Source organism: Amphiura filiformis, chromosome 19 (assembly GCF_039555335.1).
Source record: "Amphiura filiformis chromosome 19, Afil_fr2py, whole genome shotgun sequence".
Classification (NCBI taxonomy): Eukaryota; Metazoa; Echinodermata; class Ophiuroidea; order Amphilepidida; family Amphiuridae; genus Amphiura; species Amphiura filiformis.
In genome coordinates, this window is record NC_092646.1 from 115,803 (window position 1) to 185,354 (window position 69,552).

A 69,552-nucleotide genomic window follows, 5' to 3' on the forward strand; every position below is an offset into this window, starting at 1 on the left:
TCGCAGCTTGTCTGGTGTTAACATTATGCTTTTCGTGTATATAAGAAAACCTGTTGATTAGGTACTGTGGAGCCATATCGTTTAGACATTTAAACATTAACAAAGATTTGAAATACATTGCACGATTTGGAAGTGATTCCCATCCTAATAATAGGAAACATTATATCAGAAGACGTAAGGTAATTGGCACGTAATATGATTCTTGCACATCGCTTCTGTAACACACTTAATTTACGCATATCTTCATTGAAGCGACCAAACCACACTACACTACAATATTGTTATTTCACTCCAGAAAATTGATTTCAATTCGATTCAAATTCAATTCTTTCTACACCTGGAGTCTTACTATTCAATTCCAATTCAATCCACCTTGCTTTAGAATTAATTCAATTCGATTCCAATTCAATTTTTCAATTTCAAAATCATTTCATTTCAATTCCAATCCAATGCAGTGAAATTAACAGCTAATCAATTTCAATTCAATTCTGAGCATTCATTTCAATTCCAATTCAATTCCAATTCCAATACAGTTGCAGTTTGTGTTAATTGACCAAAGGCACACTGCAAAAACTGTGTCTAGAGATTGAACACTTTTTTGTCGTTGATATGTAAACACATGTAAAATCTAAACACAAATGTCAAACTTCAAAATATCAAGTGTTTAATATCTAAACACAAGGCATCAAATTACTAAACATGTTTAGCATTTAGACATGTTTACAAATCGAGGATAAGATGGTATCTAGAATGGTGTTAAATAACACTGTTTTTGCAGTGCGTGCATGTTTTAAATTTTACTACCAATTTTATAACACTAGAGTCAGCAGCACAAAGTCAAAATCAAGTACACTAGTAGTACATGTACTACTTGTCACAAAAGCATTTCAACAGAAGATACTAGTGTTATGTTAACTCACTTTTCACATTCAAACAATGCAAGTGATCCTTGACCTGGGTCCTATTTTATGAAACTTTGGAACTTCTTAGTTCTTAGGTGACTGACTTCCCTATATTTGTCTTAACTTCTTGTCCACCATGCACATTATTTTCTAAACTTAAGGTGTGTGGTACGATCGATAATGGGACTCTGTCTCCACACTGATCTCAAAGATGTCAAAAATCAAGGTTTGATATAGCCCCTACTTGTCTCCTGCTCCTCCTAAGATTTTACACCCAAAAATCCTTGTACTTTTGAAAAGTGTGAAAAAAGATGTCAAAGATATAAGCATTTTCTTTAATGGTTTTCTCACAATTTGTTCAAATGTACAATGACTTTTGAGCATAAAAATTAGGAGCTTGAGAAAAATAGGGGCTTTATGATTATTGCCAAAAGTTTGAGATCTTTGGCAAGTTGGAGGGGGGTCTCATACTCACATTATCGATCATATAAAGCAATTTAAAACATTGGAAATGCTAAGAATCAATTTGCATCATATTAGAAGATATTAGTGTCTTTATGAACATAGAACCTATAATTTTTCCACATGACAAGAGAGACAGTAGATATTCTTCTGAAGAAAGATTAAGAAGAACTCCCCAAAAGTCTCAAAAAGTTTAACTATACCTGTGTATGAGAAATGATATCAATTTATCGTGCTTTTAATTTCCTTCAATATATATGTATTTTATGCTATCATTTTGAAATGAAAGCTTTCCAGAATACTAGTTGCAATAAGTTTTGTAACACTATTGATGTTAAATTTTTAATGTGTGTCTCTTGTGTGAATAAACCTGGAAGTGTATCAGAATTCAGAACGGGGCAAGGACACTTTTTTTTCAGGTGGAATGATCTGGAATCACAGACATCTGCTTGTGAATTGAAATGCTGAATTGAAATCAAAGCTGAATTTCATTTCAATTCCACTTCATTCTTCATCACTCAACATGATTTCAATTCCAATTCAATCCAATTCTTCATTGCTCACGATGATTTCAATTCCAATCCAATTCAATTCATGCCCAAGCCCACTCATTTCGATTCCAATTCAATTCCAATGCATTGAAATGAAAATCGCTCAAAATCCATTTCAATTCAATTCGATTTCAATGCATTGAATTAACATTACACTACAATAGTCGAACTGCGGTTGAATAAGAGCTTTGTATAAAACATTAAGAGTGCGTACGTCAAGAAATGTTTTAAGACGTCTTAAGGATCTAAAATGAGCGTTTATTGCGTTTCGACAGTATTTTTTGTGGGACATGAGAGCACCTCAGACCTATCGAATTGCATTCTGAATACGAAGCATGTCTTTCTGATATCAAATAATTTTCATTTTTGAAAATCACAATATAATACAAATTTTATGACAAATTATAAAAATTTGATATTTTTTTCAAATTTTTGATATATAACAGTCCTCGAAGTAAATTATATAAATCTAATGACATATTCTTAAAGTGTATGTAGCAGGGAGGAAAAGCCGACGGTCAATTGCAAATTTTGACCTTTCATATTGAAGATATGGATTTTTTCCCAAAAAGACCTAATTTTTTTTGGTGTTTTGGGAAAAAAAATCCATATCTTCAATACGAAAGGTCAACATTTTCAATTGATCGTCGGCTTTTCATCCCACCTACATACACTTTTAAGTATAAATCATCAGATTTATAAAGTTTACTTCAAGTACTGTTAAATATCAAAAATATCAATTTTAATGATTTGCCATAAAATGTGTATTAAATTACGAATTTCAAAAAATCAAAATTATTTGATATCAGAATGACATTCTTCGTATTCAGAATGCAATTCGATATGTCTGATGTGCTCTAATGTCCCACAATAAATACTGTCCAAACGTTCATACCCCAGCCCTTAAGAGTCCTATTTTACAAAAAAGCTTCTGTATAACAGAGTTAACATGATTGTGCCAGAGTAATTTAGAATCAATCTTTACACCAAGACATTTGGCACTATGAACTCTTTCAAGTTGACGATCATCAATGGTAACTGAAAAAGCAGAACATTTATCATTACGTAACTTAGGCTCACTACCAATGAGCATAACGTTTGTCTTTTCAGTATTAAGAAACAACTTGTTAACATTTAACCATGCCTTATTATTGCAGAAATTTTAGTTGATAGAACTTAAAAAAACAAAGCCCGATGAAAGCGAGGGTCGAGTGAACGAGCAACAAAATGTATATCTTTTAATGCCACCCTTTCACAGAGGGCAGTATGTTATAACACGGTGTATTGCTATTACACGAAATTGTAGAGGGCAGTATAAGAATAAGGGCACATATCACTCAAAATAACCTCAAAATAATAAAAACATTGCCTGGGCCGGGTGGAGAAAAAGTACCGCATAAGATATAGAGGGCACTATAATACAGCCTGCCTGAAAAAATTGTGCAAGTGAAAAGCCCCTGTTTGGCAATTAGAAAATAGTGTTGTGACATGATGCTTACATTAACGTCAATATTTTTTCAAATGCCAGGGTTTTCTTTTTTCGTCGCTTAAAGATCGATCAAGGAAAGAAGAAAAGAAGCCATGCACTCCCAACCTCCCAACCAATCAAGTGAACATTTCACTGTCAGCCTACACACAGAAAACTACGGGGTCAAAATTTGAACCCGAAAGGGTCATTTTTGACCCCGCTTTCCAAGTCAACTATGCACCGACTTAAAAAGGGTCAAATTTGACCCGGTGATCTAGTGAAAAATTTGACCCAAATGTTGTTGAAAATGATTATATTTAGGGTCAAAAAATGATTTGACCCCTAATATAGTCAGTTAAAAAATAACCCTATTAGTGTAAAAAATGACTATATTCAGGGGTCACAATTAGAAAATGACCCCTAACGTGGTTGAAATGACTTCATTCAGGGGTCCCGATTAGAAAATGACCCCGGAACGTGGGTTGAAAAATGATTATAATGGGTCATTTAAATACGACCCTTTTAAGGGTCAATTTAAAATGATGCCAAACAACAGAAAATGACCCCGACCGTAGTTGATTTTAACCACGAATATGGTTAAAAAAAACTGACCCCGTAAAAGGGTTGATTTTTTGACCGTTGTTTTTTGTGTGTATATGGGTCGTCCGACCGGACGGAACTGCCAGGAACGGCGGTCGACCGCCAGTCGAGTTTTGATATAATCCCTTACTCAGTAGGCCTATAGTACCTAACCATACTGACATAAATTGGGCTATTCTAGTTAAATTCTAATTTCAAATGGGGCTACCCGAATGGGTGACTCCATCCCTGTGCATGAGAGATAAAAAAAAGGTCATGTCTTCCACAGGGGATAGGCCTATGAATTTCAACTGGAATAGCCCGGGGGTACTCCCACTTTGGAGGTGACGCGTAGGCCTATGTAGAGCTGTTAAGACCCCCTTTTTCAGCGTCGCTGTCACCCGAAGACGCTTAATTTTCCCATTTGATCTGTCACCCAAAGACCCTTACAAGTTCAATTTGAACAGCAACTTTCATTTATCACTGATTTTGTTACTTATTTTGAAAAAACAGAGAAATTTGAAGCCATTTAGAACTAGAAATTCGATTTTCGAGGTTCATGTACTCACCCAAATTCCATTTAAAAAAGGTCATGTTCTCACCCAATGACCCCATATTTTGTTACATTTTGCTCTCACCGAATGCCAAACGCGTGTAGTAAAATCGGAACAAAAATTATGCTCGTCCCCTCTAAATTTTACTGCTTCCGCCGCCGCCACTGACAATGGTGCATTAATTTTGGTTCACCTTTCCTTTACATGCATGAAAGCACATTGCCCAGGCCGAAAATTATATACAAACTTGGTGACCCGATATATAGGTGTACAAGTTCCTATTATTGTTTCCGAGTCGTCTATAATAATTTTATGCTTTGAATTGGCTGATGTCTTTGGTATGGATCTATATTGGAGGGAATAAGGATTATTATAGGTGTTTGTGCTTGTAAGTATATTTTATTGTTTTATTATAGTGTTAGGAAGAAGTGTCATATAAGTGTTATTATCCAGCAAACACAAAAATGTCCTTAAACGTTTATTCAAAACGAAAATGTCGGGTTATATAAAACGTTACCAGTACTATAAAATATTTTGGGCGAGCAGTTTTGCAAAATATTTTGCCAACACTGAAATAACATTCTTTAAAAATGTTTTGCATCAAGTTTTCAAAAATGTTTTTTGAATGTTATTAAAACATTTCTACATCCTTATAATATCATACGACATTTGAACGTTTTCTGTAAAAGGTTTCTAAAAATCAAAATACACAGCGGTGTGGTGACATGACAATGCAATTGTCTTGTATATAAGGCAGTGTATTATGACTCAAACTATTTTTACATGACACTATTAATAAATCAAACTAAATCTTGACGCCAAATACTGGAAAATTTCCGCCATTGTGCAAATAGTACCTTTTCTAGATTTTTGGAGAAAATCTTAAAAAATCGCCACTGGTCAAACCTAATGAGTTTGTTATCATTCGATTGTTTGTTATTTTGTTGTACCCGTGACAACTTGATTGCTGATTTTGACTTTCAAATTCCGCAGAAGCAAAACATTTGCCGAGTTTTGCACTTTTCTTTGGTAACCGGTTAGAATAATTTTGCAATTATTTATGATCAGAATTTGCCAAAAATGTTCGCAACTGGGCAAGTTTCACTTTTTCTAGACATTTTGAGAAAAGTTTGAAAAAGCACCACTGCTCAAGCCTACAGTGTGCTGTTACTAGCTTTCAAGGAATGAGATAAGATAAGATGAGATGGAATGAGATGAGATGAGATGAGATGAGATGAGATGAGATGAAATGAAATGAGATGAAATGAGATGAAATGATATTACATGTAGATGAGATAAGAATGAAATGAGATGAGATGAGATGAGATGAGATGAGATGAAATGAAATGAGATGAAATGAGATGAGATGAGATGAGATGAGATTAGATGAGATGAGATGGAATGAGATTAGATGAGATGAGATGAGGTGAGATGAGATGAGATGAAATGAGATGAGATGGAATGAGTTGAGATGATTTGAGATGAGATGAGATGAGATGAGAGGGGATGGGATGAGATAAGATAATAGATAAGATAAGATAAGATGAGATGAGTACAATAAGATTAAATTAGATAAGATAATAGCTAAGATAAGACAATATGAGATGGGGTGAGATGAGATAAGATAAGATAAGATGAGACTATCCTGATAAGAATAATATAAGATAAGGTAGGAAAAATGAAATAAGATAATATAGATTAGATAAGATAAGATAACATTCGATAAGATTTAATAAGATAAGATGAGATGAGATAAGATAAAGAAGATAAGATAATAAATTAGATAAGATAAGATAAGATAAGATCAGATCAGATGAGATAGAATAAGCAAGATAAAATTATGAGATTATCAGATTAGATAAGATGAGATCAGATAAATGAGATCAGATAAATAAAATAAAAAATAATATATTCAATAAGATAAGATAAGATAAGATAAGATAAGATAAAATAAGAAGATGAGATAAGATAAAGAAGAAAAGATAGATAAGATCAGATCAGATAAAATAAGATAAGTATAGACGAGATAATTAAAATAAGATAAGATAAGATAAGATAAGATAAGATAAGAAAAGAAAATAAGATAATTAAAATCAGATAGATCAGATCATATATCAAATGAAACCAAATCCCAAATACAAATTTATTATCATGATTATGTAAATCGCATTTGATGGTGTTACTGTTGAGTTAGTTTTCCTAATTTTTCAACAAACTAATTATTATGTTCCATAAATTTCTCTAATTATTATTTGTAACTACTGTCAGGAAAGTTTTCTGGTCATTTTAAGCCAAATTATTGTGGTAGGCCTAATTCAAACATGCCCAAAATACAATGAATTTGATTGAATCCAATTAAGTGTAACTGTGTAAGTTCTAGAGTCTGTGTGTGAACATTACAAATAATTTATGCCCCCAAAAATCAAGTTACAAATACATATACCTAAAAAAAAATCAGGTTTGAAAACCAATAAAATCATTTGAAAAGGTCGTATATTGTGGCTTTAAATATCTTGTATATCCATTGTGTACACCGTGAATTGATATCAGTACTCAAAACCAAGGGCAGATAACCTTGACTATGACAAAAGAAGTATTCTTTTAATTTTACCTGTATAAAATACTCCAATAGTTCAATGATTTAAGGTGGTACTACACCCCTTGATAAATTTGTGACTAGTTTTACATTTTTCTCAAAGTATAATAACACAATGGTAACAAAAGATATGTATCTTGTAGGGGCAATGAATCCAGTTGCTACACTGGAATTTCAGTGACTCAAGACAAGCAGTACGTTATTTATGATAAGAAAAGAGGTGCAGCTAGAAAGTACCATGGAAATGAATGTACCTAATATTCCTTAACGTAATGAACCACTAAATTTTCAGTGAAGTAATTGGATTCCTTGCCCCTATAATGTACATAACTTTTGTCACCAGTGTGTAGTTATTTTTTTGGAGAAAAATGCAAAATTAGTGACAAAATTTATCAGGGGGTGTAGTACCGCCTTAAGGCACTCTTTTGTGGTAAGGCCAAGTGCAAATCTTTTGTGTCAGTTTACGGTCCAGCTTTGCCGCAAGTAGTGTTACCGAGTGTAAAAGTTTAATAGGGTGAATCATTTCGCTTAAACGTTGCACAACATACATGCATTTTGTCACGTCTGGATTATTTTATTGATATCAATTATCATAGTTATGCTTTTGAAACTTTAACAGTATGGACGAAAACCCAGGATAATCCGATAAAATCGACCATTTTATGGATGAAAAAAGAAAGAAAGAAATATACACGATAGGAAAAATTGCTATTCGCCTTTTGGGAGCTTTTGCGCTGTTCGCGTTAAAGCAATTATGACAATACTATAGCTTATATAGCTGCAACAATTTCAAGTTTTTTCATAGCTTAAAGGAGTATTTCGTGATCCTAGCATCCTCTTTTTATGACATTTTTCAGTACATATCCACGAAAAAAGCCTATTCCCAAAATTTCAGTTGATTCCGATTTTGCGTTCGCGAGTTATAGATGATTATGTGTATTACACTGCTCTATAGACAATGCGTTGTAATTTCGTTCTGGTGCACCAGAACGAAATTCAAATTTCACGATATCTTTGCAAAACGAATTAATCTGCAAGAAATATTTTGTAAATAAACATTATGTAGCCAGAGGTTTCCAGTGATATAAAAATCTCAACTTTTTTGAGAAAAGTGGGGGATGAGGCTGTGGATCACAAAATGCCCTTTTAACATTCTTACGAAGAAATAATGTGTAACTAAGGGAGACTGAGTCAAGGATCCATATAAGTATAATATTGCATTTGCAGTTCTCAAAATTACCCTTTCCCGCATTTTGAACATGTAAGAACCTATTGAGTTGAAAGTTAAATAGCATTATTTGAATAGTGACAAAATTCCATCAGCAATAATTTTGTTATATTTTGAAAAACTTTTGAAGAATCTGTTGAGTTGAAAGTTAAATGCATGACTATTATTTGAATAGAGCCTCTGCAATAAATGCATTTGTATTTTCTACTGTGAATTTTGAAAATAAAATATTTTTAGCACCACGTTAACGACTGTCAGTTATAAACACCATGGACCACAATGGCCTCATCCCAATGGCATAGTTCAATAACCTCAATTAAACACTGGTAGTGCAAAATTTGATCTAAAGTTGCAGATTATGAGTTTTTGTACCCAAATTTTCAAAGGTCATTCAATGAATGTACAACTGTGTTGGGGACGGGTTATTAAAAGAACTGTGTCCTGATAGATGAACATATTGTAGATCCCAGTGAAATAGGAACAAAGAATTGAAATTCCGTCGTACTTGTAAATTGACCCAAAATATTTAGTGAATAGCAGTGAAATTTAGCAATAATAGGTTTTGACGTTATGATTATCTTGCCTGTCTGCTAAGTATTGCTAATTGCACCGCAATGGCAACACAATACCTGATTTTACCGTGAACTTGAGTCCTGAAATTGTATATTAAACTATACTTTGGCTGGTTTAATACACATTATACGAATGTAAACATGGTAAAGAAAACATTTTTTTAATCCTTTAACTGAAGCCAAGTTCAAATATAATTCAGTTGCAAACAAGACAACATAAGCGGTGTCTTTACTCATAGAAAGCAAGTTCACTACACTTTTTTTTTACTTGAATTTGATTTTAAACTACAGCATCACCATGACGGTTTTTGCTGTTTGATTTAATACTTTGTTGTCTGTCCCTGTATAGAAGAGCAATGTAATCTGCTCGTAACGTCGGTTGTTTTGGCTGTTTGGTTTTGAGTGTCTGCTATGTGCACAGTGATTTTCATCACTTCGAGTGTTCTTTTGCCGGCCTGCTGTTTTCCTGACTCTTCTGTGGGCTCTGGAATCGGCAATTTCGGCCCGGCCATCGAACTTGGCCTGTTTTTGTGCCTATATTGGTTGTTTGGTTTATCGGGTCTGTTTATGTGCATGTTGTTCTAGTGCACTTTTGTATTCCAATTGATCCTTGTTGGTTTTGCAGGTTTGGCACTTCTGCGTGCATTGGAACTGGTAGGGTGCAACCCTACTGCCCTACCCCAACCCTAACTCCGTAAACGAGTACTGGATTCAAGTCTAGCAAGTTGAACCCTATTCGGTAATTGTACTAATTTTTGGCTATCGAACATAACCTAATGCCTACATTTGCTGTTTTTGTACCCCCGCCCTCCGTGTCTAGTCTGTATTTTACTTGTTTTCCCATGCCAAGTTGGTGCCCTGGGGGGGGCCAGGGCACTCACATGTTAAGGTGGTACGGGTATGTGCGGCGGTCAAGGGTCCCTTTTTTAGGCTCTCCGGCAGTTCCTTAAGCCCCACATTTGGATCTGCTCCAGTTCTGTGAGCCCCAAACTCTGACAATTGTAGCTCTTTAAGCTCAAATTTGGGAAAAATTTAGAAATTTTTTAACTCAACAGACTATAATTTAGCCCTAATTTCAGTTCTTCAAGCCCTTATTTTGCCCGAAAATCAGTTCTTAGTTCCCAAAGTTCGGCGCTCCGCGCCGCACACCCCTACCAAAATTTAAGTTGAGTGCCCCCCCCGGGGTTGGTGCACCTTGCTCTTTTTCTTTCGAGTAAAACATTAGCTTTTGTGGCTAAAGTGGTTCAGATTTTAACAAATGGACAACAACTTAGCAGCTTCAAATCGCCCGTATAAACGGTGTTTTTGACTCGATCGTCAATGAAGGCACCGTTTTATACGATTTAAGGGACCATTCAATGTTTTCGTCAGGGGGGGGGTCCTGATTTTTTTACTTGAACCATGAGGGAGAATGTTAAGTTTTAATTGGGGAAAGGCGGAAACAAGGGTGGGGGAAGGGAGGGGCTCCGAAAATTTTGAGCGGATGCGAGAGGTGGGGAACGCAAACTATTTTGTAGATATTTTGTCATAACTCCCACCCCTTTCATAGCGTAAATATTAAACGGCCCCTTAAAATCACTCGTCCATGCAGATAAAATAGTCACCTTTCCAGCACCTTTCACAAGGAATCTCAGTCAATATTTGTTGCTATTGATGCGCGTTTAATCGTTATTTGTGTGACAATGTCGGGCGTAACGTTATGACCGGTTCCATTGTCAGTCAATCGAATTGTTTTGTTTCGTGCTAGGTCAATGTCGAAATAAACTATTGTATGTTGTGGAAATTATGGCATGGGTGCGCTTGAAAATACTATGGCTTGTTGGGAGAATTTTGAATGGCAGACCAAATGTATTAGAGTCAAGCGGTAGCATGACCAGCAAGTTTTAAAAAAAACGACTGATAAAGAAGAATAAACAGATGCACCGCGGACTATATTTACACGAAACAAAACGCTATTGTTCTGTGATATTTTTCGCTGGGTACAAAATATATCTAAAACCATGCTAAATCTTATTTACTGTCCAAAGTGTAATATTTTAATAACTCATTAATTCAAAAAGTTCACCAATTTTACAGTCAATCCGATTGTTTGATAATAAACAAACATTCTTGTATTATTTCACGCGGTATTTCATAGCCAAAATTAGTGTAAAATCATAGCTAATCATACTGATATCCAGAATCTTTCGTCACTGCTACAGCCATACATGGCTGTCACTGTCGCACTACTTTTTGAGATTCACTTTCAAAATATACCCTAGCATTTTCCTGGATACCCTACATACAAATTCTGGATCCCATTCGCCAAAAAATCAAGTTTTTCACAATTCTTTTATTCTTTCCAGGACCACAGCATACATTCATATTAATAAATACTCCACTTTCACACGTCGTTATATCGGGACGTCCCCGTGGCGAAGTGGTTAAGGCCATGGACATCTAATCCACTTATGAAGTTTTGCCCAAGTTCGAAACTTCCCACCACCTTTTTTTAAAATGTTTTATTAACCAATTTATTGTCATAAATCAAGAATAACACCATTTCGAACATCCATTGCTATTGTGATATTATATTTTTTTCATCAAACAAACATGTTTGATTTTTTATTCACATTTAGGCCTAGGCCTAGGGCCTACTTTCACCATCCAGATGCTTTCACCATGCCTGACTATCATGATATCTTCGTCATTTAAAACACATTTATCAGTGGCTCTGTTCACAGCTCAGACTGAAATTATATTTGGAATAAATATTATAAATTGTCACAAATTAAAATCACAAACAGCGAAAGATCGCCAACAACTGCCGCTGAATATTGTTATCCAACTAGATTTCCCCACAGGGCTATAAAGAACCACAAACCGCGAAATTTGGCTATATACTAGATTGCCCTGCAGGGCTATAAAGAATCACACACCACGAAATATGGATATCCAACAAGCTTAAACTATAAATTAGCTCCCGATAGAAGGCGGGGCTTGATAAGGGAAATTAAAATCACAAACCGCGAAAGATCGCCGACAACCGCCGCTTAATAGGGATACAAAGAACCACAAACCGCGCAATTTGGCTATCCAACCAGATTTCCCACAGGCCTATCGATTATAAAGAACCACAAACCGCGAAATATGGATATCCAACAAATTAAGATCACAAACCGCGAAAGATCAACAACAACTGCCGCTCAACATTGATATCCAACTAGATTGCCCGCAGGGCTATAAAGAACCACAAACCGCGGAATTTCGATATGCAACTATTGCCCCACAGGGCTTCAAAGAACCACAAGCCACGAAATATGGATATCCAACAAGCCAGATTATAAAGAACCACAAACCGCGAAATATGGATATCCAACAAATTAAGACCACAAACCGCGAAAGATCAACAACAACTGCAGCTCAATATTGATATCCAACTAGATTGCCCCGCAGGGCTATAAAGAACCACACACAGCGAAATTTGGATATGCAACTAGATTGCCCCACATGGCTACAAAGAACCAGAAACCACGAAATATGGATATCCAACAAGCTTAAACTATAAATTAGCTCCCGATAGAGGGCAGGGCTTGATGAAAACCACAAACCACGAAAGATCGCCGACAACCGCCGCAACCGCCGCTTAATAGGAATATCGAACTAGGTTGCCCCGCATGGCTACAAAGAACCACAAACATTAAAACACGATTATATTGCCTACTCGGGGCATTTAGACGCTTCCGTAGTATAGGCTTAAATATAATGCGCATTTACCAGTTCCGACTTGAAGTAGGCCTAAATCGGACTTACTCTCTGTGTCTCTCTGGCATTGTCAACATTGGGCGTGTGTTGTTCATATTTACATTTTCTTTACATATTTATGTTGCCTTGAATAATTAAAATATATTAAAATGTATATTGATCATTGTGTACGCCTCTTAACATTACAGTCAATGGTGACAAGCAAGTTTTAAAAATAAACGACTGATAAAGTTTTGTTTAATTATTTATTGTCATGAATCCAGAATTGCAACTTCAAACATCTATTTTTCGTTTTATTTGTTTTATGGAGCACATCCTAACCTGATGACTTTCCAAGCTTGGAGCTGCTTGGCTACATTCATAAAAAGAAAAAGAAATCTACCAAAAAACGTTGACAACGTAAAGAAATCAGCAAGTTTAAAAAACCCACCTCGGCTCACTTTTTGAAACTTGGTCCCATTTTAAACACCAACAGCAAATCAGTGTTTTATTTTATTTCAACAGAACACAGCGTTTCCAACAAGATTACAAGCATAGGCCTACGTGTTATTTGTTTAATTTAATCATTAATCATGATTATTATAAAACAAAACACAATAGGATATTGGCTTACCGTGCAAGAACAAGATAATAACCTTTCAGGTCGTTCCAGAAAGCTTTCAAATTAATATCGCATCTGCACATTAAAGATACATAACACTTCTGGAAATGTTTTAAATTTATATGAATATGATAAAGTTTAAATCAGTACCTTTTACAAATGGGACCAAGTTTCACAAAGTGAGCAGAAGTGGGTTTTTTTTATCTTGCTGATTTCTTTACGTTGTCAACGTTTTTTGGTAGATACAACATACATAATACATTGTACTTGTACTTGTAAAAGGAATGAAGGTCCAAACACATGATTTTGAATTCCTACCATTTTCAAATGGCATCCCATGTTGATTTGAGTCGCTGATAGGATTTGTGCTGAAGATTTTGATTTGTTATGTTATTTTATCTAAACTATTATAATGTTGTATGGTCTTAATGTCAAGGTAAAGCCAATCCCGTTTTAATGTTTGTTGGTTAGTCAACAGAACTGGCAAAAAATCAATTCCCACGTTTGCTATTGTTGGCAATATAAAAATATTTAGACAAAGAAAACCTTATTTTTGTCAAAAATAGCACACATTATAAATTAACTAAAACCTTAACAGCTCTACAAAGGTAGTTTTGTGAGCTGGAAGTTTGTGTTCTACTACAATTTCCAAAAGGCAGCACTCTCCATACTTTTCCTGAGAAAATGTAAAAAAATACAACAATACCTCATTTCAGCATTTTATTTCTCTTAATAAATCGTGTCTGCCAGTGACTGTAGTAGACCATTGTTTTTATGCTAATGCTGTGGCGTAATAAAGTATGCGATATCATTTTTACATGTGGTGTTTGAAAGACAAAGGTGCAAAGTTTATGTAATAAAGAAATGCCTTGAAAATAATCCACATATTATATTGGGTCACAAGACAACTTTCATTACTTACTGACCGCCCCTCATAATCAAAATAATCGATGGAATGAATGTTTCTTGGCAACAGAAATAAATATGTACCCATTTTGTTTCATGATGGCGTCCAAAATGGTGGCCAGAATCCATTGAATTACACCATAACAACATAAACATGATAAAATAATCAAATATTGTTATTTCTGGTCAAAATAAATAAATTTGTACATACTTTTGTAATTCTCATCTTTCCATTTCAAGATGGATTAAGTGTGGAAAGTGAAAACTGTATAGCCTAACTTTCACAACGTATAGCTGTAGCTTTGTCATCTTTCGGGAGGCTGAGTTCTCATAGGAGTATATTGTATACGGTATACGCTATACGATATACGCTGATTCGATCATGCTGAGTTCACATAGTATCCGGGCATAGTATACTCTTTTATGAACTCAGCCTGATCGAACGAGCGTATATCCCGGGCGTATATCGTATAGCGAATACCGTATCATTGTATACAGTATACTCCTATGTGAACACATGCACCCCAACGGAACTGTAGCCTAGGCAACTTTCTTAAAGGTGGGTAACCCGATTGATAGACTCATCCCCCACTTTACCCAATCAAAATGCAGATTTTGGTATCAGGTAATTTTTCTCATTAACATACTGAAATTAGACGTTCCAAATCGGTATATTTCCGAAGATATCATCAAAAAATTGACGAATTAGTCTCGACTGTGGTATGTATGACCACGTTTGAGATTAATTCTCTACCTGGCTGATCTTTTGTTTCAGGATTTCTTGATTAATTTTGTCATGTCTCTTTTAGGTGATTCTTCTTTGCTTGTAGTTCTGATCTTGATACACTAGTGCATTCGTGGGTATCCTTCACATAATTCATGCTTCATGCACTTCATTCCGAGTACTCTCTGTACTGGAATCAGTCCAGATTGTCCCCTTATGGCGTTTGGGGGCCTTTGGTATCAGTTCTTCTGCAACCTCCCTGTTTGCCTGTATGAAACATTGATATGTGGATGTAGCATCTTCATCGCCCTCACTTTCATGTTGCAGAGCACTGAATCTATTCCATACTTTAACAGTATACAGGTCTTGTAGTTGCGTGTCTTGTGCCAAAACCTTACAGTTGTACCTGATCTTCCGTGGTGGTGTCTTGCCATTCGATCTCAAGCTGAGACGTACTTTTGCTGTAACAACACGGTGATCTGATCCAATGCTTGCGAAAGAGTTGTAGGTGCAACAATTGAGAATGCTATTCCTCCACTTCCTGCCTACAAGGATGTAGTCAAGTTGTGCCTTAAAACTAGGGAATTGATATCAAGGAGAAAGAGAGCCAAACCATCACTTGGCAGTGACTATCCTGAGCTCAATAGGCAGACAAGAGCAAGCCTAAGGAATGATAAGAAAGCATGGTACAGTAAAATTGCTGATGATCTTGAGTCTGCTGCCAGAAGTAACAACATGAGAGAAGTATACCAAATGAAGAACATCTTAATTGGAGAGATGTCAATGGCAACATCATCAACAAGGATGAAGTTGCACGACTTCAGAGATGTTCTGAGTACTTCAAAGGTCTGCTCAATGCTGATGAACCTGAGGAAACCATAGATTTCTCTGTCTTCACCCAAGCAGAAGAACTAAACATCAATATGGATCCAATAGTTAGGGAGGAGGTTGATAAAGCCCTTGATCTTCTAAAACGAAACAAAGCTCCATCAGGAGTAGACAATATAACTCCCGAAATCCTAAAGGATGGTGGAGATGTCATCATAGAATGTTTGCTCCGTATTTGTCAACATGTATGAAAAGAATGAGGTTACACCAGCAGAGTGGGGCAAAAGCATGATACTACCATTGCCAAAGAAGGGAGACCTCTCCTACTGTAGTAACAACCGAGGCATCACCCACATTGACATCGCTGGAAAAGTGTTTTCCACCATTCTACTCCATAGAGTAAAGGATGAAGTGGACCTGAAAATGACAGACAACCAGGCAGGCTTCAGAAAGGGTCGTTCTTGTCAAGACAAAATTTTCAGCATAAACCAGATCATTGAAGTGATTGGACCAACAGCTACCCTGCCTCATTAATTTCATTGACTTCAAGGCTGCTTGTGACTCAGTGCACAGGCCCTCCCTGTGGGAAATTCTCCGCATTTACGGAATCCCTCCCAAGATAATCAACATCATAAGGAGTTCATATCGGGACACAACCTGTGCAGTGAAAGCAGAAGGGACCCTTTCTAGCTGGTTCAAGATCATCACTGGAGTCAGACAGGGTGATATCTGGTCTCTATTACTCTTTGGCTTAGCCATTAACTTCATCACGAAGACGGCTGTTGATGAAAACAACAGGATTAACCCTACTGCCAAGGAGGAGTTCAAGATATCCATAAGAAAAGTTGTCTTATCTGGATTATGCTGATGATATAGCTCTCTTTGAAGAGACTGATGTCAAGATAGCAGAGACAACCGCCGGTAAACTAGGACTTTAGATGAGCTATAGGAAGACAGAGATCATGTCCGTCAGCCGATCCAATGTTACAAAATCAGCTGTCCCCCTAGGCAATGAAGGTCTCATCAAAGTTGTTGACCATTTCAAGTACCTTGGTGCCTACTGCCGTGCTGACGGGTCTAATGTCAAAGAACTGAACAGCAGAATTGGTAGAGCCACAGGAGCCTTCAGAGAGCTGGACAAGGTGTGGAAGGATCGTAACATCAACCTGGAGACCAAGCGGAAGTTCTACAATGCTTGTGTACTCTCCACACTCCTTTATACCGCTGAGTGCTGGACACTCATAGAGAGGGATGAGGCTAGACTGGATACATTTGACATGCGCTGCCAACGCAAATTCTTCGATTGATATGGTCACAACATATATCAAATAGCTGTATACGATCCAAGACCAAACAGCCCCAACTCACATCAGTTATCCGGAAGCGAACAGCCAACAGTAGTTTGGCCATCTGCAACAAATGGATGAAGACTGCACCCCCAAAATGCTCTATCTTTGGAAGCCAACCCATGGGAAACGCAAACCTGGTCGTCCAAAGACATCATGGAGGGACGTCATACACAGAGACATTTCAAGGCTGGACCTAGGGTAGACTGTAAAGGAGGCTGAGGTTGCAGCTTTGGACCGAAGGACTTGGAACCATCTCTTGAACCAAGCATGTGCAGAAATGCATGAAGCTGGCTGGTAGGTAGGTAGGTAAGTAGGTAGGTAGGTAGGTAGGTAGGTAGGTAGGTAGGTAGTTATGGTTCTTGTTGTTTTTTCTTTTTAAATATAAACCTTAAAATGCATAAAACAATGAGCGCCACTTTCTTATCTTATTTTACAGACGGGAGATTTTCTCCCCATCCACCAGACACTATGCAGTTAGCAGCCGTTCTACCATGTGTGATGGTCTTGCTCACCGCACCTTGCATTTTTAGCTTTCCAACCGGGCCACCGGTGCATACCCACGCAAATATCTGCTCATCACTAAACCCAAACCCGGCATCCGGTTCCGGTGGTCATGGAGCAAGCACTGTACCCGGTGGAACACAAATCCCATATGAAATAATACTTAGTAGAGGAACATACATACCTACCCAAACTGTTGAGGGTAAGTCAATATATTGCGGCAGCTATAGCCCGGGGGTACTCAAGTTTGGTTTGGGGAATTTGGACCCATCGCTATATACAAAGTCAAAATTGTCAAATTTAATAATGTCCTATCGGGGAAATTGCTTTAATTATTATTCATTATCATTTACCTACCCTACTCAAATTGAGTACACTCACCGGAACGCTTTCACCGGATCAACCGGCATCTTCAGCGGATGTTATTGCTCTGCAGATTTGTTGTTGCTATGTTGTGGAGCCACCTCCGATGACGCCCACAATGCTTCAGGAATTTGCAATGCTGATGTCACTTAAAGGAGGATTTCGTGATCCTAGCATCCTCTTTTTATGACATGTTTCAGTACTTATCCACGAAAAACGCCTATTCCCAAAATTTCAGTTGATTCCGATTTTGCGTTTGCGAGTTATGCATGATTATGTGTATTACACTGCTCCATAGACAATGCGTTGTAATTTCGTTCTGGTGCACCAGAACGAAATTCAAATTTCACGATATCTTAGCTAAACGAATTAATCTGCAAGAGATATTTTGTACATAAACATTATGTAGCCAGAGGTTTCAGCGATATAAAAATCTCAACTTTTTTTGAGAAAAGTGGGGGATGAGGCTGTGGATCACGAAATGCCCCTTTAAGCTGAATTTATACTAAATCGGTACGCGATAGTGATTGCTTTTTAGCCAATGAAGTGTAGCACTCTTTGTTGCGTGGGCAAAAGCTTGCTCTCTCATTGGTCAAATACCAATCGCTCGTCGCTCAGCGACGGAGTATAAATTCAGCTTTATTATTATGATTTCAGTTACCCTTCGAGACCGTCAAGATGACGCAATGACTACATCATTTAAAGGCTTTATCCTCCAAGCTAGACGTGTAGACACCAACGAAGTCGTTGGAACATGGCGGGACGTCTCTGCAAACACCCAGGGCTTGGCATGTAACTCAGATACTAATGCTGCTATGAACAGTCAATTAGGAATGTGTAGCCCTATGACAGCAGATTGTGGGGTAAGAAAAATACATCACTAAGAAAAAACATTATGGCTACTACCGTAAAACCTCGTCTACAAGCATATAGAGTGCTTCTGATGAAAGCTAAATTAATCTAAATTTCAAGGATTTAAAATAAATCCTAACATACCTAAGGTTTTGTTATTAGGGACACAATCATGTCTTATATTTAAGATTAAATCTTACAAATTTAAAATTTAAAAAAATCTTTAAGATGAAAAATTCAAATCCATAAGATTAATTTTAAATCTAAAATTGACTGGTCCCTAACTACAATCCTAAGGATTTATTTTTTAAATCCGTGCAACTTTCATAAAAAGTGGATACTAGGATTAACCATTGTGTTATATTATCATTTCCAATTTCACAGAATACTTGGGGACACTCGAATAATATTGATAAAACGTCTGTGACGGCAACTTGGGTTTCTCCTAGTTCTTCTTCAGGAGACATCTATTTTCAGTAAGTGTCTTTTCCCATTTCATTGGCACCATTATAATATTCTGGGTAATATATATAATAATATATTCATATTGACAGATTAGCCTTTAGATAGGACTAAACATTGGGCTGTTGTCACAGTTAAAACATAGATATGCCGATAGTTTTTCTTATTCGTCGTTACAATGGTTACAATAATAGAGCTGATAGCAGGATATTCCAGTTGAAATCCATACAACCCCTGTGGATCACATGACCTTAATCTCCCATAGAGGGGGTGTAGATTTCAAACGGAGTTACCCATTCAAGTAACCCCATTTGAAATTCACACTCCCTGTGTGGAAGAGTAAGGTCACGCCTTCAATTAGGGTTGTATGAGCTTCGGCCCTGAAAACATTATAACAAGTAGACTACCTTTTATCATCAGGATGAATAGGGATAAATTGTACTATAAAGGGTATTATAAAGGTTGGTATAGAAAATAATTAATTAAAATCAAGTTTACGTCACAGCAACTATGTTATATTAATACAATTGCACCATAGGTTTTGGTTCCAATACATGTGTTGTTATTATCTTGGTAGAAACAAGCAACGATGCCCGACCTTGCATACATTGATATGCATTCTCCCACATTATGCATGTGATGATGAGGTTGCAAGATTCCTTCACTTTAAACCAATCAGAGTAGAATCATCGATTCTACTGCCCACCCACATATTCTATAATTATTATATTTATTATGTTGTCTTAAGGGCTGGGGTATGAACGTTTGGACAGTATTTATTGTGGGACATTAGAACACATCAGACATATCGAATTGCATTCTGAATACGAAGAATGGCCTTCTGATATCAAATAATTTTGATTTTTTGGAATTCGCAATTTAATACACATTTTATGGCAAATCATTAAAAATTGATATTTTTGATAGTTAACAGTACTTGAAGTAAACTTTATAAATCTGATGATTTATACTTAAAGTGTATGTAGGTGGGATGAAAAGCCGACGATCAATTGAAAATTTTGACCTTTCGTATTGAAGATATGGATTTTTTTTTCCCAAAACACCAAAAAAGGTCTTTTTGGGAAAAAATCCATATCTTCAATATGAAAGGTCAAAATTTTCAATTGACCGTCGGCTTTTCCTCCCTGCTACATACACTCTAAGAATATGTCATTAGATTTATATAATTTACTTCGAGGACTGTTATATATCAAAAATTTGAAAAATATCAAATTTTTATAATTTGTCATAAAATTTGTATTATATTGTGATTTTCAAAAGTGAAAATTATTTGATATCAGAAAGACATGCTTCGTATTCAGAATGCAATTCGATAGGTCTGAGGGTGCTCATGTCCCAAAAAAAATACTGTCGAAACGCAATAAACGTTCATTTTAGATCCCTTAAAGGAGGTGACCTGATTCAAAATAGTATTCTTTATGGGCTGGGGTATGAGCGTTTGGACAATATCTTTTGTGGGACATGAGAGCGGGGAAAAATATTTTCTGAGTAGCGGGTATTTTCTGAGCAGTGAGCCTTCTGATTAATGGGCCCTTTGCAGGATTAGGGTTAAGGTTAGGGTTAGGGATTAGGGTTTAGGGTTAGGGTTGGATACAGCCCGCTAGTCCGAAAAAAAAGTAGCGGGACTTTAACATAAAATTCAATAAAAAGCCCACTATTCAGAAAGACCGTTATTCAGAAGGCCTGCTACTCAAAAAGTTTGACTAGCGGGCCTTATGAATAATGGGTTTTCTGAATAGCGGGTCTTCTAATTACCGGGTGTCCTGAGTGACGGGCTGCACCCTATGAGACCACGTCAGACATATTGGATTGCAATCTGAATACGAAAAATGTCCTTCTGATAATTTTGATTTTTTGAAATTATATTAACAGTCCTTGAAGTAAACTTTCTAAATCTAATGATATGTACTTAAAGTGAATGTAGCTGGGATGAAAAGCCGACAATCAATTGAAAATGTTGACCTTTTGTATTGAAGATATGGATTTTTCCCCAAAACACCAAAACATTATGTAACAGGATTACTGTTACATCATCACTTCGACAGCGAATTGTGATGTGGCGGGAGTTTTAAAAGCACGGGCCATGAATAAATTGTGATAAGGCGCGAGCACACTGCCAGGCAATTACGTAACAAGTCAAATCGTCTAGAGTGATTTGTCCAAAAACTATACATAAATATGTACACATGTTTATCTGTTTATCTTTGCAGGGCTACCGTAGTTGAAGGGCCGAGGGAACATTACTATGAGAATCTTCGGTCCTCTACTTTAGAACAAACATCGAGTAAGTGATCCATGATCGATTTAAAAAGAATTGTTCTATACCATGTATACCGAAAAAATAGTTACCAGTCTACAATTATGTACTTTATTTCGACGTCGCTATTACCTTAGATCATTACGCTGCACAAAACAATGATTTTGCACCATTATGTAACACAGTTTTATTCAAGTGCAGTACCCTGGTCAACCTAAATAATGCATATAGAAGCAATTTCTGCTCAAAACACGATTACATACACATACAGGTACAACAAAGTACTGCACCAGACGACTGTGCCTTAAAAAGTAAAACTGACTTATTGATTGAAGTAAACTCGTGTTTGTGGCGCTTTTGTACAAAATCTAGAAGGAATCCGATATAAATGAAAATATCATTGAAAGGAGCAGATTCTGAACGTCTAGATTTAAAAAAAAAAGAATTGTTGTATTGTTTTGCTTACACCAAGCCCAAATTATACTCATTTGAATAAAACTAACCGTTTTTGTAGCGGCACATGGTTTCACTTAAATTTACCATGCGTACACGTAGTGTATCGATTGGTATGGCGCTATATTCAACTGAAAAATCCACGACGGTGCTGCAATTTGTATGGAAACCTTCTCCTCTAACCGCGATAACTCTTATAACCCGTGTGATTCATTGTCTTCCGGATGGCCCGAGGAAAACTTGCTTGGTAAATGTTGCAAAGGTGGTTGCCTCCTGAGCTGCCGATCTTTGTGTCTATTTGCAACGCATGTCTAGTAATGTTTGCTTGTGATCCAGGCGTTCACGGTGTTCCGAACCCTGAAGCTTCAGACTGTCGGTTATCAGAGTGACATGATTCTAATCTTCCTCGCATTCTAATATTGTTCCCTTACATGTACTGAAAATGAAAGAGACAACAGGGACTCTTAGTTTTATGAAATAATTATTCTCGCCTTTGGGCCGTTTCCTTGTCATGCTTGTGTTCAGTGCCATATGATATTATAGAAATTGAAAAAGTAAAAAAGGCCCCGTCTTTGGGCCATAAATGATGGCATAATGTAGCCCGCTGGGCATTTACATGCTTGTAGCCCAACTACAATGCTTGGGAAGTGAACATGCCAGCTACAAATTTGAGTAGTTTTATTCAAATGAGTATTACTCGGGTTTGGTGTAAGCAAATATAGCAACTCTTATTTTAATTTTGACGTTCAGAAACAGCTCTTTCATTTAGAGCGGATTCTTTTCAAGAGCGCTGATGAGTTTACTTCTTTTTGAATCAGCCTGTTGATCTACAATGACGTAACAAACTTTTCTATTGATATGCAGCATTACCGGATGGAATGCAAATTTACATCAAACCGGCGCCTGGCACAGATGGCAGTACCTTCATTCCATACGCAAACAATGCTGTCATTCTTGTCCCACCTGGTGTTATCGACTTCCGTTGTGAGGTCACGAACTCTGACCCGGTAGTCGATATTTCATGGACCGTTAGCGGCGATAGTTATACTGAAGATGGTGATAGCAGTTCTCCGACTAATGTTGATAATGGGTTGTTCGACTACAACAGCTTCATTCTTGGGCACGATTTTCAGGCATGTGCCCAAGTTACCTGTACTGCCTCTAACGACGCCATTACTGAACTGGATCAACAAGCGTCGTGGACCAGGACAGTTAATATTCAAGTCTTAGGTAAGATTTGGTAAAACATCACAAAACGATCCTTAACGTCAAAGGCAAAAAAAAAAAAAAATACTTAACTTGTATAATGCTGGGAAACGATTAAGCATCAGTGATGATCGCCTGTACTTGCGTAATATTTGTTTGCGTTATTGTATACATCGACTGCTTATATTAGCAACCAGTTACAACTACCGTTTATTACCGTTTTCAGATCGGAAAGTCGTGGGTTCGAATCCCACGTCTGCACATAATCACATCCCTTTGCTTTTTTCAAGTTGAGTTGATTGCCGATTGGGCAAAATGAATATTGTGCCCAATTTTGAACCAATCAGGATGTATTAATAATATCATCTGTGACGGCAAGTTTGAACAAAATAGTCATAGTTATAATGAGCAATTCAAGTTATCAACCAATCAGAAATGCTGTTAGATGGCCAGTAGTGTCGAGGGGGTTAACAAAAATGTTTCGTCCGTCTTCCCTATTGGATTTGCATGGCAGTCCTTATACAAGAATTTGAGGGTTGTCTCTCTTGACCTGATGACGCAGTACATAACTTATTTATTGTAGGGATTGTAAGAGTGCAAAAAATATTAATTGAGTGACTCAATATTAAAAGCGGCCTATCCCATATTTGGGTGAAAATAGAGGGCGCTGCTGAAAAACTGTAAAGGTCACCAAAGGTCATTATTAGAAACATGATACGTCATGAAAGTAACTAAGTAAAGATGTAAAATCAACGTTATAAGATGTGAAATTGTTTTGTATTGTATTGAAAATTTGCATACAAAAGTCCATTTTCTCGAAAAAAAGCCAAATGTGGATAGGCCGTTTTTGTATGAGTCACTCAATTGAAATGGTGTAGTTTGGGATTGACGTTTAAAGGAGAATGGGAAACAATATTTCAAATCATTTATCATTCATCCTTTATGGATGCATAACGAATAAAAGCGCGCCTCGGTCATTATATCCACGTTTTTAAAAATCTCGAATATATTCATACATATAGGGTACTGAATCAACCTTAATTATTGTTTTAAATTATTATTACAGCACCGCCAAATGAACCAACGATCACTTTGGACCCCAGCAGCACAGCAGATTGGGGTTCAAATCCAAGCGACAACCTGTACAATCTTTTGGAAGGGAATACGTACGTCTTTAACTGCCAGGTCACCGGTGCTGATCCCGAAGCTAGTATCCAATGGACGCTTTACAATAAAGACGACGAGCCGATAATTGGTGGCACGCAAACGAATGCAGCCCAGGAGAGTCTTCCTGATTGTGATTTGGAAACCAACGAGGAATCGTACACACTGAGCGCGTCACAAGTACAACACACGCTGATTCATGATGGATACTTGGTATGCAAAGCGTTTAATGACAATTATAATGACGGTAATGGTGGATCAACTATGGCAAGAGTCAATTTTAAAGTTTTAAGTAAGTAAAATGTGTGTTACACCAAAAAGAAAAATAATAAGAATAAGAATAAGAAGAAGAAGAAGAAGGCGGAGGAGGAGGAGAAAATGAAGAAGAAAAAGAAGAAGAGAGAAGAAGAAGAAGAAGAGAAGGAGGAAGAGGAAGAAGGAGGAGGAGGAGAAGAAGAAGAAGAAGAAAAGTAGAAGAAGAAGAAAGAAAGAAGAAGAGGAGGAGGAGGAGGAGGAAGAAGAAGAAGAAGAAGCAGCAGAAGAAGAAGAATATGATGACGAAGAAGATGCGAGACAAGACGACGACAACAAATAAACGAGTAGCAGAAGGATAATGAGACCCGGGAAGAAGATAAAAGTAAATGACTGATGGAAAAGATATGTAAGAGAACAAAGAAGAAGGAGAAGAAGACCAATGAGAAGAGAAGGTGATGAAGGAGGATGGGATGAAAAAATAAGTATAGGAGGCACGATGAAGAAAAAATTGATGAAGCTGAAGAAGAAAGTTGGAGAAAAAAATGAATTTTTGAAGGAGAAATACGAGCAAGAGGAGATGAAGGGGGATGAATAAGAGATTGTGAAGAACAATGGCGCGAGGACAATGAAGAATGATAATATAAAGAAATATATCGATAACAATATAGTTACTGTTTATTTCTAATTATGTTTATAGAAAGCAACGATCTTGCTCTCCGCTATCGTCAGGGTACGGGTCCATACACCGACGTAAACCACAACGGCTACGTCTACACAACTCCTGGCACTCTTTATGATTTCCAATGCGAAGCATCAAACGTATTCCCAGCAACGGAATCCAGTCCGTCCTTTGATGCTACTGACCTGTTTTTCTACTACGACACCACAAGTGACACCGATTTCAACCGAGGTTTACGGGTGGATAACGAACCTGGATTACCATCACAAGATATTGCATCACTTTATGATTTAACCGATCAATACCAAGTAACGTCGAGTATTGCCGATAGTTGTCCGGCAGAGTTAAGATGCGTATCAATTTATGACGTCACTGACCCAAGACCAGCTACTACTCCGACCTTAACAGATGCATCGTATATTTCTGCACTGATCGTACATTCCAGTAAGATGTTTAATAATGCATTTGTCAAAGATAAATATTTAAGATTGTTCTTCAAAATTTCCCACAAAGGATTAATGTCAAACTAGAAAATGCGCGAAACCATATTTCGGCTCTCGTATATTTTATATATTTATACGTTAAAACTGATTAAAAATATTTGATAAATCTTGTTTTAGTACAACTTCATTATAAATCATCTCTTACCATGCTTACCTAAGGCGCCATTTCAAAACACGGATTGTGCGTACGTATATGAGGAAAGCGCTGTTTCTTCCCAGGTTAGCGCGACCAAGTACGACACGACGAAGTATGTAAATCTGGTGCTTGATTATGACTGGCACCAGGCTCAGATACAGTGCACTGCTACCAATATCGCGGACTTAAGAGCAAATTTTTTCTAGATTGACAGACTCTTGGACACGTCATCTCTTGGATTTTGCTTTAAGTCTGGGAGATAGAAGCTATTGGGCCCCAATGCAAAAAAAATATTTTAAAAATTCAGCATCCTTTGTTGCCATGGTAACAGGCCTACCTTGTTTTTGTTGATTTAAGGTTAAAAAACACCATAATTTCTCTGATTTCACTCGTGAAAAAGTACAAACTTTGCAAAAACTGCACATAAAAGTGGTAGACTTTTTGCCCAAACGGACTTCACAGTTGAGTAACCCTATCAATTGTCTTACAATTACCCAATTTTAATGAGTCAGTGTTGCCAGATTGATACCCTGTTGCCACGTTGAAATTTCACATTTTCAGAAGTTGAAAAAACAAGAATTTTCATGGTCAACTTTAAGTTCTTACACCCGCCCTCGAGGTGAATTATTTTTCTCCATTCTTGGTAAATACAACAATGACATTATGCCCTTTCAGGTGATAGAAGAAAAATTTTGGGCATATACAGAATTACGGCATCACGTGACGTGTAAATAATGCGATCTGATTCAGTAGAAAAACATGCTATTATACATCTCCCTGATCCAATCGTAGTAATGCTGGAGTTTGATTGTAGAGTATTGTTGCTCAAATTACATCTGAGATACTTTTAAAACCCAACCATGTTTATCAAAACAAAATGGATGACTTTAAGGTATATACTCCTGGTCATAAAAACTCCCCATCTTGCACTACTTCGCTGAAAATGTTAGACACGTTAAAAATGAGGGAAGCCCCACTAAGAAAAGGAGAGATTCTCATATGGTTTATCTGGACCAGTTTTGCATGGGGAACAAGTATGAGGTAAAGAGTATGTAACCTGAGAATTTTAATGTGAGGGCGCTTTTTTTAAAAATGGCCACCAAAATCCAATGTAAAGCAATTATACGGTTAAAATAGTCAGGTAATAGGTATAATTGACCACAATTTGGATTAGTATTGATGGCAGTAATGTATAATTATGTCAGGGAATTATTTGAAAGGTGCCAAGAGGTCACAGTTGAGGGCGCTTTTCAAAATGGCCTCCAAAATCCAATGAAAATCATATGCATACGCTTAAAATGATCACTTATGAGGTATAAATTACCAGATTTTGAATTAGTATTGTTGGCAGTAAGTATAAATAAGTCACAGTATTATTAGGAAGGTAGCAGAAGGTCACAGCTGATAGCACTTTTCAAAATGGCCGCCAAAAGTTTACGAAAATTATATGTATGCAGTTAAAATGGTCACTTATGATGTATAATTTACCAGATTTTGATGAGTATTGCTGGCAGTAAAGTATAAACATTGGCTTCTGAAGATTTTCAACATTTGGGGGGCTGAAAGTTGAAAATTTTGTGTGGGCCACAGGCCACACTGGGGGGTGCGCGAGGAGTCCGCACCCCGGTACCCCAGGTCAACATAAAAAGTGGTAACCATGTGTGTTCTAAATTTCGCGGAAAAGGGGTATTTTGTTGACTGAAATCGCGGACCGCGAAATCGCGAAAAAAGGGGGTATTCTGAGCATTGTCTCCGCGAAATTTTTAAAAAAAGGGGCATTTCACATGTTCGTTCGATCGATGTCTTCAGCCCGAGTCTTCAGCCTCCATCCTCTGGCATTTCATTGATTCCGCCCTCAATCGTCACAGCGAGAGCGTCAGAAGGCAGCTTTTTTACTATTGGCACGGCGGTTTCCCGATATAGTTGTCTAGTGGGTGTTGCACGTATGCTCCCGCACGTTTTGAAGAGAACTGAATGAGCGACGCCGGTTCGTTCGTGAAGTAAATAAATCAAAGTAAGCTTACCGGGGCATTTGACATGTGTCAAACTAACAAAGCTGCCGAATTTGGATTTTCAATATTTGGAGTCATTGAAAAGGGGTGTCTGGAAATCTTCTCATTGAAAACCTTGAAAAAGGGGGTATTTTTTACCCTGATTTTGTCAGTGATTTGGCAAAAAAAGGGGGGTAAAATCAATGAAAAATCAGTGAAAAGGGGGGTTTTGAAAAAAGGAAGAACACACATGGTTACCACTTTTTATGTTGACCTGGGGTACCGGGGTCCGCACCCAAATTATTGAGGGGGCTGAGCCCCCCGGTTCCTAAGCCTAGGATAAATAAGTCAAGGTATTAATAGGAAGGTACCAAGGTCACAGTTGAGGGCGCTTTCAAAATAGTCGCCAAAATCCTATGAAGTATGTTTTGGGGTCACCTCAGGAACCTAAAAAAGTTAGTTTGGTTCGGTTGGGGGTTGCAAAGGAGTCCTAGCTCCCCGTTTTGAAAAATAATTGAATTAATTTAATCCTTGTTTAAAAAAGCTAGCTGTAAAATTTTATTCATATGGCTCATCATGTACCGATCACCGAGATAGTTATAATTCATTAATGACATTACTTTGAAGCCCGGTCTCGGTCTTGGTCTCGGACCTGCCTGTTTCGGTCTTGGTCTCGGTCTCGGACTGCCTGGTCTCGGTCTTGGTCTCGGATATGCCGATCTCGACTACAACATTGACACTAACTTTAACTTTGTGCGCAGTGTTGTGTTATTTACATGAGATTACATGGTGTGGTATTAAAGTGTACAACAGTATTGTAGTCGACCCCGCCCTATCCGAGACGGAGACTGAGACCAGGCAGTCCGAGACCGAGATCAAGACCGGCTGAAAGTAATATCATTATTGAATGATAACTATCTCGGTGACTGATAGATGATGAGCCATAAAATCCAAATTTAGTGCTAGCTTTTTAAAGCAAGGTTACCAAAATTCAATTATTTTTCAAGATATTTGATCCAAAACAAGAGAAATATACTATGGGAGCTAGGACCACTACCCCCGAACCGAACCAAACCAACTTTTTTAGGTTCCTGAGGTGACCCTGAAACATTTTGGCGGCTATTTTTAAAGCGCCCTCAACTGTGACCTCTTGGTACCTTTCTTTTAATACCTTGACTTATTTATACTTTACAACCAACAATACTCATCCAAAATCTGGTAAATTATATACAGGGTGTATCAAAATTAAGTATACAGTTTAAAAATGCCGCTAGATTAAAATGTATGAGGTCTTTGGTCAAATTTCTCTAAATGATAACTTAATCAGCATCTTGTCCTCCTAGAGCTGAAAAATCACTGGCGTGTGACCATTAATATGGATTTGGTGGCTACTTTTGTGAGCCGAGTACAAAAAGCAGTTGCGCGAAGTCAATTGGGTTTAAATGCCCAGTGCTTGTTACTGTTGTGTAGCCAAGAGAAACATGCAGGTGTACAGATCATTTGTGCTCATTGTTAGGGTTCCAATCCTGTGCATGTGTGAGTTACATAACACGTGACGTTTGGTAAATCTGGGCAACTATCTCCTCACATATGCTAGGTTTTACTTGACAAGGAGAATAGCAACATTAAAATGGATACTCCACAGTACACGCTAGAGCAAAGGGCCTTCCTTGTTGCAGTGTACCATCGCACCCAGAGCCTAGCAGAAGTGCTTTGGAGATTCGGTCAGCAGTACCCAAATGCACGTCCCCCTTCACGTGGCGCTATTTACAAAAATGTTGCGAAGTATCAGATAACTAGAACGAGTCGTAATCTGAACTGCTGCTAATATCCTAGCAGTCCGTAACACTCTGCAGGCAGGAGGTCAAATTAGCTGCCATCAAAATAGACTTGGAATACCATCCGCAACATTTAACAGAATAACTCGTTTATGACTTGCGATCTCATCCCTATCAGACGATAAGGAGACATCAACTTCATCAAGCAGATCACCAACGTCGCACTGTGTTCTGTCAGTGGCTTCTTGCCCGTCCTCTACGTTTCCTGGAAGATTTTATCATTGGCGATGAAGCAGAGTTGGCATTAAATGATTTCACAAGTCCTCCTGCAGATCTTGATGAACTTCAGAGACGCATAATTGCACAAGTTGACATTCTCAGGGAGGACAGACCTCTCATTAGACGAGGTGTGAACGCCATGTTGAGAAGAGACGAAATCTGCGTACAGAAGAATTGTGGGCATGTGAAAGACTAAGACTAAAACTGTCAATAACTATAAACATTAAAGAAAGTGATGACACTCTTTTGTGATTTGTATGTTGTTTTGATTTTAATTGACTTCGCGCAACTGCTTTTTGTACTCGGTTCACAAAAGTAGCCACCAAATTCCTATTATTGGTTACACGCTAGTGATTTTTAAGCTATAGGAGGACAAGATGTTGATTAAGTTATCAACTAGATAATTTTGCCCACTGACTTCATACTTTTTAATCTAGCGGCATTTTTCAAACTGTATACTTAATTTTGATACACCCTGTATACATCATAAGTGACCATTATGTGTTTTTCATAAACTTTTGGCGGCCATTTTGAAAAGCGCTCTCAGCTGTGACCATCTGGTACCTTCCCAATAATTATGTGTCTTATTTATACTTACTGCCAATAATACTAATTCAAAATCTGGTAAATTATACCTCTTACGTGATCATGTTAAGCGTATGCATATGGTTTTCATTGGGTTTTGGCAGTCATTTTGAAAAGCGCCCTCAACTGTGACCTCTTAGCACCTTCCAATTAATTCCTTGACATAGTTATACATTACTGCCATCAATACTAATCCAAATTCTGGTCAATTATATCTGTTACCTGACTATTTTAACTGTATAATTGCTTTACGTTGGATTTTGGTGGCCATTTTGAAAAAAGCGCCCTCACATTAAGATTCTCAGGTTACAGGCTTTTTACCTAATAAATTCTTGTTCCTCATGCAGAACTGGTGCAGAAAAACCATATGAGAATTTCTCATTTTCTTAGTGGTGCTTCCCTCATTTTAAACGGTCTAATGCAACACCATTAACATTTTCAGCAAGTAGTGCAAGATGGGGAGTTTTTATGACCAGGAGTATATACCTTAAAGTCATCCATTTTGTTTTGATAAACATAGTTGGGTTTTAAAAGTATCTCAGATGTAATTTGAGCAACAATACTCTACAATCAAACTCCAGCATTACTACGATTGGATCAGGGAGATGTATAATAGCATGTTTTTCTACTGAATCAGATCGAATTATTTACACGTCACGTGATGCCCAAATTCTGTATATGCCCAAAAATTTTCTTCTATCACCTGAAAGGGCATAATGTCATTGTTGTATTTACCAAGAATGGAGAAATATAATTCACCTCGAGGGCGGGTGTAAGAACTTAAAGTTGACCATGAAAATTCTTGTTTTTTCAACTTCTGAAAATGTGAAATTTCAACGTGGCAACAGGGTATCAATCTGGCAACACTGACTCATTAAAATTGGGTAATTGTAAGACAATTGCTAGGGTTACTCAACTGTGAAGTCCGCTTGGGTAAAAAATCTACCACCTTTATGTGCGGTTTTTGCAAAGTTTGTACTTTTTCACGAGTGAAATCGGAGAAATTATGGTGTTTTTTAACCTAAAATCAACAAAAACAAGGTAGGCCTGTTACCATGGCAACAAAGGGATGCTGAATTTTTAAAATATCTTTTTTTGCATTGGGGCCCAATAGCTTCTATCTCCCAGACTTGGAGCAAAATCCAAGAGATGACGTGTCCAAAAGTTTGTCAATCTAGAAAAAATTTGCTCTTAAGTGGCGTAAATAGTTTTGCTGACCTGCGCAGTACGGCATTTTTGGTCTGGTTGACAGGACTTCATACGCAAACTAGTCTTTTTAATTCGGTCTTCAATTATAAATGCCTTTAATTTCATACAAAATTGTACCAATGGGCGCGTTTTGAATGAAGTCCAAAATATTACTCCACAAGGGCGCCTTTGTAATCAATCTTTATATACTTCACGAGCTCTCCGCATAATTTTAACACTTTCTTGTTTTTAAGGTGTAACCTCCAGTGTTGAAATAACGCCGCCTACATTTTCTGAGTCCGTACGGGGGCAAGTGATCAATGGTGACACCCTGCAGTTATATGAAGGGGACACATACCTCATGACTTGTCGAACACAGGGAGCGGATCCAGATGAAGAGATCTTATGGACAATTGACGATTGCAATGGTAATAACAGGGTTAGATAAATTTGTTCAACTGGACTTGCGGTGTTTGATCATCAGGCCTAATTATGTTGATTTGGCTCTGTGATATTAACCTGTTGAACTTGTTCGACATGTTCGAAGTGCTAATATCAGTGGCGTACCGTGGTCGCCCCAACCCCGGGGGGCTGAAGAAAATTAAATTTTGCCGCCCCTTCCTCAACAGCCCGAAAAGGTTGACCCAATTTTTTTCTCGGTCGTTTGAAAAAGTGAAGAGCAAAAAAAAAAAAAAAAAAGGGTTTCAGGCGCATTTTTATGCTTTATCAAATTTCCCCCCCTTTTTTATTTACTAATTCTTTTTGGCGCCCTCTTCGTTTTTGCCGCACCTGTTTTTGCCGCCAAATCCCCCCAAAATACGTGCATGAATATGACAGAGGAAGAAGAGAAACGAAGAAAAATGAGACAAATAGAAGGACAGGAAAAAGGTGAGAAGATGAAGAAATGGAACAAGAAGAAAGAGAATGAGAGGAAGAAAACGGAAATGAAGTAGAAGGAAAGAAAGTGTAGAAGAAGAAAGAGCAAGAAAAGGAGAAAACGGAAAAGAAGAAAAGGTAGAATACTTCAAACCATGATAATTATTGTCATAATAAAAATCGGTGTTGCCTCATCTTATGTGTGTAACTGAATACCGATAACGTAACTCTATCCTAACCTTATGAGCTCTTAAGAATATCTCTGAACATTTACCCATAATACACTGATATGGACAGTGATACATGATAAGCATGTGACTGCTTTAATGAATATCTCTGAACGCTTACCCATAAGTGTGACTGCTTTAATGAATATCTCAGAACGCTTTACCTATAAGTGTGACTGCTTATTGCCATCTCTGAACACTTGCCCATATCAGGGATAAGCACTGCTTATGAATTTATCTGACAATTATTATAAGCAGTGATAAGCATGTGACTGCTTACATCTGAACACTCACCCATAAGCAGTGATTAGCACTGCTTATGAATATATCTGAACACTTACTATAAGCAGTGATCAGCATGTGACTGTTACATCTGAACACTCACCCATAAGCAGTGATTAGCACTGCTTATGAATATATCTGAACACTTACTATAAGCAGTGATCAGCATGTGACTGCTTACATCTGAACACTCACCCATAAGTAGTGATTAGCACTGCTTATGAATATATCTGAACACTTACTATAAGCAGTGATCAGCATGTGACTGCTTACATCTGAACACTCACCCATAAGCAGTGATTAGCACTGCTTATGAATATATCTGAACACTTACTATAAGCAGTGATCAGCACGTGACTGCTTACATAAGCAGTGATTAGCACTGCTTATGCATATATCTGAACACTTACTATAAGCAGTGATCAGCATGTGACTGCTTACATCTGAACACTCACTCATAAACAGTGATTAGCACTGCTTATGAATATATCTGAACACTTACTATAAGCAGTGATCAGCATGTGACTGCTTACATCTGAACACTCACCCATAAGCAGTGATTAACACTGCTTATGAATATATCTGAACACTTACTATAAGCAGTGATCGGCATGTGACTGCTTACATCTGAACACTCACCCATAAACAGTGATTAGCACTGCTTATGAATATATCTGAACACTTACTATAAGCAGTGATCGGCATGTGACTGCTTACATCTGAACACTCACCCATAAGCAGTGATTAACACTGCTTATGAATATTTCTGAACACTTACTATAATCAGTGATCGGCACGTGACTGCTTACATCTGAACACTCACCCATAAGCAGTAATTAACACTGCTTATGAATATATCTGAACACTTACTATAAGCAGTGATCAGCACGTGACTGCTTACATCTGAACACTCACCCATAAACAGTGATTAGCACTGCTTATGAATATATCTGAACACTTACTATAAGCAGTGATCGGCATGTGACTGCTTACATCTGAACACTCACCCATAAGCAGTGATTAGCACTGCTTATGAATATATCTGAACACTTACTATAAGCAGTGATCAGCATGTAACTGCTTACATCTGAACACTCACCCATAAGCAGTGATATCACTGCTTATGAATATCTCTGAACACTTACTATAAGCAGTAATAAGCATGTGACTAATCTAATCCTATATGGTATGCCGGTATCGGATGCTTAATATGTAAATGATTATCTTCTGTAGGTGGCTCAATGACAGTACTTCGACAGAGACAATATACTGAAGAGAATGCGAATTGCGTCGCTCAAGACGATGCTGATGTTCTAGATTTCTCTCCCAGATTTCCGCTAGAACAAGGGTTCTGTCTGAGATGTACATCAGGAGGAGTATCTCATGAATATACATTAGATATCATACGTAAGTATTATATTAAGTGGGTGTGCAAGTATGTTTGTGTGGGTGTGCACTTTGTTTCTGGGGTATAACTCATGACTCCCACAAAGCAAAATTAGCTTATAGGACCAAATATGGCATAAAACGCGTGGAGGTACTCACAAGTAGGAGGGGAGGGGTAAGTGGGTCTGTGTGAAAAAACGTTCTCACAAACTATTGGTACGTTTTTTGTACCCCACAAGGATGGTGTGTTAAGAAATATACCCCAAGAAAGAACCACTGGCTATTTCATACACACATAATGCTCTGATGCAGAACCCACAAGAATGTAGTTGGTAGGTGTGTGGATGTGTGTTGGGGGGGGGGTGCAGGGAATTTAGTGGTTTTGGTGATGGGTATAGGGGTGTGGGGTGTAGGGGCGTGTGTGTGACCGTTTTTCTATGCCTGCCCGTCTGTGTCAGAGCAAGCAAGCGAGTGTTATGTCTTTGATTTAGGATGTCTGTTTCAAGAAACCGCTATTTTTACAACGTGTTAAAGGACAACAAAGTAAACTAATTGTGGGATAGGCTTTTACGACGGGAATTCATAACAATAGTGGGTTTTTAGCGGGTTCTAAAACGGCGAACCCGCTAAAGACCCACTAATTGTAACAAAGTAAACCATCAATTTCTTACCATGCACAACAAAATACGGCAATGAACCAAGGTGATGGGTGTGTGTATGGTGTGAGCAAAGTTGGCGCTGTATCTCGATATTAAAATTGACTTCATTTCTTTGTATCTTTTTCTACGGTAAAATGTACAGCGTTGTCAGGATTATGTCCAGCTACCAGCGCCGTTATCTGGGAATATACGGGTAGTAACAGCAACAAAAGACCCTTTTACTACACTGAGGATGAACTATTGCCCGGATTTACCCAACCGACTGTCATTATAAACGCCGAAGAAGAACGTCAGCTTAACTGTACCTCGTATGAGTCTGCACCAGTCACCTACATCGCGTGGCGTACACCTAGTGGCACACTAGACACCGATAAGTTCATCTCGTCAGATTGTGCGTACGTGTATGAGGAAAGCGCTGTTTCTTCCCAGGTTAGCGTGACCAAGTACGACACGACGAAGTGTGTAAATCTGGTACTTGATTATGACTGGCATCGGGCTCAGATACAGTGCACTGCTACCAATATCGCGGACTTAAGTGGCGTAAATAGTTTAGCTGTTAATGTGTATTTATGCGGTAAGTATATTATTAACATTCTCATTTTTCAATTTTTTAATTTTTTTTTATTCAAAAATTTCAGAATTGTAAATTTTCATGATCATTTTTGAAATCAGTATTAAAAATGCGTCAAAATGAGTACAAACAAGCCAAGTATTGGTTCAGTGGTTTTTAAGAAAGTTCTTGATATTTTGCTGAAATACCTTAGAAATTTGATAGTTAGCATAATGTGCTTACTGTAGAGCGCTATTAAAACATGCAAACAAGAAGAGCCCCATCCACAAAAGTGTAAAGGGTGTTAAGGAAATCATCGATATACATAGTTATATACGAGCAAGTAAACGTGCAAATATGTGTCTCTCAACCCCATTAGCTCAGGTGGTAAAGTGCCGGACTTTGGTACAATTTCATGTTTTCAAAAGCGCTCGATAGTAAGCACATATGCTAACTATCGCGTTTTTACGGTATCTTAAAACTTGGGACTTTTTATGTTGAAGCCTATGGTTAGCATGCATAGCATTTAAGGCACGACGTTTCGTTTGGTGCTTTAGCGATATCGGTGACCCGATATGTACCGATGTATCTTCTATGGTAACGATAGAAGCCTCAATAAACATATCAAAACATTACAATGAGATACAAACGGGGATCATCTTGCAATGCCATTAATTCTCTTTACATTATTATACTATTAAGTAAACATGACGATCTGTCCAGTTTCGCAATTTGTCAAGATCATTATATGCATGTCAAATGTTTTAAAACGACTATGAATCATAGTTTACGTCTCCTTGGGGTTCATGTATCTTCTGACCTCTCTTGGAATGAACATGTGTCCAATGTTACAAAAAAGTCCAATAGACTTATAGGCTTCCTCAGGACTGTTGTTGGTAAACAAAATCAAAACATCCTGCTCACACTTTATCGTTCTCTTGTTTTACCGGTCATAGATTTTTGTTCATCAGTTTGGTTTGTATATCGTAAAAATCACATTAATAATTTGGAACTTATCCAAAGGCGGGCATTAAGATTTATTTTGGGTCAGAGAAGGGGGGATCAATCTTACAGGGAGCGTCTTCAACAACTCAATCTTATGGATCTTAATAACAGGAGGAAATATTTATCTATTTGTTTTGCTTGCCAGTGTATTTCAAATTCAAATTCTTATGTCTTTCATTTCAGCAACTGGACTGTAAACATTTGCTATCTTGACAATTTGCTTTTTAACAATCACATCACCCCAAAAACCGATAGTTTTAAATATACCATCAGTGTCAATTTTCCCCGTCTTTGGAATGCACTTCCGGTGTCCATCAGGGATCAGTTTATTTTATATAAAAATATGAGGCCATTCAAAAGCCACCTTAAAACACATTTTTATTGAAATGACTATGCAAGAGCTGGAGCTGGACTCCTAAATTTTATGTTATTGTTGATGAAATATGTGTAATGTGTAATATGTAACTTATTCTAAATGTGCAATATTTAATACTTAATATTTATGTTTTGAGTTCACTTGTGTCGGTGGGTTGGAGGGGTCACACCCCTTGGGTGATAGTGTTCACGCTCCTGGCTCCTCTTGGCTAGCCTACCGGGACAATCTTTTATAATTTTTATTTTATGACATGCTTTGTATGTGTATTTTTGATGTATTTTAGCCAGTTATGTAAATAAATAAATAAATAAATGAATAGTCACCAATTTGCAACTGCTTAAAGTTCATCTATCACCTTTTACGCATGAAAACCATTGTCGACAGACTTCTAAACTTTTTTACCAATACTTTCAGTTCCATGTGAAGTCAACCTGGAACTCATAGCCTACAACTTCCAAGGTAACCCATACCAAGTTAATCATGGTTCTGGTATATCACTCGAGGCTAATGGGGAGCCTAGGACTTTGTCCTGCATCAATCGTGGAGCGAGAGGACTGGAGTCCAATGATAAGCCTTGGATAGATATCCAAATCAAAGAAGCAGGAAGCAGTGGATATGTTACGTTGACTGAAGCGGATGGAGTGGAGGTAAGACCGTATTAACCCCCTGAGCACTACCTGCCGATCTAACATTATCTCTGATTGGTCAATTACACAATATTTTCACTTTAATCACCAATCAGAAAGGAGCTTTCCAAATAATTCACCCCAATTTTTTTGTGTGGTGAAATTATTCTAACAATGTTTCTGATTGGGCCAATTGTTAATGAAAACTTCTTTTTGACCAATCGGCAGGTAGTTCTCATGGGGTTAAAGTGCAGTGACATGCCGGGCACCACAAGAGAATTTGTGGTGTTATAGTATTAACGTAGGAAAGCTGCGATCCAGGAAAATCGAACTGTTTCAATGCAGTATTCATAAAGGGTATGACGCGTAGTAGCCAATTACATGTCCCGTTACAGCGAATTTTTAATTTAAAAAAGCTAAGAGCGCAATAGGTAAAACCTCGCAATATTAGATTAGAAATTCTTCTGCTGAGAAACTCGTAATTAAAAAAAAATGACAACATTATTGCTGTCTTGCCTGTTTCTTATTAAAACAAGCTCTAGCGCGAATAAGAGTACAGGGACGAACGCGGAAACTTCCACAGTAAACACTCTTGCTTCTGATGTCGGTTCAACTTTAGAAAAGCCCCGCAGGGCTTGTAAGCCTAAATGACTTATAAAAAGAAACCTACTGAATATTCTTCATATTCTCCGCCTTAGCTCGGCAGTCCCGGTCTATACGTCACGCTGCCATTACGGCATACAGTCCTTGATACCCTGACCAAAAACTATGTCCGTACACCTAATAAACTACGGCTTTATCTTACCTACTTAACCACAAGCATGTTTCCATTATATATATGCATATATATTTGTACATATCTGATTTGAATTTAAAGTTAATATAGGACCAAAATGTGAGCGTTCTAGAATCCAAAAGGCCTGTCCTCAAGTTGGTCATAGTACACACATTAGATTCCACTGTATGAAGTTTTATAAAAGAAATTTATATAGAAAATGATTTATTTAAACATATTAAACATCATTATGTCCATTTACAACAGTTGATATACGAAAGGCGGTTATCCGATGATCCACAATACAGTGAGGCTAAGTACGAAAATCTGTGGGAAGTACGCAAGGATATTACTTTGAGCGCCGAAAGCAACTTCAACTTGGAGGGCGCTGTTTTGTCATGTTTTTGCAGAAATCGAGTGTACGGACGTATGTCGGAAGCCCGTCAAGAAGCCACTCTGAGAGTTTTTGGTAAGATGTCGCTATTTGCAGTTTTGTTGATAAATGAATTTTAGTTCTGAAGATGAAGATTGTAAAACGTTGTTTGGTTATTCTGCAACTCTATTACACACTTCATACTGATGGTGTTTATAATAAGAACGTTGCGTTCAAATGTGCGTCAAAGTACAAAATTGATGGAAAAGTGTACATACGAGAAAACCCAGAGTTTTTCGGAACTAGAGATAGATGCCGTTGGTAGCGTCTGGCCAGATGAAGGGGGCCCGGGAAGGGGCTATACCCGGCTACGTGTACATGTATAGACCCGTGACGTCACGCAGACGTCACGGGTCTATTCGATCTGTCGATTAAATGCACTTTTTTGGCCCAGATCTATGCTGTTTCGTATATTTATCAGCGTTTCCAACCCTTTTGAAACTATTCTAAGGCATTCCATGCGCTACAATGTCAAAATTGTGGCTACATCATAGATATCTCGGGCATCTCAGAGCATTACCTGTTTTTTCTTTATTTATAAGGAGTTACTTTAATAAATCACACACAAGAATATAAGTGAATCCCTTTTAAGGGAGCGAAGTGCCCCATTAACTGGCTTCAAAGTATCCCTTTAGCGTTCTGCCTTAGGTTCAAAGGACCTCATACAGTAACTATAATACATTAACTATAATACCAACATTCTATTAGCATTTTCGTTACTTATTTTTCTTATTTGTAGCTATCTGTATACGCAGTTGTACAAAATCGAAAACAGATTAGAAAACTGAAAGATGTGGTGATGAATGTCTTACCAATACCGTAAAACCTCGTCTATAAGCATATATAATGCTTCTGATGAAAGCTAAATTAATGCAGGTGCCATTATGGTGTTTTTAAGCAAATAAATGACACATACGAGCATATACAAACAAGTATTATTGTAAGACCAATCTTTTGTATTGGCATATTTATGCTAGTTTCGTATGAACTTAGCTTAAATCAAAAACACTATATATGCTTGTAGACTTGTTTTACGGTATAATTACCCTTTTTGACAGATACTCCTTTGATTGACGGCAACTTCTTTATGGTGCAAGGATATCCATATAACTTGGACGATGTTAGTAATACCGATGTAGTAGTAGTCACGTACGGTCCATTTTATAGTGAATCGGACAGAAAGAAGAGGGAGGCTGCAGAGATTCTTCAACTTACATGTATAGCTAGAGGAACAAGGTATAATAAATAAGTCGGTTTATTTAACCACATGGACACTACTAGTCATCTAACAGCATTTCTGATTGGTTGATAACTTGAAATGCTCATTTCAATTGCGAATTATGATTGGGCTTTAAACTCTTTATGGTCAAACTTGCATTTGCAGATAATCTTATTAATACCCTCCTTGATTGATTCAAAATTGGATACGATATTCATTTTGGCCAATCGGCAGGTAATTCTCATGATATTAAAGTTTGCCATGCAATACGGTAGGTTACTTACCACTGTTGCATGACTTGCGGCCATTCTCTTTGAAGAAAAAGAAGCAAGCAACAGAAAGAACGAAATAATGCGAACAAACATAAACAACCATGCATCCAATCAATCAACCAGCTAAACCAACCAAATCTCAGTCAACCACCCAACATATGCCCAAGAAAACAAGTAACCAACAACCAAACAACTAACCAACCAATCAATATAGACTTTTTGTTGAGTCATGATTCGCGACTCAAGAAAAATGGATGTGACTCGACTCGACTAAAAGCACTGAAGTAACTTGATTGAGTGTACTTGACTCAACCTGATTTGATAGGGCTAATGACCCCAGACCAACCTGAGTTAAAATGACCGGACTATAAGTCTGTATACGTCAACCAACCAAGAAAACAAAACAATGCACACACTATAATAGTCTGTATACCTTCCTCGAGTCAGTAATTTAGATATTGTTTTTAATTTTATCTAAAATGTAATGATGAGAAGTATATAAAAGTATACATTTTCAAAAAGGAAATGATGCACGGGATCCCGCTAGCATAACAGATTCCTTCAAAAAGTAACATTTTTTTGAGAAAGTCTCAAAATTTGATTATACTTACTGACTCGTGGACTACTAGTATATAACAACAACTAAGCACTAACTTCTTGCTGCTGCTGTTTTTTGTCTACTTCGTTATTATTAGACCAGCAGTTGATATCACGTGGCGGTTAGACGGCGACATAATATCAGATGAATACATTGAGGTCTCCATTGAGAACAGCATCTTGAATATCGGAGCTGGACAGCAGCTTGTAGATACTATCAGCACGTTGACCTTCGAGGAAGTATTGCGTGAATTTCATTATAAGAATGTGACTTGCGAAGCCGCATCTGGTAGCGGTGGGCTGATTGTGCGATCAGCCAGGATTATCGTCCTATGTAAGTATGCGCTACAGGTATAATTATTTTAATGAAGTGTAATTAAGTCTTCTTCTGTTTTAGCTGTTCGTGATTTCAGGCTGCAGCGTTTCGTGATGGTTTTGCAATCGCTTTCAAAGGTCTTAATCATACACGGCTTGAATACCTTTGTACACAATTATTAGTATAGGCAACAAAATTTGAATATTATTTTTCGCCCCTAATATGTGACCGTACACCACGAATGAGCCGTAAATGTCCTCAATTGTATTCTGAGTTACAGTGTAAAATGGGCATGAAGGTCATATTCATAGGTATTTCAATTTGGTGCTACGTGTATCTCATTAAATGAGGTACACGTAGCACCAAATTGAGGTACCTATGAATACGACCTTCATGCCCATTTTACACTGTAACTCAGAATACAATTGAGGACATTTACGGCTCATTCGTGCTGTACGGTCACATATTTCACTTTGTTAATTACAAATACGTATATCCTATGGTTGGCAAACTTTAACAATCAAATATGAATGTTGCCCAATATTTTAGACTGTTGATATTTGACACAAATTCTACATTAATTTTCCTCTGTAGCGCCACCCGATACACCATTGGAACTTGAAGGAGAATACGTTGTACAAGAAGGCGAACGAGTCACGTTAGAATGTGAAGCAGTGAATGGCTACCCGGCAGGAATGTTCCAATGGAGGGATGTTAAGAGAGGTGTCATCCTTGCGGCAGACAGACACGAAATAGAGTTACTGGAAAATTATCGTTTTGAACAAGAAAGCTATTTCAGGTAATGTGTGCATCTTATCACTTTCATATTGTATTTCGTTTCACATTCATAATGTTCATTTGGAGAAAGCTTAAGTAGTTATGTACAGAAAAAATATTAATTGAAAATAATAAACCAAACCCAGCCTAAAGCGTGTTTTCTTTAACCGTTTTACCTTTGACCTTTTCTTTGTTTTATATTCAGTTTCGTTGCATCTAAGGAAGACAACGGGAGAGTGATATCATGTGAATTTTTGCAAGATCATGATGAATATGGATTTACCGCTTTGACGACGACTCAATCAATTGAAGTCAGTGTCAATTGTAAGTTATTACAAAATTTTCAATATTACACTAATTTTGCCCATGCAGAATCAATGTGTTTAAAGATGCGCAGGGCAATATTTGGTCAATTTCCCCCATTTTTTTTTGCAAAATGAATCCTTGACAGGTTACCACAAACTGTACTTTTTCGCATAGGATTCTCCGACTCCATCAGTCTTACTTTGTGGAGGAACGTCTTTAATTTCCTGGTCATTTGTCGGATTGTAACTGTAAGCACGGATTTTTTAATTCTCCCTGCACGGATTGTTTCATGTTATTCGCACTGCACGGACGTGCCAGGAGGCACATTAAAATAGCCCCTGGTCGTAAGTTGTAAAAATTGACATTTGCTGAATCATAACTATAATTCTGGTTTTATTATTGTCATAATCATTATATATTTCTTTCAGATTGTCCATCAACCTCGGCTCAACTTACCGGATGTCCAAACTCACCTATTCTCCCTGGTCAACCAATCACCATTGCATGTCAATCAGGCATTACAGACCCGGCATCATATCTGGCATACCTCGTCGACGACGTCGAGCTACCACCTTCCCCGCCAACTTCAACGGTCGAGATGGGTTACGGTCACGTGACAACTCAACATTTAACCCGCGCATTCAGCGCATCGGACAGTGGCGTCAAAGTTCAGTGTTGTCATAGGACAGTCGTTGATGGCATGGCTTGTCCTGGATTTTGCAGTGATGATTGTTCCATCAACGTACAGGATGGTAAGTTTAAGGGTAGATGCGGTATTTTGGTCGAAGCAGCCACTGTCTAAATCAATATATTATTGAAAAATAACAAAAATTGTTGTTGTTTCAGCCCTCTTTACAACATAACTCAAGAACCACAGGACTTACAAAAGTATATCTGTGATATTTGAATTCTTCTATACACTCGCTATGAAATGATCAATGCAATTTTTGCCAAAGCTCACTACCATTGGCAAGATGCTGTGAACTACCAAATCGCAACAGTTTAAAATAGCTGCTATCCTTAAACAGTGTAATTGTCCCGGGATCCAAATATTAAAAGTGGAAAACCGTCTGTATTTAATTGTATGAAAAAGAAGCTCACATATTAAGACATAACTTGACATTAAGTCCCGGCATAAGTTCAAAAATTATTTCATTTAACAAAAATATTTCTGCTTATTTCCCCATTTGCAGAAATTCCAATTCCACCTGGCCAAGGTAAGTACATAGTTAACAAACTGTTCTTTATACACACACAATTTTCTCAAGATAGTATTAATATTAAAGGTCACATTCAATGTGAACTTAAAGGGCAGGTCTATAGCAAAAACAACATATCATTGGCAAGCTAATATTATAAGGACAATGAAAATGACTCCTTTTTTGAGAAAATAAGACGTTTAAAATCGAACGAGACAGATTTGGCCTAGAAAACCGGTGACGTCATGAAATGAGATGTGCCCGCTGTGAGAAAAGGGACTATAAACGCTCTCAATGGACAGAACGTATACTGTTGTTGTTCACAGAAAAAAATTCCAAATTAAGTATTACATATTTCATGGTTTTTAATCATATGGATAAAATCAGCCGCTTCTTTTTTATATATTAGACAATTGTGATATTACAATTCATATGTATATCAATATCATGAGAAATATTAGGCCTAAAAAATAAATACACAATTTGAGCTTAGAATTTTATCTGAGACTAGCATATAAACCGTGTTAGTCCACAAACTCATGTATCTGATTTCCCTGTATATTGCAATGCTATAGTTTCAGTTGGATTAAATGTTACAAAGCAAACGCATAGTAACAATTACTGTGTGGGCTTTGTTCCCGAAAGAGAACAATACCGTGCATATTGTTATGCAGCATTGTTATGGTAAGTAATAGTACAACTCATTGTTGCTAATGTCAAACTTGTCAAAGTGATTGTGATTGTATGATGAGAGCACGATAAAGTGTCCGCTTCATTTACCTACGTCATCAGTCAAACGGGGGAGAACATGTACGCTTCAAACGGCGGAAGAACACGTACGAGGCTGAACTTTACCCACACAATTTCTCCTTTTTCAGGAGAAATACACACAAAAAATTGCAACAAGTGTCAACTTGTAATGTAATAATTATTATCTTCGAATAGAGATAAACTTGTTTTGCTATAGACCTGCCCTTTAAAGATTAAGTTCAGGTATGCATTTTAGGTGATAAAAATCAGATATAACAAAAACGTTAGTTGCTGCTGAATTTGTTGAACCTGTATGATTTTAAATTCAAACCAACATTCTCATTACCAGGGTGCCGTTGGGTTCGTATAAGGTTGACATTGGAGAATATCAATGGTAACAATGCCGCGTGGGAGGAGGCTTATGAGAATCGGCTTTCGTCTGAATATCAATACCTCACATCAAGGTTGATAGATGTTGTAAGTATAGACATATATATATATATAGTATTTTGAATATAATGTAACAACATGAAGGTGTGCTTTTACATTGGCAATCAACTTATATAGGTTATAATTATAAGATATGTAAGATTTAGCCAATTTTTGTTCTTTATAGCTCATTTTTGAACATTTTCGTCAAAGTTTGCCCCCTCTGAAAAAGTGCTGGCTACGCAACGATCAGGAGGAGTGAGTTGAAACCCAGGGTTGATACAATCCAGGAAGTAGTCCTAAGCGTTTACATTCAGTCATCATCAATGAGTTAACGAAATTCTGTTTCCAAATACACAGTTCAAACAAGTGTACGATGTGTTGCCAGACCACAGAAGCACTGTGATACCTATAATCCGTCGCGCACCAGAAGACCTCATTCAAGTAATGATAGGACTAGAGTTCCATTACCCATATGGAAGTTCCCTTCCTGCAATACGCCAGGCTCTGACCAGAAATCTTGATGTGAATGGCGTCATCAGAGTTGATCAAGATTATGGTTACGCATTTGATGTTCTTCCAGAGAGCATTGGCGAAGAATGTAAGTGTTTATTTTTTTAAAGATCAAAATCAGATTTAAAGAATTTTCGATTTGTCGAAAGTGAAGAAACTTACTATTTTCTATCAGACAGTTTCGTCAGTGAACCACTGACTTTTTCTAAGCTTGCTGTTATTGTGATGATTCAATAACTGATGACTGGCGGGGGATAACCATATGCGTTACAAATATAATGTACGAAAAAATCGCTGGCGGGAAATTATGTCACTTCCGGTATCGATGTTGGTCTTGCTATAGCAGTCTCCAACTGTGGATCATAAAAGTGACGTAGATTGTAGATCCCCTCGTCTCCGTTCATAACTCCTCGTCCTTCCTTCTGATCTGAATTGATTCTTTGATACATCTTGTTTTTCTATCACTCTCTTTGTGTAAGATTTTTAACTCCTCCAATTGAAAAATCAAAAACATTTGGTAATTCGTTAATTACCAAACCTAATGAACCTGTTTCAAGTTCAATATTAGTAAATGTACCGTTAATGTTAATAACTGTGTCGCTGCTTGATATTCGAGGCACAGTATCATCGCCCCGATATCTTCATGGCAGAAATCGCCATGGTATGTTGAATCTACCGCCACGCATGGCCATTTTGTATCGACCTGTTTAATAGTTTTGAGTCGCATAATGGCCCGAAGGACATCTGACTAAGGCTACTGACAATTACCCCGATTAGCTCGGTGACTGACCTCGCTGTGTGTCAGTAGAGCATGGTCGACCATAGGTCATATTCTTTTAGACTACCTCCATGATTGGCCTATACACTGCGCTATATAATTCGGCACATATAAATCAGAATTATTGTCAGTTTTTGACTCAAGACGCAAGCTACTGTCTCAAGACGCAAGCTAACGACTATCATATCTGTTCAAAATATATATTCAAGTGCAAGGAACCACATCTGGTTTCTTTATACGAAATCATTTACGGGAGATATTCATCTTTTTCTACCCCGGTATCCAAAGATTTTCGTCTCATATCAAACTCGTGCATAGCAAATTCACGTGTATCGATCCCGGGTATTTATTTTAGTATCACTACTGACAAAGTAATTATCAGCCAGGCGATGTCGGTGTGCGAGGTAACAAAACAAATCAACGATTTACTTTATTTTAGTGAAGATGATAGCGATATAAAGCACCAAATTTATTACTTTGCATTTCTATTCCTGTTCCAGTTCATAATTGTTTCTGTTGTTGTTAATGGTGTCCTTCTTCTTCTCTTCTTCTAAGTTATTCCAAACAAACAAACAAACAAACAAATAAACACCTCAAAAAACAACTACACACCCAAATAAACAAACGAATATAATACTTCTACGACGATAATTTGGTTTCTCCGCTCTTTTACCTTCAGGTGTATGCCCGCAGACTTTCTGCCTTCGTGGGCCTTCGTGCGTGCCAAGTGAAGAAGATTATTCAAGTTCTTGCCAGTGAGTAAGCCCTTCTATGAGTAAATATATCTTTGATGCCCTTGAGGCATAAACTCAGTGCGAATGTGGGGAGGGGCGGTCCCCTCGTCAGAATAGTGAAAGAAGAAGACAAAAATGATGATCGTTTAGGAAATTTTGACAAAACAATTGCTAAATTTTCCAACTCCGAGGTTTGGACCCCTCTTTCAAAAACCTGGATCCGTTCCTGCATCTGTTCCAAAAATGTGACATTTCTTTGGGGCTTGTGATAAAATAACCACGTCTTCGTTTCATCATCAAAATAAATAAATAAATAATAGCCGATAATGAAACATTACATTTTCATTTTGCTCTTATAGATGCCCGAACAATTATGCGCCACCACGATGTGAACCAATTGAACGTAAGTACAAACACATCACATAATACGCACATACACACCTATTCTTTGTAAATATCTGCACCTACTAAAGTCGGTAATACCGAACAAGTGTTTTAACACTTATATCCTACTACCCCCTCTATAGTAGCTTACGTCTTCGCAGCGTTAACCGTTTTAAAAACGGTTAACGTTACGAGGACGTAAGCTAGAGCGGGTAGTAGGTAAAACGGTTAACGCTACGAGCACGTAAGCTATAGAGGGGGTAGTAGGGTATAAGACTTCATTTTTCGCCGTTTAACGAGGTTCCGTAGCGAGGACGTGTGTTTAGGTCCTCGTTAAGCACAAGGTCCTCGGTGTGTCAGTGTGTTGTTATGTTGGAGTCCTCGGAAATAATGCAGCACCAACGCACCCCAACACACCAACATGTAATAAAGAGTATACACACCTATATATACACACCCCACATATGAACGATTCGGTCGAACTACCTTAATGTTGCATTCTTCACGTTCAATCAGAATAGGGAAAGTTTATTTTATGTGATATTCTTTCACGAATTAAAATGTATTAAAATGTTCATTTTGTTACAGCGCCTCCAAACCCGACAAGAGGGCCAGAGCCAGGTATGTCTTGATAGTTTTGTATTTTTTGAATTTAGCCCGGGACATGTGTAAAACAATGTGTTCTCCTGAACAAGTAAGTTGACTGTCTGAACACGATATGCCATACGGTATCTTCCCGGTTTGATCTTGATAAATCTGTTCTAATAGTTTTGTTTTGAATATTTTAAAACTATAACCATAGAAAATACTCTTGTCCTATATTATTCTATATAGGGAGTTTAAGAACATGCGCATTTCTGAACATGATCTTGATGTATTTAATGATAATCGATTCATAACTGCCGTGGCAAGATTACGATGTTCTTGTCATTGCCTTCAAGTCGAGACAGGACGGAGAGAAAATGTGCCTTATGATGAACGTGTTTGTTTTTTATGCGACGAAGAAGAAGTTGAAGATGAATTGCACTTTCTCCTAAAATGCAGCTTCTTCGATGATCTTAGAGCAAAATATTTCTCCTCCTGTTTGGACTCGAGGCCAACAAAGGCAAATTTCATTCGTTTTATGACTTCATCAAATGAACACACTTTAAAAGAACTTACTTCATACTGCCATTATGCACTGCTTACCAGATACAGTATTGAAAAAAATGACGAACTTTGTTTGTATGTGTTTCTAAAATTGGTAAATATTGTAATCATTGATTTTATAGATGTGAAAAGGGCCGGTGGCCTATATTTACAATGTAATAAAACTCTCCTTTTGGGGAGGCGGAACTGAACTGAACTCTTGTCCTAGTTCTAACACTGGCTATAACTTTAACCCTAACCATATTTCAAGTCCAAACCCCAGTTTCTACCGTCATGCTGACATCTTAAGTTCAAGCCAAACTATTTCTTGCACCCACGCATACCAAAATGACAACTCCTCCATTTTATCTTCCTTATTTCTCTATCTACTACTATTTACCAATCTTATTTTGCAGGAGTTACATACGCTCGTCTTGTGTTCATTTTAAGTGAGATAGATGACAGACCTGTTTTCTGGGATCCTATTTATGACGATTTCTATTCAAATGAAGCCCGAAGTGTCAGAGATGGCCTACAATTAGTGGTAAGGATGATACTGTGAGCCCTGTGCTAAAAAAAAAATTGTGAGAAAAATATAAGCCTTTACAGGTACACCTGATATGTCGTCATCTGACGTCACATAGCGTTTAGATGTTTAGATATCACGGGTCTACCCACAAAGACTTATGGGATTTATCGAAAATGTCAATTGGCCTTTTCTGTAAATCCCAGAAGCATTTGCGAGTACACCTGAGAACTCATCATTTGACATCACGCCGACTTGCAATTCGCAATAATGATGTTCGATAAACGATGTGCGTGACGTCCAATGACGAGTTCTCAGGTATACTCGCAAAGACTTCGGATTTACCGAAAAGGTCAATTGGTCATAAGAATGTGATATCGGCATTCAAAATTCACAATGCATTGTGGTACTGTCTGAACTCTGACCTATCGGGAAAATTCAAATTATTTTAATCATCTCCTCCATCATGTCCATGTCAATCTTGTGTTTTTCGTGCATTTTTATATCACAAAATGTGTTTTGTTTGTTGAAAGAGATACCTACAATACTTACTTCCTTATACTTTACTTTCAACATGTGTCACACATCGACAATTCAAGCTGCTTGAATTTGTTGTGATGAAAGTCAGTTTAATCTTTTAGAAATTGTTTATCGCCAGCACGGGCGGAGAAGATAGGAGTTCAGATATGAACTTACATTCGAGTATACTTACTGTATCTTTATCTTTTTTTACTTTAATTAACTTTACTTTACTTATACTTACTTTCTTAATCCCTTACTCAGCTATATCAAGCATTGAGCCGTACGTTCCCATGTCTGCAGAAAGTGGTAGTAGCCGACCTGTTTGAAATGTACGGTAGAAACCTCGCAGTTATTGCTGGTTTTGAATTTTACTACGATTGCGGTAACTCGATTAATGCGATAAGGAATGCGTTTATTCAGAGTGTTGATGTAGACGGGAAGATTGATGGATCGACGTATGAGCTCAGACAAGATTTCATCTTTGACATTGGTCTGGAAGGTATGCCTGGTTTTGCTGTAAACCCTCTCCACATGGGTGTGACTGCAGACACAAGTTTCAAATTTTATTTTAAAAAAATCAATAATTTCAGAATTGTAAATTGTCATGACAATATTTGGAATTAGCATGAAAAATGCTTTAAAATGAGTACAAACAAGCCTAGTATTGGTTCAGTGAATAGTCATCTCAAACTTGGGACTTTTTATGTTGAAGCGCGTATGGCCACGCATTGTCAGCTAGGGTTGACCCGTTAGGTATGCGTGCACAAACCGGCCTCACTTTAGTGCGGCCACCGCATCCTGGCCCATTCAAATATGGTATAGATATTTACAAAACAAATGGTAGGTATTAAAATAAATCATACAGTATTTACTCAAGTGGCATTGATACCGGCATACCAGCACCAACTGGTTCCACAGTACCATCCATGGTGAAGCCATGGGGCTGCAGCGGTCAGAGTGGGGCCAAGTGGCGTTAGGACGCATGTATCAATAATCTGTACTAAAGTAAATACTGCATGATTTGTTTTGTAAATAATCATTTCTTTTGTAAATATCTGCACTAAATTTAAGTAGGGCCACATTGAGGTGGCTCTAGTAGTGTGAGGCCAGTTTGTGCACTCATACCCAAATATCAGGTGAAACACCTGATTTGAAATGCCGGTGAATATACCCTTCCACTGATTTTCAAACCGATTCAAACTGATCTCCGTAATCTAAAAAGTACTTCATATTGTAAAATATCTGTTTACAGAGGTTTGTAGCCCATACTTTTCATGCGCAAATGGAGGAGTCTGTGAGCCGAGCAAGGAAGAATATTCAAACTCATGCAGGTAAGTCCATGTGAAGTATTTGAAATCCACACTTCCCCTCACAGAGGAGTATGAATTCCAACTGTAATGAACAATTTAGGCAGCTTCATTTGAATTTCATACACCCTCTGAGAAAGATTGACACTGAACCTTCCATAAAGAGATGGTGACTTTGTTTCAAGAGAGTTGGTGCTCATTCCATTTTGAAATTCATACTCCCCCAGTCATGCCAGTGGGGGATATTTTCAGAATCCTCACAGGGGGAGTAGAAATGGATTCACCCAATAGGCCTGAAACATGAAGGGGATGCTTTCAACCCGGGCTTTCAACTTTTGACTTTGCTTTTCTTGTTATTTGTCATGCATCACCTGTTTTCACCGAAAAAAGATTTTATACATAATAGTCAGGCGGCATTTGATAACATATTATGACTACTTCAAAACTTTGACTAACTTTGATTTTATAAAGTTCCTTTTAAAGTTCTAATTCACTCAAATGTAATTCTGTTCAATTCTGTTTGTAAATAGATGTCCACCAGATTACACAGGGTCCCGGTGCGAAAGAATAGTAATTGGTAAGTGCACTTTAGCTGAAAAGTAAACCATGTCAGTTTTTATTTGATCAATTTCTGAGGCGTCATGATACATTGTACTGCATAATAATTGTTTGTACAGTATATAAGAATATCATTATTTTGTTCTTTTTATATTAGTTGATAGGCCAACACAAAGACCACCACGACCAACAGAAGAAAGAGAACCAGAACCCCAAAGAGGTAAGACTTGATATGAGTAGTAATTCATGTGAACTACCTGCCGATTGGCCAAAATGAATATTGTGTCCAATTTTGAACCAATCAAGGAGGGTATTAATAAGCATACTGCAGTTACTGTCCGTTTTCCTATACACAATACACAGTGCTCTCACCATTGACACGCGACCTTTGCAAATAGTGTATGTTAGAAGTATAGGCATTTGCTTAGTTAACATCACTGTGTGGAAAATAACCGGCCAATATTTAAAGTATTCTCCAAACTTCTAGCAAATACATTTCTCTAACATGACCTAAAATTACAGCTAGGTTAGATGTTCAGAAATATTCGCACTTTGAGTGAGGGCAAGGTATAGCTAGCTCATAGCTATAGCCAACTCCCCGTGTTAATTGAATGGAGATTTGACCGAAAATATTGGTAACGGACCGCTCACTTCTGAAGGATGACACAAAAAAACGGTACAAGCTACATTTAAAGTATTCTCTGAAATTCTAGAAAATATAGTTTTGTAACATGTCCTAAATTTTTAGCTAATTTAGGTGTTTGGAAGTGTTCGCACTTTTGTGTTTTAGGAAGGATATGTAAACGACAGATAACACCAAAATATATGAAGAAATTATTTCCAAACCGTGTTAAGTCAACAATCATTATGTTGCTCATTTTCAAGAATGCTGGTTAACAATGAGCAGACCATTGTCTCATTTCGTGAACAAAGGCCCACATACTATTGTTACCTTGCGTTTCCTTTATAATCGGTTACCGAACTGAAACTATAATACCAGCTCATTGCGATACCGCACAGATAAAACAGACACATGTGCACAACCAGAGAAGATCTGATTTAATCAGTTAAGCTGTTTTCAATGAGTGTTATCTTGGTTTAATAGCTTTTAATGGGGTTTAAGTCCTGCAAAGGTCGTGGTGAATTCTACTGTAGACATGACTGCATCATGGATCATCTGCAAATGCACGTTTGACCGTAAAAAGTTTAAAGCCTAGTCATAATTTGCAATTAAAATGAGCATTTCAAGTTTATCAGCCAATCAGAAATGCTGTTAGATGACCAGTAGTGTCGAGGGGGTTAAAGAAAATCTCAGAGATTTTATTCATCTATAGGAATCCTTGTAATGCTTACAAATCAGTGCAGTGAAATAGATTTATTAAAATAAAGAAAATGTTTGATTCTTGAATAACAAGGAAAGAAATCAAGTCTTCAGTATGATTTACACTTTTGTTTATTTCCCCTTTTCCAGATTACATAACCATCATCATAGTTGCATCAGTAATGGCTGCCGTCATTTTGATTGGCGTCATCGTTTGCGTATCGCTATGGTGTTGTCGCCCGACAACCAGGAGAACACATTATGTAGAAAGACATGCCCACCGAGTCCACACTCATAATCACCGGGCCAGGGGAGGTAGAGGGCGTCCTGTTAGGACTTCATACGATCGTAATTATGACAGGAAATCAAGACTTATATATTAAAAATGTTCGGAGTTTTATATAATATCTGTTTATTTATGGCTTTGGACTTTGCTGATTCACGTTTTCGGTAAATCCCATAAGCCTTTGCGGGTAGACCTGGGATGTCGTCATTCGGACGATATGCCGATGTGCATATTGTTATCGAACAGCGTTACTGCGAATTTGACAGCCATGAAGTGCGCGCAGTTATTTAATGATGTTCGCACTGGCGACGATAATAGCTAGGGACAACGATGGCTGAAAATATTAAAAAAGATTTCACAAAAAGTAACACGGTCGATACAACTAATACAAATGCAAAAATATTAATCGTATATTCACAATATTTTATGAAAGAGAGCGGGTGTTTTATGTGGGCGCATTTAGATACCCCATGCGTCCAATTTTGTTCATTATTATGTTTTGATGGATCCAAGTGTGTGAAAATATTGGATCCAAAACATAATAATGATAAAATTGATGCTTTACGCTAATATTTATTGGTCTCGCTATGAGTTTTAAAATATTGGACTCGACTACGTCTCGTCCAATATTTTAAAACTCATAGCTCGACCAATAAATATGGGCTCAATCGATCCAATTTTATATCAATATTAATAATAAATAAATAAAAAACCGAATTTAAAAGTTGCAGCATTGTTTTTAATCCAGCGCCAAGATAATGGCGGGTTTACATGCCACAATGCTTGCGTCAGTTAATAACCAGTGATCATAAGTGCATTACTTTTGAATTCATTTTTTTTCCTTAAATAAAATGCGGCTGTTTTGTTAATATTGAACAAAATTAGGCGAAGGGTTATTATAATGCGAGTAAATAAATCGGCTTTCTTTCTATATAATGTTAAAGTATTATGAATACGATTCAAGTTTTGAAGCTATATGCGTATTTATAACTGCTGCGTTACCCCGGTACTTTTGGTGAGGTCTATTAACCCCGTGAGAACTACCTGCCGATTGGCTAAAATGAATATTGTGTCCAATTTTGAACCAATCAAGGAGGGTATTAATAAGATCGTCTGCAAATGCAAGTTTGACCATAAATACTTTAAAGCCTTGTCATAATTGGCAATTGAATTGAGCATTTCAAGTCATCATCCAATCAGAAATGCTGTTAGATGACCAGTGTGTCCAGGGGGTTAATATAGATGGTGGAATTCTGTAAAAACTGTGTTTAGCAATTGAACACATTTCTTGCCTTCACTTTGCAAACATGGTTAGTAACTAAACATTACATAAATTCGTAAACATTAATGTTACATGGCAAAACAGTAGGCCTATCCATCAATACTCTAAACATAAATATATTGATTTTACAAAAAAAGGTCAGAATGTGTTTAGAAAAGTGTTCAAATGCTATTAAGGCCAAAAAAAAAAGGTTTGTCTCAAAGCTCACGAGAAATTTAAAACAAATGCGAAATGCGATTTTTTTTATTCCCGACTTTTTCATGGTATTTTGAGAAAATGCCTGATTTTCGCCGATTTTTTTCTGGAAAAAACTAACAAAATTTTTTTTTTCGAAATAAAAAAATTTCCGCATTTCTTTTTTGTCAAATCGTTTTTTTTTTTTTGCCTAATAACAATGTTTTGCATCCAGTGCAAATTATCGGATTCCTGATGTACATAATATAAGTAACTAGGTGATATAGGTAGATATATTGTAAACGATATATAGTGGGAGTATGTTATCCTTAGTTTTTAGATGATATGGGTTCATTCAGCTTGACAGACAAAATATTCAAATTCAGCATCCCCAAAACAAGGGCCGAATGCCTCTGAAGTCATAATGTATACATTTTCTCTTAAATTTAAATTTTGTAAACAAAATGTAAATAGGTTTACTGCAACAACAGCACCTATGGTAATGATAACTTGTGTAAATTACTATAGTATAGAGTATAGTATAGGTTTTGAGAAAATTTTTTTTACACCAATACTTCTATTTACTTATCCTATACGCAATATTTTTTTAGTTTTTGTTTGCTTTTGTTTTCATTTCAGTATTCGGCCTTTTCACTTAAAAATAATGTTTCTTGGAACAAGACAATGCGAGATGATTTTATATCATTTAAAAAAATTTATAAACGTTTAATACAAATTGTTTAATACATACGCTTGTCGCTTGGATATAATAATTGTACATGTGACTTTTTCTGTAAAATATAATTGTGATAAAGTAGTAAAACACAAGCACCAATGCAATCGTCGATGTCATTATTGTTTTATACAGCCTACTTTTCTTTTTGTGAAAAAAATGTATTCTTCAATACGAAAGGTCAAAATGTTCAAAATGGTTCGCTTGTCCTATTTATATTAGACCATTTTATTTTATCATCCCTCTAATCAAATGGTCTATGCTCTAATCTCTCTGACCATGGAAGCAACTAATAGACATTACTTCCATGCTCTGACCATGGATGGAAACGCCACCTAGCCCTATCCTGTTCTGATCCAACAGCTACAAATCTTCAATCGACCAGGCCTGTCTTCAACTGCACCTGAGAACCACGCCACCCATGAAAAATGCCCGATTAGGCCTACTCCCTTTTTTAAAAATCATACCCGATTACCCTCATTTTTTAGGTGCTGTTAGTCCGTTACCCAATGACCCTCCTTTTTTTGGTCGCGGCTACCCAATGACCCCCTTTTTCTAGAATTGCATCATCAAAATGCCACAATATAATGCGGAAACTGTCAAATTCTCTTATTTTAGCAAATTTGTATTGGAAATTTGAAAAATGTTCTACCCAATCAGGCCCGTACGCAGGATTTTGTTTGGGGGGGGCTGATTTTGAAAAAGTGGACCATTTTTGTGAAAAGTGGGCTTTCTTTCCAAAATTTTGACATTTTTTGACGAAAAACCTGTAAAAACCTCGATTTTTTGGCTAGCTACGCTCGCAATTGTACACTTTGACAAATTTGGGGGCACCCCCCTTGCGTACGGGCCTGTTATATTAACCCAATGACCCCTTTTTCGACCTAATGATGTCTTAATTTTTGTGAAAAAAATATATTCTTCAATACGAAAGGTCAAATTTTTTCAAAAAGGTTCGATAGTGTTATTTAGACCATTATCATCCCTCTAATCCCTGACCATGGAAACGCCACCTAGCCCTATCCTGTTCTGATCCAACAGCTATAAATCTTCAACCAACCAGGCCTGTCTTCAACACCTGAGAACAACGCCACCCATGAAAATGCCCTTTTATATAGACGAATCCAATTTCTCGCATTCCTACACCTCAATGGCAGCTATAGCTGGGTCCCCGTCGGCTCCATCTCACCTAAAATGTGAAATGATGCGGCCTTGGAGGGTATTTTAAACTGCATTCTATCCGTGTTACACGTAGACAAAAGACTGATGACAGTTTACAACACAAAAGAAATCTAACATCGAATTTTAAGCGGCTTTAATCCACCCAGTTGGGCAGTCACAACATCAGTTTGGTGCTGCGGGGACCCAATAATGGCCGACCAAATCCTGCCCATGACTAGGCTCGTTGGATTCGATATTCGTCTATATGATGAGCAGAGCGGTCACGGAGGATTTTCCGGGCCGGGGTATTCGCTGTCGTAGTGCACGTTATATAATATGGCCGTTGCTAAGTCAACTGGATCACGCTTTCTTTGTTACGAACCACTGATCGAAATGATCACAATACAAAGCCTATGGCATATCAAAATTCGGAACAGGTGTATGGGCCCAGGCTTGGAGCAGTAACCAATGGTACGTGTTACTAACGTGCACTACGACAGCGAATACCCGATGACTCCCTTTTTTAAAAATCATACCCGATGACCCCCCTTTTTTAGGTGCTGCTACCCAATGACCCTCCTTTCTTTTGGTCGCGACTACCCAATGACCTCCTTTTTTCTAGAAGTTGAACTGCATCATCAAAATACCACAAAATAATACAGAAACTTTCAAATTCTCTTTAATAGCAAATTTGTATTGGAAATTTGGAAAATTTGAAATAAAAATAGAATTTTGCAAAATTTTCTACCCGATGACCCCTTTTTTTGTAATGTAATACCTAATGACCCCTTTAAAAAAAATGTTATACCCAATGACCCCCTTTTTCATTTTGTTTGTACCCAATGACCCCCCTTTTTTTTAAAAAAAACAACGTTTTGTACGTACCCGATAGGCCCCTATACTACTTCGCAACGCCGGTAGGCACATACCCGTCACTTCTAAGTTAAATGTTGAGTGCCCACCCCGGGGATTGTTTATGCATGAGCGCAAAGTCTTTTTCTCTGGGCAGAGCTAGTCCTTCAAGAATGACCTCGGCTATGTTTGTTAGGGGTGCTAGCGCTCGGCGAAGCCGAGCAACGAGGCCAAAGGCCGAGTAGCGAGGCCGAAGGCCTTTGCCTCGATATATAGTTTTAAACTTCTCGTACTAGGCAGAGCGAGCGGTCACTGTGTTGTGTTTTATGCATGGAAATGGTATGACTATGAGTTGTTTATCAAAAGGGAGTGCAAAAGCCGTGCTAACGCTAGTCCGAAAGTTGGCTCATAAAGTTCACCCTAACCAGACAGATGTACACCTAACTGCTTTCGGGGAGTTTCTCGGTATAATAGTTTTTAAACTTCTGTCAGCCGAGAGTCATTCTTGAAGGATTAACACTAACCCAACTAGGACTCACTAAAGCTCACTATTAAAACCGCTCTGCGTGCATGGATTCCACGGGACTTGATGACGCAATCAGACCAAGTCAATATACCCAGGGAATCGTTAGCCGGGCCAACGTCACCTGTGTAGCTACATGCTGGGGATCTTCTGCGTGGCATGCGAGGGGTCCGGGTTCGAATCCCGGGGGTGCCAAGTGACTTTCTTCTTCATCTTCTCTCCTTTTTCGTTCCTTCTTTCCCTTCCGATAGCACAAAAACCACGGGTAGGGTTAGGGTTAAGCTATAGGCCTATGCATGTTTTCCCTATATGCCTTCTTAAGGTTAAATACAATTGATTTTCAAGGCTTGATTCCAGAGGGGCGTAAGTTAATAATGGAAACAGCCATGCAGAAAAGAATGAACTCACGCGTACAATAGTGTATCAATCTGAACTAGGGCCACGGACAAACCGCGGCTCGTGAGTCATCCTACACACTAAAAACTACGGGGTTATATTTTCCGTGGTCATTTTGAATTGACCACGTTTGGGGTTGTTTTGACCCTTCAAGGGGGTTGTACTGTTTTAATTTGACCACATTCACGAGGTCATTTTAGCCACGACGAACGTGGTCAAAAACTTAGTGGTCATTTTGCCGATACCGTCGCGCATTGATATCAGTTTCAATCTTCCGCTTTGAAAATCTCAATTCATAAATGAGTTTAAACATGAGCTGCAATTAATGTTTGTTGATTAATAAATAAAACTAATTTTTGACCGAAGTTACCCAATTTGTCAACTTTATAATGACTTGCATGTCGGAACTATTTGCACACACGGTGTGCATCGGCTCACGTGGTCACATCAGCGCCATATTTGTTCTGATTGTGCAGCTCAGCAGATTGTCGTGTGTGCTTGTCTGCATGATGGAATATGAAAAGTTAGTTGAAAAGTGAGACTGCAAGGATGCATAGACCCTTGTCTATGCACGCAGATTCATTCCAATTTCATATGCTGTCGTGGCTGGTGTCTTGGCTGCAGTTGTTATAAGCTTATATCATGTAAGCTTATAATACGTGAACTGTCATAGGCGATGACTGACTGTGTGTGAGTGTGATACACAGATGCATTTTGCAGTTGGCTGTTTATGTAATGCTTTCTCTGTGCAGAAACACACTTATGTCCTGGTGGGACCAGCATGACCATAGGCCTACTAAAAAAATCCAAACAACCCCTAAATGTGGTTATTGAGTAACCCTATAAAACAACCCTTTCAAATGGGTCATTTCATTTGACCCCGAAATGAGGTCATTAAGTAACCCAATAAGGCAACCCTTTTGAAGGGGTCATTTCATTTGACCCCGAAATGTGGTAATTATTTGACCCCAATGGGGTTACTATTTGACCCAAATACGTAGTCATTGCAATGACCCCGACCAATGGGGTCAAAATGACCCCGTTAGTGGTATGGTGTTTAGTTGATAACTATGCTGGGGTCAAAAATGACCCCGTTTGGGTCATTTTTTGACCCCGTAGTTTTAAGTGTGTATAGGCCTATGTTGCAGGGATAGGGAAGGGGCGACCATGATAGGACCATATGGGCTGATGGGGGGGGGGGGGGGATTGTGGGCAGCCGTTTTCGGCAATTTTCCTTTGGATTTTCTAAATTTTCAATTTTTAATATTATTTTGGATGATATCTGTCCTGTCGTGAAATAAATCAAAGCTTCTATAGGCTATAATAGGTCTAGTATGCCTATTTATACCCTGATTATGCTATATATAGGCCTACAACAATAACTACAACAACAGTAACAAAACCAACAACCAATATTTTGTTAATCTAATTTGTAAAAATATATTCATAGGCCGCGCCTATTAGACTAGTAGGCTATAGTCTAAAAATTCCTGAATTATATAATGAAAAAAAAGCGGGTAAAAACAATCAATCGCTGCAGTCAGAAAGAAAGAAACGAACAAAAAAAAAAAAAAAAAGTGAGAGAAAAATAAAATAAAAAGCTATAAAATAAATGGAATGGACCACATAGGGACTCGAACACGTACCAAAGTTTTCCAGCTCAAAACTATAGTAGGGCCTATTATATAGTCGAACGTGAGTCCGACGCGCTAACCGATTGAGCTACTGAGTGACCTGTGAAATCGATTGATCTCAAACTGACTATTATATGGAATAGTGCATACCAGGCTCTTATGATAAACAATCTCATCACCGCTGTAAATGTCGGAGGTATCGATGGCGAAAAACCGATTTTTGCAAAAGTAGCTTAAATTTGGAGTGAAATTCAAATGGTAAAGGGATCGACATACTTTTGAGAAATAATGTAGGCAGTTAGAAATCAAAATTAACGTTCCACAATCCAGATATCGATAATGTAACATAACAGTGTTTTGTGGTACAAGATTCTCGAAAATTGTTCCCAAAAACGGGCTAATAAAATTTAATCGGTACTGTATTTGCTTCTTCCCCATGGCAACATTATTTCTTTGGTCGATTTGTAGTACAATACAAAAAAGGAGAAAACAATCACTCGGCGTGGTTTTATACGGAGCGAATATTTGAAATAAACTGCATGGAACGTGTTTTTGATCTTGTGAACATGGTACGTAAAAATGATTTAAACGAAGGATTTTCAAACGGATTCTAAAAATTTGTATAAACACACAAAAATAATGTTAAGATACATCTATGCACCAACATTTGACTCACTGCGATATTTGATTGCTGAGAAAACGCGGTTTTAGAGAACAACTTTATACGTCTTTTATACGTTTTTTATACGTTTCTTCGTGTAACCATACAACTTTAACGTACCGACACAAAAAACACCATGGAATCTATATCCAAACATTTAAAGAGGCACGTTACACGCCTTCACTGAAATACTTCTCGAGTAAGTTTTTTTTGGAGTTCTTCCTGCGTAGGTATCCTACGTGAATCATAGGAAGAGCAATCATGCACCAACAAAAGTAGAGTAATGGGGGTGAACATGGTTTTATATAAGCAGATTATTGTTATTTTTTTTACCTGAAAACTGCACATTTAAATTAGCTATTTCTTGAAAACAAAATGGAGTAGAAACTTCATTATTTGGTGTTCAAAACACATGTCACAAGGATATTTGAAACATGTTTTAAAACAAAATCATCGTTTAATTCAATACTAAAAAAGAGCCTCGGGGCCCACGGTATAGGCCTTTTTAACATTTTTTTTTCTTTCTGGAAGTTAAAACTCGGTCTTTACTATAGTGTCAGAGGGCATATGGCATGGTTTTTTTCATTTTTTCTTTCAATTGGATGGAAAATAGGTTGGCTTTGGAGCAAAGCTAGGTCGTACCCGTTAATGCGTTCATCAAAAATCGACTATGGCACGTATCTTAAACAGTATGCCTAGGGCCTACTTTTAATGTCAAATGCCATCCCAAATAGGCCCCTATGTCGGTGACTGGAGTCAATTTTTTTATGGCCTCCCTATCGCGGGCAAAATGTTTCTACAACACCCCCCCATCTTGAGTTGAAAATTTTTATGACCCCTCCCTTCCACCTACACAGACTCAAGACAAATTATTCATCGCGGAGAAAGTGCGCGGGGCCTCGTGTTTAAATTTTTATCGTAAGCATGGTAAGTGTAAAGAATAACAGAGCGCATAAAATATATAAAAATAGATTACACGCACATTTTGATTGTGAAGTTGAAGAATGCGCCGAACATTTTCAGTCACCAGCAATTTCAGTCAATAACGCCCCTATTTTGGGTGTTAACAAGTTATAACCCCCCCTATTTTTGGTTTAAAATTCTATGACCCCCTACCCCCGTCTATTTAGGATCCCCTTCCGAAGAAAATGACAGCCTCCTATCCCCAAAAGATGTTAGAATCACGAACAAACAATATATCCCCGCATAAATCCGCCAATATTTATCTTTTTGTAGCGACAAAAAACAAAACAAAAAACAAAAAACACCATGGAATTTACATCCAAATATTTAGACATAAACATTACACGCACTGAAAATGATCGTACATGTAAAAAATTACTCTTTTTTTTTTTTCTTCCTACGTAGGTATCCTACGTGAATCATAGGAAGAGCAGTATAAACGAACACAAGCAGAGCACACACAAATGGGTGTATTAATGCAGCCGTCAAAGGGAATCTTGACCCTACCCTCCTCAAGACTTCACCATGTCATTGGTGAAAATGTGTCTAATCTTTAACGTACTGGACAAAACCATATGGTGAATCTTGACCCAATGAGTTTTCAGATGCTGTGAATCTTCAACCAAATATATGATTGTAAAAGTGAATCTTTGACTAATCTTGACCCCCGTGTGGATTGTTATATATGCTTTTACATAGAACCAGCATTCACAGATCAGGTGAATCTTGACCTAATAATTTTTTTCTTGTGGTGAATCTTGAACTAATATTTTTGGACAGAAGGTGAATCTTTGCCTAAAAATAATTTTTGAAGGGTGAATCAAGGTGAACCCCTTGAGGAGGGTAGGTTCAAGACTCACTTTGACGGCTGCATAAGGGTAGACGAGGTATTGTTGGTCGAAGCAACCTAAAAATCGATTTTCATTATCTAGATTAATATATTATTGAAAAATAACACCTTCATGTTTTGTAAAAGTTCATTCTACAAATCGTATACTTTGCAAACTTGCTTAATTTATTAATAATAATGAGTTATGTACGTTTTACAAAAGTGTTGTTGTTTCAGCCCTCTTTACAACGTAACTCAAGAACCGCAGCACCTATAAAAGTATAATGTGATATTTTAATTCTTCTACACACTCGCTATGAATTGAGCAAATCAGTTTTTGCCAAAGCTAACTACCATTCGTAAGATGCTGTGAACTACCAAATCACAACAGGTTAAAATAATTAATAACCTTAATATACGCCGCCGATGATAGTACTATGAGAAATAATTGGGAACCGTTCACAAACACTTGTTATGGGGGGGGGGGCTGATGCTAAAAGAAGGGGGTTAAAAGTTTTGACCCTCCTTGGGGTTAGGCCTACACATAATACTTGCACCAGATATGCTCAGTTCCCCTTGTTGTTTGCCCCCTAACCCCACATTTTTCGTCGTGTTTCCCCCAAAGATCCCCCTTTTCCTCCAAAGAACCCCTAAATTCGCCACATTTTCTTGTTCCCGGCTCTAATTTTGACTCCCAAGACCCTTGTCGTGGTAATTTCTGTTACATGACCCAAATCCTTATAAAATCATCAAGTACGAGACCTCATCTTTGAAGATCTTGTATCGAAGCAGGGAACTTCTATTATTATCGGGAATTGCCTGTCACACATGATCGCACACAAGGTCGTAGGCAATTGGCCGGACCTCATCTGCCCAGAACATATTGACCCAGGTCAGCATACCGCCATATCCTTCCCGACATGCTTAGTAGCCAAGTCCGTAGAAGAGTGGATCCACACACTATGTACACAAATATATACATTTGGCCACATTTTATTATACGATTAATACGAATTTATTAAACATGGTAACAAATATTTTCTAGCAAATTGGTTATAGATGGAACTGGTAGGCATATTATAAATTTGGGATATTAAATATTTTTCTGACCAGCCAGATCTGCGCATGGTCAAAGACGAGTATCGTATCAGACCGATGCAAACTGGCTTAGTCTCCACATCAGCCAGTTTGGTTCCGCCCCTCCACAGGGAGCGTAACCTGTGTAGGAGACTCGGTCGGACCTCATCTCTCCCCATCGATTGTGACCTATAATCCCCGACATTGCTCTTATTACCTCACATCCGCCTGTTCAAAGGTCCCCTATCTTTTAGCATACGCCCGAGAAAGACCACCCTAACCCACTCGATCCACCTGATCCGTTAACCCCCATTAGTGGTCTGCTTGTGTTTGTGTATATTGCTCTTCCTATGATTCACGTAGGATTCCTACGTAGGAAGAACTCCAAAAAATCAGAAAATTTTATGCAGTACCGGTAAGTACTACCTGCAATAAAGGAGTGTAACGTACGACCTTAAATGTTTGGATATAAATTCCATGGTGTTTAAAAAAAAGTCTCTAGAATCAGATTTATAAAGTTTACTTCGAATAGGCCTACTGTTAAATATCAAAAATATCAATTTTTAATCATTTGCCATAAAATGTGTATTAGGCCTACATTGTGAATTTCAAAAAATCAAAATTATTTGATATCAGAAGGACATTCTTCGTATTCAGAATGCAATTCCAAATGTCTGATGTGCTCTAATATCCCACAATAAATAGGGGCCTACTGTCCAAACGTTCATACCCCGTCCTTTAAGTTATTACGCCTCGAGCAAAAGCGTGAGTTTAGGCCACGAATAAAAACCCTGTTTAATAACGGCACGGCCAAGATTTTGCGCTTTATTATTATTATTTTTCACTTTTACTGAAATCATGTAAAATCCGCCGTTTTAGGGCCTGATGCAAACGGGGGGGGGGCTTAAAAGTTTTGACCGGGGGGGTGAAAATTTAATTAACTAGGGATCTATCGGTGTAGACATTTAAAAAAAAGGGGTCATCATTGGCAATGTCAAAAATGGGGTGATTTTGTATGGGAGCGCCCAAAATTTCACATCATTGACAATCAAAAATAGATTCTGTACAAAATAGACAAAACTCATATATTTTGCTCAAAATGTCCGCGACGCATGCCGAAATTTCAATTTTGAGGACTAATTGTTCAAGAAAGGGGGTCATTCAGTGTAGGCTATTGAAGAAAAAAACCCGGGGTCATTGGGTGTAGGTAGGATTTGCCAAAATTACCGGGGTCTTTTCATGGGCACATTACGTATGTCAATATAATGGGAGTGCTCTCCTCGGTTTTTTTGGGGACCCGACTAATCTAAGAATTTGGTCTATTTTGGACAGATGTTGGCCTAACAGAAATTTCCACAAGGGTCTTGGCCGCAAACATTTTAATAGAGCTGAGGAACAAAAATATGGCAAATTTACGGATTCTTTGGTTATGAAAACACGATAAAAATATGGGTTCATGTGAGGAAAAATGAAAACACGGCAAAATACCTATGGAGTCTTTGGGGGCAAAAATGGGGTCTTTGGAACTGAGCATTAAGTGCGGTACAATGATTATGTGGGGGTGGGGGTGGGGATGGGGGGTTGTTAGCAGGTCGAAGAAGAAGAAAATGAGATCTTTTAGTATAAATGGGGATTTCGAAGGGGTTTGTTTCTGCTAATTCTTAACATCACCCGCTTAGCCCAGACCTTAATTGAAGGTCTTTTGATAGACATGGGGTGTTCAAAAATACCGAATTGGAAATTCGGAAGTAAACAGAGTATCAATTGTCAAAAGGGCAAATTTAAAGCGTTGCTATATATTTATTCTGTGGTGTCAAGATCTCTCGTATAGGTTAAAACATCTTAATTTTAATGTCTTTTCCCACATTTTTGGGTTCTTTATAATAAAGTCATTATTCTTGCTTGCGGGCGGCAGATAGAATTATACTTTAACCATTTTAAAAGCATCAAGTCGATTGTATCAGTGACTGGGGTGGGCTCATGCGCTTATTAAAATGGAATTCTTCTTCGCCCGTATTATCATTTATAGTGGTATGTGCCCTTAAGTTTATTAGCCAGACGATTTGCAATCTCGAATATTCTTCCGCATATTTCATATTAAACTTAAAAACTCAAAATATCGATTTACTAAAGTGGTCATTAATTTTGAAAAATAAAACTTTAATATCATAATTATTTAAAAAACCATATATCAAAGCCAATTTTGTGAAAAATTTGCAATTTATATGGCACTTGATTTTGTTTAGTTACAGCTTACACTTGTTTACAACATGTGTTGTTCGGCCCAGCAGGTTCGCATGTGTTTCAATACGGAGGAGTTTGTTTTCATTTTTATCAAAACGGAAATGCGATCTTTTGAGACGGTTTTATGCATTCTTCCATTTAGTAAATACTTCTTATAGATTGTGTGGTTGAGTATGGGTCTCATGGGATCGTTTTTGACCAAGAGACGCAAAAAACAAAGCATGTATTCTGTTGAATAGTGGTAAGCTTATAATTATTTTTAAGCTTATTCACTTGCTGCACATGTATGATGTACATGAAGTTACTCGTGTACTTTGAAAATATTCAATGACAATGCTGATGATTAATGCATAAATACTTGATACTACTGCACATTTGATCCATGACACTATGACTGTTGCCAGTCACTGACTAAACTACAGAAACACCCCGGTCATCAACACAAAAATACATTAATAACTTGTCAATGTCATGCTTGTGTTTTTTTGTGCATTTGTTAAATCAGTAAATACAAATGCTGTTGAACTTATTATTCTGATTCTCGCTGGTTGACTGACTACAGTTGACGGACCGTTTCAAAGATGTTGCGTACAACATGGATTGCACTTGTGTTGGGATTTTGGTCATCGTTGTATCTCATTGATGCATTCCTTAAGGTAAAAAACGTCAAACTACATATATTATATGTCTTCAATTGCGGTTCAAATTTATAATCAACAAGTCCAAATTTGTTCGTCGAACCATTGGTGTCTAGTATGGGACAAGAAACTGTACCGTAAGTCGCTGGAACCAATGTTGAATAGTCACTCAATTTTTTTCGTAAAGTTTTCTGCTTGTTTCTATGGCACAGAAAATTGTCAAAAGTTGCGGGGAAAATTTTCAAAAGTTGCCCATTGTGCTACCAAATCACATTTTGTGGAAAAGTATTTAAAATACAACGGTCAACACTAGATTTCAAAAGGAAACATTAATAATATTATTGCTTTTTTAAAAGTTTCTTTCTACAACCATGCCTATCATCTGTCAACATTTTCTGGAGAGGTAACATCCCAGGGGTAACATGATCTACAATGGCAGGGTGTGGACTGGGAGGGGCAGGAGATGTTGGATTTTCTTTGGAAAATAATCTGGGGGGAAAAAGTAAAAGAAGCAAGAAGAGTGATATTTTTTCTTTCTTTAAACGTAATGCTATTAAAATAATGAACATTATAGTCCAACAGATACATTGGTCAGAGGTACGCAGAGTTTCAAGTCCAAAATGGCCTCCAAGTGTCTGTGGCACAGCTTCGCTGGTACACAACGTGTCTCAATCGCTGCTTCATAAGGCTAGGACAGTGCAAGCCACGGATCCTGACAGCTTGGTTCACACTAGGGGCATGGTTTGGTGTGTTACTGATGTTTGTTGGTGTTGTGTTGCTCACTTTGACACTTGTCAAAAGTGTGTCTCAGGAAGAAGGAGAGCCGGCAGTATTGACTCCTGTGGTAAGTTTGTATGTTGCATAAATTTAAATTTTTTTTATTGCATATTACTAGGGACAATTGCAAATTAGACCGATCAAGCTAGATGAATAGATAATCGGGCCGTGTTCTTTACATCATCGTCCCCTGGAATCACTGAAGAATGAAAAGGTCAGATTCATAAACCAGATAATTGAGAAGAGCGTCATGAGAATCGATCTTGTAAATTACCGGTACTTGCTTGCTGCTTTTGTTAATTTGTTATATTTGGTAATAACTTCTAGTCCAGTTACGATTTAAATGTAATTGGTGACCAAACTAATTGGTGGCCACCGCAAATTGCTATTTGAATACACGATCGATCTCGGGGTCATGCTTCTCCGTCCAGGTCTTTGAATTTCATTGGGTAGCTAAGCTTGTCCAGGGTCGCCCAGGCAGCTCTTTCGGGTCTTTAAGGGGGTACTACACCCCTCGATAAATTTGTGTTTATTTTTGCATTTTTCTCAAAAACTAATAACACAATGGTAACAAAAGTTATGTATATTATAGGGGCAAGGAATCCAATTACTACACTGGAATTTCAGTGACCCATGACAAGTGGTTTGTTATTTATGATCAGAAATAAGGTACAGCTAGGATGTACCTCGTTTCCTATCATATATACTGAACCGCTTGTCTTGAGTCATTGAAATTTCAGTGGATTCCTTGCCCCAATAATATACATAACTTTTATTACCAGTGTGTTATTATTTTTTGAGAAAAATGCAAAAATAGTCACAAATTTACCACAGGGGTGTAGTACCCCCTTAACGCAACTCTCCCTGAAATATAAAAACTTGGGTACCGTGCCAGATCTGCAACAGGGTTGTCAACTCTCACACATTCAGTGTGAGATGCCTGGTTAGCCACTATTCCCCCCCCCTCCCCGGGTTAGATAAAAGGGGCTAATTAACCAACCTTTAAATCCTGCCTATTCCTTTTACTGTCCACAGATGCCTGGAGTGAACCTTCCTGTGAGTGAGCTAGGCTATTTCTTCCCAGTTCTCCTTGTTAGTGGAATATGGCATGAATTAGGACATGCTATAGCAGCCGTCAGGTATGTATAGAGTGCATGAGCAGGTTTTGTACATATTGCGATTTCTGCAGAATGCTGTACATACCTAATTGTCACTAATTAATATAACCTGTGGATTACCACATAGTATTTTTCCAAGCGCAAGTAGCAACAAGATAAAAAGATTTACATAATGTTGACCCTCTATAATACAACAATGCCAAAGGATATAGACACAAACTGTTTAGTTACCAGCTATTTGTCATTATGTCATCCCCTTCCTGCAAAACACACCATAATTGTGTTTAGAGGATGAGTTTTTCAAACTGTGGAGGTGTGTGCTACATGTCCACATTACAAACTGTGGAGCCTGATCGCAACCGTGTAGCTCCACAGAGACTTTGGAGATAGCTTCAAAAACAGTATCTCTGAGCCATGGAAGGAGGGAGGATATAGCACCTCCCATTTTGTGATACTGAGACCTCCACAGTAAGTCTATTATGCAGATTTGTGTGTGTAAAACTCCACGTTTAGAATGTGGATGTATGAAACCCCATGGTAGGAAAATCACAAAAACTCCACACTGGGGGGGGGGGGTTACAAGAGTGGGGTGTCTGTTATTTTACGGTGAAGTCCAATTTTAATCTCTCTTCTGTATGCTGTCCTTTCAGGGAGCAGGTTCGAGTTAACGGTTTTGGAATCTTCCTAATGGTGGTGTACCCAGGTGCATTTGTAGATCTTCACACGGATCACCTCAGGCCGTATCAGCAGCTAGCCAACTCCGGATATACTGTGCAGGAATATGGCACAATTTTGTATTGGTGTTATTTGCCATAGCTGTGTTATTAACACTCCCGTATTTGTTGAGTCCAGTGTATGTGACGGGAGCTGGAGTGGTTATAACAAATGTTGTCAAGGTAAGTATTTTGTCATCATCCAGCAGTGGCTCCGGAACCAGGGGAGGGGGGGGGAGTAGGGGGCTGGGGGTCTATTTGCCATAGATGTGTTATTAACTCCCCCTATCTGTTGAGTCCAGTGTATGTGACAGGTGCGGGAGTGGTTATTACAAATGTTGTCAAGGTAAGTATTTGTCATGTCATCATCCACCTACAGGAGCACGGTGGTGCAGCAGTACGGGCTCTGCCGAGCTTGTGTTAGGCACTTAGGGAATGCACTTTACCTCACTTGCCTTTCTCTACCCAGGAGTGAAATAGGGAGCTGTTATGAATATTGCCCATTGAGCGCCGCCCAGAGGTATGCGGATGCATTGGGCATTGTTTGGCAGCTCATATATTCTAACAACAGCGGAATAAATGTCTACATTTAAACCAAATTGGGTACAATGTAAAGGAGACCGAGATTTTCAAAATGTTAAATAGATTGAGGATATGGTGTATTAATTATAGTCAATATTATATTTCATTATAAAGAGTATAATGGCACCATTCAATTACATTTATAGTGTACTTATGCAAGATGGTAGGTCAAATTATAAAATTGGCTGTGCAACATTTACGAGAGAATAAAATCATTACATGTTCAATTCGCCGGCTGATCCGCCATGAGCTGTTATGGCGTGTGGTGGTGAGCCAACGACATGTAATCGTTAGTGCACGCTGGTTCGAATCCGAGCGGTTCTGATTGTTATATCTCCTTT

General features: G+C 37.8%; 3 protein-coding genes across 3 annotated transcripts; all 3 read left to right on the plus strand.

The window, feature by feature from the left end:
• The first annotated feature begins 4,752 nt into the window (after positions 1–4,752).
• LOC140141657 (uncharacterized) lies at positions 4,753–53,076 on the plus strand. The gene is made up of 30 exons (XM_072163569.1): positions 4,753–4,904; positions 17,501–17,767; positions 18,586–18,791; positions 19,165–19,256; positions 21,474–21,547; positions 22,838–23,203; positions 24,246–24,635; positions 25,296–25,721; positions 31,992–32,165; positions 34,356–34,529; positions 35,310–35,741; positions 37,513–37,745; positions 38,767–38,968; positions 39,991–40,168; positions 41,119–41,354; positions 41,931–42,135; positions 42,319–42,437; positions 42,848–43,171; positions 43,613–43,636; positions 44,718–44,845; positions 45,158–45,398; positions 46,768–46,843; positions 47,182–47,225; positions 47,795–47,827; positions 48,751–48,878; positions 49,644–49,881; positions 50,635–50,713; positions 51,220–51,266; positions 51,405–51,467; positions 52,719–53,076. The coding sequence occupies exons 2-30, from the start codon at positions 17,533–17,535 to the stop codon at positions 52,949–52,951; spliced, it is 5,400 nt and encodes a 1,799-aa protein (XP_072019670.1). The 5' UTR covers positions 4,753–4,904; positions 17,501–17,532; the 3' UTR covers positions 52,952–53,076.
• On the plus strand, positions 16,678–17,022 carry LOC140141656 (uncharacterized). Its single transcript, XM_072163568.1, has one exon. It carries the CDS (start codon positions 16,678–16,680, stop codon positions 17,020–17,022), a length of 345 nt encoding a protein of 114 aa, XP_072019669.1.
• A 12,352-nt stretch (positions 53,077–65,428) lies between the features above and the next one.
• Positions 65,429–68,806, plus strand: LOC140140762 (membrane-bound transcription factor site-2 protease-like). The gene is made up of 4 exons (XM_072162503.1): positions 65,429–66,039; positions 66,596–66,865; positions 67,834–67,937; positions 68,567–68,806. Exons 1-4 carry the CDS (start codon positions 65,965–65,967, stop codon positions 68,730–68,732), a joined length of 615 nt encoding a protein of 204 aa, XP_072018604.1. The 5' UTR covers positions 65,429–65,964; the 3' UTR covers positions 68,733–68,806.
• The last annotated feature ends 746 nt before the right edge of the window (positions 68,807–69,552 follow it).

Bases quoted from the DNA above. Each gene is read 5' to 3' on its own strand.
- LOC140141657 (XM_072163569.1), top strand. From the start codon at position 17,533: ATGCAGTTAGCAGCCGTTCTACCATGTGTGATGGTCTTGCTCACCGCA. The intron at 17,768-18,585 runs GTAAGTCAATAT...TTATGATTTCAG, and splicing joins ACCTACCCAAACTGTTGAGG to TTACCCTTCGAGACCGTCAA. The intron at 42,438-42,847 runs GTAAGTTATTAC...TATTTCTTTCAG, and splicing joins AATTGAAGTCAGTGTCAATT to ATTGTCCATCAACCTCGGCT.
- LOC140141656 (XM_072163568.1), top strand. From the start codon at position 16,678: ATGTCCGTCAGCCGATCCAATGTTACAAAATCAGCTGTCCCCCTAGGC.
- LOC140140762 (XM_072162503.1), top strand. From the start codon at position 65,965: ATGTTGCGTACAACATGGATTGCACTTGTGTTGGGATTTTGGTCATCG. The intron at 66,040-66,595 runs GTAAAAAACGTC...TGAACATTATAG, and splicing joins TCATTGATGCATTCCTTAAG to TCCAACAGATACATTGGTCA. The intron at 67,938-68,566 runs GTATGTATAGAG...CTGTCCTTTCAG, and splicing joins CATGCTATAGCAGCCGTCAG to GGAGCAGGTTCGAGTTAACG.